At 46.6% G+C, this 72,089-nt stretch overlaps 1 protein-coding gene across 1 annotated transcript; it reads left to right on the top strand.

The window, feature by feature from the left end:
• Window positions 1-35,622: 35,622 nt before the first annotated feature.
• On the top strand, window positions 35,623-70,929 carry LOC109896472 (arylsulfatase J-like). The gene is made up of 2 exons (XM_020490735.2): window positions 35,623-36,652; window positions 68,875-70,929. The coding sequence occupies exons 1-2, from the start codon at window positions 36,348-36,350 to the stop codon at window positions 70,241-70,243; spliced, it is 1,674 nt and encodes a 557-aa protein (XP_020346324.1). The 5' UTR covers window positions 35,623-36,347; the 3' UTR covers window positions 70,244-70,929.
• Window positions 70,930-72,089: the final 1,160 nt, after the last annotated feature.

Raw genomic sequence — 72,089 nt, 5'->3', positions numbered from 1 at the left:
GAACACCATCCCAACCGTGAGCACGGGGGTGTCAGCATTATGTTGTGGGGGTGCTTTGCTGCAGGAAGGACTGGTGCACTTCACAAAATAGATAGCATCATTAGGATTGACAATTATGTAGATATATTGAAACAACATCTCAAGACATCAGTCAGGAAGTTAAAGCTTGGTCGCAAATGGGTCTTCCAAATGGACAATGACCCCAAGCATACTTCCAAAGTTGTGGCAAAATGGCTTAAGGTCAACAAAGTCAAGGTATTGGAGTGGCCATCACAAAGCCCTGACCTCAATCCTATAGAAAATGTGTGGGCAGAACTGAAAAAGCATGTGCGAGCAAGGAGGCCTACAAACCTGACTCAGTTACACCAGCTCTGTCAGGAGGAATGGCCCAAAATTCACCCAATTTATTGTGGGAAGCTTGTGGAAGGCTCCCCGAAACGTTCGACCCAAGTTAAACAATTTAAAGGCAATGCTACCAAATACTAATTGAGTGTATGTAAACGTCTGACCCACTGGGAATGTGATGAAAGAAATAAAAGCTTAAATAAATCATTCTCTCTACTATTATTCTGACATTTCACATTCTTAAAATAAAGTGGTGATCTAACTGACCTAAGACAGGGAATATTTTCTAGGATTAAATGTCAGGAATTGTGAAAAACTGAGATTAAATGTATTTGGCTAAGGTGTATGTAAACTTCCGACTTCAACTGTAATCCATCCACCTGACAGGTATGGCATATCAAGAAGCTGGGGACAATAAAAAGACACTCTAAAATTTGCTACAGATGTCTCAAGTTTGAGGGAGCGTGCAATTGGCATGCTGACTACAGGTATGTCTACTAGAGCGGTTGCCAGATAATTTAACTTTCATTTCTCTACCATAAGCTGCCTCAAACGTTGTTTTAGAGAATTTGACAGTATGTCCAATAGGCCTCCCAACTGCAAACCACGTATAATCACGCAAGCCCAGGACCTCCACATCCGGCTTCTTCACCTGCGGGATCGTCTGAGACCAGCCACCCGGACAGCTGATGAAAGTGTGGGTTTGCACAACCAAATAATTTCTGCACAAACTGTCAGAAACCGTCTCAGGGAAGCACATCTCGTCATCCTGAGAGAAAAAAAATCCTCACCAGGGTCTTGGCCTGACTGCAGTTTGACGTCGTAACCGACTTCAGTGTGCAAATGCTCACCTTCGATGGCCAACTGTTAAATAGTTAAATAAAGGTTAAATAAAATGTTATTTAAAAAAATGCATTTTATTGATTTGAATGCATAGAAACACTGCGGAGATCCTGAGGTCCATTGTCGTGCCATTCATCCACCTCCATCACCTCATGTTTCAACATGATAATGCACAGCCCCATGTCGCAAGGATCTGTACACAATTCCTATAAGCTGAAAATGTCCCAGTTCTTCCATGACCTGCATACTCACCAGACATGTCCCCCATTGAGCATGTTGGGGATGCTCTGGATCGATGTCTACAACAGTGTGTTCCAATATCCGGCAACTTCGCACAGCCATTGTAGAGGACTGGGACAACATTCCACAGGCCACAATCAACAGTCTGATCTACTCTATGCAAAGGAGTGACCAACAGTCATGTGAAATCCATAGATGAAGGCTTTTATTTTTCTAATTCATTTCAATTGATAGATATCCTTATATGAACTGGGAGTCAGTCAAATCTTTGAAATAGTTGCATGTTGTGTTTATATTTTTGTTTACTGTATATCAAGTTTCGCTGCTGAATATGTGTGTTAATGTGTGGTTACACCAAAAATCTGTCAATCAAAAAAACATAAAAATCCCAGCTACAAATGCTGTGTGAGGTGTTAGGTTTATGTGATGATTATATGACGTCAAGTGTTTGTAGCAAATTCCAGAGATGGAGGGAGTGAGAGACAGAGAGAGAGAGAGATGGAGGGGGTGAGAGACAGATGGAGGGAGAGAGAGAGAGAGAGAGAGAGAGAGAGAGAGATGGAGGGAGAGAGAGACAGAGAGAGAGGGAGAGAGATGGAGGGAGAGAGACAGAGATGGAGAGAGTGAGAGAGAGAGAGAGATGGGAGTGAGAGAGATGGAGGGAGTGAGAGAGATGGAGGGAGAGAGAGAGAGATGGAGGGAGAGAGAGAGATGGAGGGAGAGAGAGACAGAGATGGAGGGAGAGAGAGAGACAAAGAGATGGAGGGAGGGAGAGAGAGATGGAGGGAGAGAGAGAGATGGAGGGAGTGAGAGACAGAGAGAGACCCACTGGGGAGAGAGTGAGAGAGAGAGAGAGAGAGAGAGAGAGAGATGGAGGGAGTGAGAGACAGAGAGATGGAGGGAGTGAGAGACATAGAGAGGCCCACTGGGGAGAGAGAGAGAGAGAGAGAGATTGAAGGAGTGAGAGAGAGATGGAGGGAGTGAGAGACAGAGATGGAGGGAGAGAGAGATGGAGGAAGTTAGAGAGAGATAGAGAAGGAGATGGAGGGTGAGAGAGACAGAGGGAGAGAGAGATGGAGGGAGAGAGAGATGGAGGAAGTTAGAGAGAGATGGAGATGGAGGGTGAGAGAGACAGAGAGAGAGATGGAGGGAGAGAGAGATGGAGGAAGTTAGAGAGAGATAGAGAAGGAGATGGAGGGTGAGAGAGAGAGAGAGATGGAGGGAGAGAGAGATGGAGGAAGTTAGAGAGAGATAGAGAAGGAGATGGAGGGTGAGAGAGAGAGAGAGATGGAGGGAGAGAGAGATGGAGGAAGTTAGAGAGAGATGGAGAAGGAGATGGAGGGTGAGAGACACAGAGAGAGAGAGAGAGATAGAGAAGGAGATGGAGGGTGAGAGAGACAGAGAGAGAGAGATGGAGGGAGAGAGAGATGGAGGAAGTTAGAGAGAGATAGAGAAGGAGATGGAGGGTGAGAGAGAGATGGAGGGAGAGAGAGATGGAGGAAGTTAGAGAGAGATAGAGAAGGAGATGGAGGGTGAGAGAGACAGAGAGAGAGATGGAGGGAGAGAGAGATGGAGGAAGTTAGAGAGAGATAGAGAAGGAGATGGAGGGTGAGAGAGACGGAGAGAGAGAGATGGAGGGAGAGAGAGATGGAGGAAGTTAGAGAGAGATAGAGAAGGAGATGGAGGGTGAGAGAGACAGAGAGAGAGATGGAGGGAGAGAGAGATGGAGGAAGTTAGAGAGAGATAGAGAAGGAGATGGAGGGTGAGAGAGACAGAGAGAGAGATGGAGGGAGAGAGAGATGGAGGAAGTTAGAGAGAGATGGAGAAGGAGATGGAGGGTGAGAGACACAGAGAGAGAGAGAGAGATGGAGATGGAGGGTGAGAGAGACAGAGAGAGAGATGGAGGGAGAGAGAGATGGAGGAAGTTAGAGAGAGATAGAGAAGGAGATGGAGGGTGAGAGAGAGATGGAGGGAGAGAGAGATGGAGGAAGTTAGAGAGAGATAGAGAAGGAGATGGAGGGTGAGAGAGACAGAGAGAGAGATGGAGGGAGAGAGAGATGGAGGAAGTTAGAGAGAGATAGAGAAGGAGATGGAGGGTGAGAGAGAGATGGAGGAAGTTAGAGAGAGATAGAGAAGGAGATGGAGGGTGAGAGAGACAGAGAGAGAGATGGAGGGAGAGAGAGATGGAGGAAGTTAGAGAGAGATGGAGAAGGAGATGGAGGGTGAGAGAGACAGAGAGAGATGGAGGAAGTTAGAGAGAGATAGAGAAGGAGATGGAGGGTGAGAGAGACAGAGAGAGAGATGGAGGGAGAGAGAGATGGAGGAAGTTAGAGAGAGATAGAGAAGGAGATGGAGAGAGAGATGGAGGGAGAGAGAGATGGAGGAAGTTAGAGAGAGATGGAGATGGAGGGTGAGAGAGACAGAGAGAGAGATGGAGGGAGAGAGAGATGGAGGAAGTTAGAGAGAGATGGAGAAGGAGATGGAGGGTGAGAGACACAGAGAGAGAGAGAGAGAGAGATAGAGAAGGAGATGGAGGGTGAGAGAGACAGAGAGAGAGATGGAGGGAGAGAGAGATGGAGGAAGTTAGAGAGAGATAGAGAAGGTGATGGAGGGTGAGAGAGAGAGAGAGAGAGAGATGGAGGGAGAGAGAGATGGAGGAAGTTAGAGAGAGATAGAGAAGGAGATGGAGGGTGAGAGAGACAGAGAGAGAGATGGAGGGAGAGAGAGATGGAGGAAGTTAGAGAGAGATAGAGAAGGAGATGGAGGGTGAGAGAGAGAGAGAGATGGAGGGAGAGAGAGATGGAGGAAGTTAGAGAGAGATAGAGAAGGAGATGGAGGGTGAGAGAGACGGAGAGAGAGAGATGGAGGGAGAGAGAGATGGAGGAAGTTAGAGAGAGATAGAGATGGAGGGTGAGAGAGACAGAGAGAGAGATGGAGGGAGAGAGAGATGGAGGAAGTTAGAGAGAGATAGAGAAGGAGATGGAGGGTGAGAGAGACAGAGAGAGAGATGGAGGGAGAGAGAGATGGAGGAAGTTAGAGAGAGATGGAGAAGGAGATGGAGGGTGAGAGAGACAGAGAGAGATGGAGGAAGTTAGAGAGAGATAGAGAAGGAGATGGAGGGTGAGAGAGACAGAGAGAGATGGAGGAAGTTAGAGAGAGATAGAGAAGGAGATGGAGGGTGAGAGAGACAGAGAGAGATGGAGGAAGTTAGAGAGAGATAGAGAAGGAGATGGAGGGTGAGAGAGACAGAGAGAGATGGAGGAAGTTAGAGAGAGATAGAGAAGGAGATGGAGGGTGAGAGAGACAGAGAGATGGAGGGAGTGAGAGATAGAGAAGGAGATGGAGGGTGAGAGAGACAGAGAGATGGAGGGAGTGAGAGACAGAGATAGAGAAGGAGATGGAGGGTGAGAGAGACAGAGAGAGGTAACTCACTTTAGTGATGGACTTGTACACTTTACCCTCTTGGCACTTTGCCTGTGTTCCCTAGCAACAACTGGAGTTTAACACACACACACACACAGGATGTTTGCCAGGCCAATAGCCCTGTTTGTGTGTCCTCTGATTAATGGTCACTACATACGATCCAGTGGCAGACTGTTCATGTCATATAAGGTCTCTCCTTTTCAAACAAAGCCTTTCTGTCCACTGTCTGCTCAGGCTCCGTCCCACACTGATACTCCATCCCTCCACTTGCAGCCGATGGTTCCAGACCGTCTCCTGGGCCAGGCCATGTTATGTCTCGACCTCGCCTTTCTGTCACTGTGCACCGCGGCACAGCTGTGTGTTGTCATACAGGACCAGTCAGAGGGCAGCTGGCCATGGCTCACTGTCTATCTGAAGCTCTGCTGTGGAGAGGCCTGCCGGGTTTATAGAGACACTCTAGCACATTTTTTCCCATAGTTCACAGCCGCTGAAACCCACTGTCTCTGTTGTGGAAGGAGATGGCGGCTGTTGGTAACCATGAAGCAATGGGTTTTTAGAACTGCCAAGGGGTTATAGTGGTGTTTAAGATCCAGCATCTCTCTCTCTCTCTCTCTCTCTCTCTCTCTCTCTCTCTCTCTCTCTCTCACTCTCTCACTCTCTCTCTCACTCACACTCACACTCACACTAACACACACTCATACTAACACTCACACACTCACACACTCATATTAACACACTCATACTAACACACACTCATACTAACTCACACACACTCACACTCATACTAAACACACACACACACACACACTCATACTAACACTCACACACTCATACTAACACTCACACACTCATACTAACACTCACACACACACTCACACACACTCACACTCATACTAACACACACACACACACACTCATACTAACACACACTCATACTAACACACACACTCATACTAACACACACAGTGTGTGTGTGTTAGTATGAGTGTGTGTGTTAGTATGAGTGTGTGTTAGTATGAGTGTGTGTGTGTGTTAGTATGAGTGTGAGTGTGTGTGAGTGTGTGTGTGAGTGTTAGTATGAGTGTGTGAGTGTTAGTATGAGTGTGTGTGAGTACTAACTCACACACACTCACACTCATACTAACACACACACACTCATACTAACACACACACACACTCATACCAACACACACACTCACACACTCACAGACCTGTGTTGTCTTTACGGTAGTAGTGTACCTTTGCCGTGTATACTATCCAATGAGAGAGGCCTCCAGTTGAGGTAAAAAAGGCTCTTTTCAACAGGGTTTATGTATGGTGAAAGAGAGTCAGTGTGCTTGGCTAAAAACAGTGCTCATTCATCTAGTGTCAGAGCTTGTGTGTGTGTGTGTGTGTGTGTGTGTGTGTGTGTGTGTGTGTGTGTGTGTGTGTGTGTGGTGTGTGTGTGTGTGGTGTGTGTGTGAAAGCTGAGGCCCACTGATTACAGCCTGAGCTCAGCCAGCTTACTTAATACACCTCCACCTGGACCAGAATGCACTGGTGCAGCTAAAAATAGACCAAGTGGGCCACAGTGGGCTTCCTTTGTGTGAGGTTGGAATCTTGTGATGACCCTCCGCCACGCGCCACTCCAGAGAAGGAGGGAGGGACTGTTTTTCTCTCTCTCTCTCTCTCTCTCTCTCTCTCTCTCTCTCTCTCTCTCTCTCTCTCTCTCTCTCTCTCTCTCTCTCTCTCTCTCTCTCTCTCTCTCTCTCTCTCTGTCTCTGTCTCTGTCTCTCTCTCCGTCTCTCTCTGTCTCTGTCTCTCTCTCTCTGTCTCTCTCTCCGTCTCTCTCTGTCTCTGTCTCTCTCTCTCTCTCCGTCTCTCTCTCTCTCTCTGCATTTCAGCTGTTTTCCTCTCCTTAGGTATTCTTTCTTTCTCTCTTCTATGTAATATATTTCTCTCTCTTTCACTCTCTTTCTCAGTCTCTCATTTTCCCTACCTCTTCAGTTCTCCCCTCAGTCGGCACTGTTTGAGCTAGCACAGCAGCCCCTGTATTTGAGTGACACAACAGGTCCTATGTGTGGCTCTGAGGCTCCCAGGGAGAACGGGGAATGAGAGGAGAAAGGAGGGGAGTTGAAAATGGATTCCTCCCCAGTGGGCAGGTACCTCCATGGGCACCATGCCCAGGCTGCATCCATCACCCAGGAAACCTGGGAGAGCGGCGGTTTTCCATTTTACTGGTAGGAACTGTATATGGAGAGAGAGAGAGGGGGGGGGGGTAGAGAGGGGGGGGGGGGGGAGACAGAGAGAGAGAGAGAGAGAGAGAGAGAGAGGGAGGGAGGGGGGGGGAGGGGGAGAGAGAGAGAGAGAGAGGGGAGAGAGAGAGACAGAGGGAGGGGGGGAGGGGGAGAGCGAGAGGGAGAGAGAGAGATGGGGAGAGAGAGGGAGGGGGAGAGAGGGAGAGAGAAAGAGAGAGAGAGAGGGAGAGAGAGAAAGAGGGAGAGGGAGAGAGAGAGAAAGAGGGAGAGAGAGAGAGGTAGAGTCTGGTTTACAGGTTAGGTTTACTGTGACATCTGTCCAGTGGTATGAACATTGACCTCTGTGAGTTGATATGAGTCACAGACAGGAAGTGCTACCGGGGTCAGTGGTGTTGAATAAGGGGTGGAAACCGTTCCACCACAATGGACTTGAACCCACCATTGAAAGAAAGAAGGAGAGAAATGAGTGGGAATAAGATCGAGATAAAGGAGAAGGATGTGGGACAAGCAGATGGGAAAAAGAGATCGGGGAGGAGAGAAAGACGACAACTGTGGGAGGAGACAGCAAACTGAGTGAACAAAGCCACATCTTCACACCATTCCAGTCAAGTAAGACAACCGATGTCAACCTCAGCAGTGTGTGTCACTGTCGAGCTGCACGGCGTGGCGACGTCACACAGGCCAGCACACAGCAGGAAAGGTTCAAATTTACGACGTGGTAACACCATGTACACACAACACTATTACGGCTCCTTTATTTTGGCGAGGTCAAGGCCAGGGGCTCCCACAGTTTTCTGCAGGATACATCATTGTAAAGAGCAGCGTCTGTGTGTATGCTGCCTGCCCTGGTGGTCATTATGCAGGCAGCAACTCACATAGTTTTCTCATGCAGTAATCCAGTCCTTGGCTGGTTGGATGTGCCAAGCACTCACTTTACACACTGAGTGGCTCGGTACTTGGCAGAGTTCTGTCCTAGAGTGGTTCTTTGGATTGAGGAGAGAATGTGTGGGTGTTGGGGGGGGGGGGGGGGGGTAGAGAGAGGGTGGAGGATAGTTGACAGATAGCTCCCATGTGGGTGAGGTTTGTTACTAACTCTTTCTGTTTACTCCTACTGACTCCTAACTCTGCCGCTCTCTTGTCGCCTCATCTTTTCTCCTCACTCTTTTCTCCTCACTCTTTTCTCCTCACTCTTTTCTCCTCACTCTTTTCTCTCTCATCTCCTCTCCTTCACTGCTCTAACCGTTTCTTCCTTTCAATTATCTCCTCTGACCTCTCACCTCTAGTCTCTCTCCTCTAACCACTCTCCTCTAGTCTCTCTCCTCTAACCTCTCTCCTATCTCCTCTAACCTCTCTCCTATCTCCTCTAATCTCCATCCTCTAACCTCTCTCCTATCTCCTCTAACCTCTCTCCTCTAAGCTCTCTCCTCTAACCTCTCTCCTATCTCCTCTAAGCTCTCTCCTCTAACCTCTCTCCTATCTCCTCTAACATCTCTCCTATCTCCTCAAATTTTTCTCCTCTAACCTCTCTCCCATCTCCTCTAACCTCTCTCCTCTAACCTCTCTCCTATCTCCTCTAACATCTCTCCTCTAACCCCTCTCCCATCTCCTCTAACCTCTCTCCTCTAACCTCTCTCCTCTAGTCTCTCTCCTTTACCTCTCTCCCATCTCCTCTAACTCTCTCCTGCTAACCTCTCTCTCTAGTCTCTCTCCTTTACCTCTCTCCCATCTCCTCTAACCTCTCTCCTCTAACCTCTCTCCTCTAACCTCTCTCCTATCTCCTCTAACCTCTCTCCTCTAACCTCTCTCCCATCTCCTCTAACCTCTCTCCCTAACCTCTCTCCTATCTCCTCTAACCTCTCTCATATCTCCTCTAACCTCCCCCCAACTCCTCTAACCTCTCTGCCATCTCCTCTAACCTCTCTCCTATCTCCTCTAACCTCTCTCCTATCTCCCCTAACCTCTCTCCTATCTCCTCTAACCTCTATCATATCTCCTCTAAGCTCTAAACTCTCTCCTCTCTTCTCTAACCCTCTCTCCTCTAACCCCCCCCAACTCCTCTAACCTCTCTCCTATCTCCTCTAACCTCTCTCCTATCTCCTCTAACCTCTCTCCTATCTCCTCTAACCTCTCTCCTATCTCCTCTAATCTCTCTCCTAGCTCCTCTAAACCTCTCTCCTAGCTCGTCTAACCTCTCTCCTAGCTCCTCTAAACCTCTCTCCTATCTCCTCTAACCTCTCTCCTATCTCCTCTAACCTCTCCTTTCTCCTCCAACCTCTCTCCTATCTCCTCTAACCTCTCTCCTTTCTCCTCCACCTCTCTCCTATCTCCTCCAACCTCTCTCCTCTAACTTCTAAACTCTCTCTATCTCCTCTAACCTCTCTCCTATCTCCTCTAATCTATCTCCTATCTCCTCTAATCTCTAAACTCTCTCCTCCACCTCTCTCCTCTAACCTCTCTCCTCTAACCTCTCTCCTCTAACCTCTCTCCTCCACCTCTCTCCTCTAACCTCTCTCCTCTAACCTCTCTACTCTAACCTCTCTCCTATCTCCTCTAACCTCTCTCCTATCTCCTCTAACCTCTCTCCTATCTCCTCTAACCTCTCTCCTTTCTCCTCCAACCTCTCTCCTCTAACTTCTAAACCCTCTCCTATCTCCTCTAATCTCTCTCCTATCTCCTCTAATCTCTAAACTCTCTCATCTCTCCTCTAACCTCTCTCCTATCTCCTCTAATCTCTAAACTCTCTACTCTAACCTCTCTCCTCTAGTCTCTCTCCTTTACCTCTCTCCCATCTCCTCTAACCTCTCTCCTCTAACCTCTCTCCTCTAGTCTCTCTCCTTTACCTCTCTCCCATCTCCTCTAACCTCTCTCCTCTAACCTCTCTCCTATCTCCTCTAACCTCTCTCCTCTAACCTCTCTCCCATCTCCTCTAACCTCTCTCCTCTAACCTCTCTCCTATCTCCTCTAACCTCTCTCATATCTCCTCTAACCTCCCCCCAACTCCTCTAACCTCTCTGCCATCTCCTCTAACCTCTCTCCTATCTCCTCTAACCTCTCTCCTATCTCCCCTAACCTCTCTCCTATCTCCTCTACCTCTATCATATCTCCTCTAAGCTCTAAACTCTCTCCTCTCTTCTCTAACCTCTCTCCTCTAACCTCTCTCCCATCTCCTCTAACCTCTCTCCTCTAACCTCTCTCCTATCTCCTCTAACCTCTCTCATATCTCCTCTAACCCCCCCCAACTCCTCTAACCTCTCTCCTATCTCCTCTAACCTCTCTCCTATCTCCTCTAACCTCTCTCCTATCTCTCTAACCTCTCTCCTATCTCCTCTAATCTCTCTCCTGGCTCCTCTAACCTCTCTCCTAGCTCGTCTAACCTCTCTCCTAGCTCCTCTAACCTCTCTCCTCTAACCTCTCTCCTATCTCCTCTAACCTCTCTCCTATCTCCTCTAAACTCTCTCCTTTCTCCTCTAACCTCTCTCCTTTCTCCTCCAACCTCTCTCCTTCTCCTCCAACCTCTCTCCTCTAACTTCTAAACTCTCTCCTATCTCCTCTAACCTCTCTCCTATCTCCTCTAATCTCCCTCCTATCTCCTCTAATCTCTAAACTCTCTCCTCTAACCTCTCTCCTCCACCTCTCTCCTCTAACCTCTCTCCTCTAACCTCTCTCCTCTAACCTCTCTCCTCTAACCTCTCTCCTATCTCATCTAACCTCTCTCCTATCTCCTCTAACCTCTCTCCTTTCTCCTCCAACCTCTCTCCTCTAACTTCTAAACTCTCTCCTATCTCCTCTAATCTCTCTCCTATCTCCTCTAATCTCTAAAACTCTCTCATCTCTCCTCTAACCTCTCTCCTATCTCCTCTAATCTCTAAACTCTCTCATCTCTCCTCTAACCTATCTCCTCTAATCTCGAAACTCTCCTATCTCATCCAACCTCTTTCCTATCTCCTCTAATCTCTAAACACTCTCCTTTCTCATCTAACCTCCTCCTCTAATACATTTTCTCTCCTCTAATCTCTCTCCTCTAATCTCTCTCCTCTAACCTCTCTCCTCTAACCTATCTCCTCCATCTCTGTCCTCTCTCCTCTAACCTATCTCCTCTCTCCTCTAACCTCTCTCCTCTCTCTAACATCTCTCCTCCAACCTGTCTCCTCTCTCTAACCACTCTCCTCTAACCTCTCTCCTCTAACCTCTCTCCTCCACCTCTTTCCTCTAACCTCTCTCCTCCACCTCTCTCCTCTAATCTATCTCCTCCAACTCTCTCCTCTAACCTCTCTCCTCCACCTCTCTCCTCTAACCTCTCTCCTCTAACCTCTCTCCTCTAACCTCTCTCCTCTAATCTATCTCCTCCAACTCTCTAACCTCTCTCCTCTAACCTCTCTCCTCTAACCTCTCTCCTATCTCCTCTAACCTCTCTCCTATCTCCTCTAACCTCTCTCCTTTCTCCTCCAACCTCTCTCCTATCTCCTCTAATCTCTCTCCTATCTCCTCTAATCTCTAAACTCTCTCATCTCTCCTCTAACCTCTCTCCTATCTCCTCTAGCCTCTCTCCTATCTCCTCTAAACTCGAAACTCTCCTATCTCATCCAACCTCTTTCCTATCTCCTCTAATCTCTAAACACTCTCCTTTCTCATCTAACCTCCTCCTCTAATACATTTTCTCTCCTCTAACCTCTCTCCTCTAACCTCTCTCCTCTAACCTCTCTCCTCCACCTCTTTCTCTAACCTCTCTCCTCCACCTCTCTCCTCTAATCTATCTCCTCCAACTCTCTCCTCTAACCTCTCTCCTCCACCTCTTTCCTCTAACCACTCTCCTCTAACCTCTCTCCTCTAATCTATCTCCTCCAACTCTCTCCTCTAACCTCTCTCCTCCACCTCCTTCCTCTAACCTCTCTCCTCTAACCTCTCTCCTCTAACCTCTCTCCTCTAACCTCTCTCCTCTAACCTCTCCCCTCTAACCTCTCTCCTCTAACCTCTCTCCTCTAACCTCTTTCCTCTAACCTCTCTCCTCTAATCTATCTCCTCCAACTCTCTAACCTCTCTCCTCTAACCTCTCTCCTCTAATCTATCTCCTCCAACTCTCTAACCGCTCTCCTCTAACCTCTCTCCTCTAATCTCTCTCCTCTAACCTCTCTCCTCCACCTCTCTCCTCTAATCTATCTCCTCTAATCTATCTCCTCCAACTCTCTCCTCTAACCTCTCTCCTCCACCTCTCTCCTCTTACCTCTCTCCTCTAACCTCTCTCCTCTAACCTCTCTCCTCTAATCTATCTCCTCCAACTCTCTCCTCTAACCTCTCTCCTCTAACCTCTCTCCTCTAACCTCTCTCCTCTAACCTCTCTCCTCTAACCTCTCTCCTCCACCTCTTTCCTCTAACCTCTCTCCTCTAACCTCTCTCCTCCACCTCTCTCCTCTAACCTCTCTCTTCCACCTCTCTCCTCTAACCTCTCTCCTCTAATCTATCTCCTCCAACTCTCTCCTCTAACCTCTCTCCTCTAACCTCTCTCCTCCACCTCTCTCCTCTAACCTCTCTCCTCTACCTCTCTCCTCCACCTCTTTCCTCTAACCTCTCTCCTCCACCTCTCTCCTCTAACCTCTCTCCTCTAACCTCTCTCCTCTAACCTCTCTCCTCTAAACTCTCTCCTCTAATCTATCTCCTCTAATCTATCTCCTCCAACTCTCTCCTCTAACCTCTCTCCTCCACCTCTCTCCTCTAACCTCTCTCCTCTAACCTCTCTCCTCTAACCTCTCTCCTCTAATCTATCTCCTCTAATCTATCTCCTCCAACTCTCTCCTCTAACCTCTCTCCTCCACCTCTCTCCTCTAACCTCTCTCCTCTAACCTCTCTCCTCTAACCTCTCTCCTCTAACCTCTCTCCTCTAACCTCTCTCCTCTGACCTCTCTCCTCTGACCTCTCTCCTCTAACCACTTTCCTCCATCTCTCTCCTCCATCTCTCTCCTCTAATCTCTCTCCTCCATCTCTCTCCTCCATCTCTCTCCTCTAACCTCTGTTCTCCAACCTCTCTTTTCCCTCCTTTCCTGTGCCTTCTCTCTTCTCCATTCTCTGTTCTCCAGACTCTTTTCCCTCCTTTCCTGTGCCTCCTCTCTTCTCCATTCTCTGTTCTCCAGACTCTCTTTTCGCTCCTTTCCTGTGCCTCCTCTCTTCTCCATTCTCTGTTCTCCATCTCTCTTTTCCCTCCTTTCCTGTGCCTCCTCTCTTCTCCATTCTCTGTTCTCCCGCCTGCTGCTGGAGTGGAATCAGGACCTCAGGACCCACCTGGAGCTCCAGACATCGCTTCTCAGCGAGGAACAGCTCTCTCTCTCCCCTTCTCTCTCTTTCTCTAGCTCTCTCACGGGGCCTACTGTATGTTTGTTTATTTGTTATACTTTGCCTCCAGAGAGAGAGAGAGAGAGAGAGAGAGAGAGAGAGAGAGAGAGAGAGAAAGCAAGAGAGAGCTCCTGAGATCCCAGAGCTTTTTGAGGAGGAGAGCAGAAGCTCCTCCGGACCAAAGGCAAACACTGGGCCAAAAGCCAGCAGTACGTCGCTCCAGCCTTCAAGAGTGACCCTAAATGTTTTCCCTATCAATCCATCTCTCTCTTCTCTGCTTTCTCTTGCTAGGTAGACATTAACATTACAGGAAGGTTGTATCATCCATTGAAGCTGGACATATTTTAGAACCTTGTTTTGGGAACCGTGACGACTCTCCGGTGGGGACTACTGGCGAAGGGGGTTGCTGGCGAAGGGGGGTCACCCTAATTCATCGTACGGGCAGAGGAAACAGGTCTTGTTGATACAGTCATCCGAGTCAACTGGATAACACATTAGACCATACTAACTGGAGCTGTGCTCCGCACCAGCTGTGCACATGACCAAAAGAAACCATGCTGAGTTAACATGAGCCCCCTAATAGATATCGCATAGCCGTATTGGGATGTGATTTACTTGAGCGGTGGGTAAACTTCATTATTAACCAGTCAACTTTGTTTAGGATATTGGTCGTTGATTTTAGTTGGGTTTTGAGTTCCAACAACAGCCGATGACATACTGAACCAGTGGAGACTATGTGTGCTTAGAAGCCCACCTGTGTTTTTCTTCAACACAAGAGCCCTATTCTGGCCGGACATGTTGAGAGGCCAAAGGTCAAATTGGGGTTCATATGGTCCTGGAATCAGAACACAGGGAACTGTCCTCTCTCTTCTTCTGCCCTTGCTCTCCTCCTCATCCTTCACTCTCTTTTCCTTCAATATCATCCTCACTGACTTTGTCAGGTTGGATTTATCCATTATTCTTACCTCCACTCCTCACACCTTATCTTGAAGTGAAATTACAAACCAGAACCCACATGATCTAATCAAATGAATGAGAAAACGGGAGATGGTAGAGACTGATTGAGATGGTATCATGGCGCCGGCGAGGATGGCTGCTGTTTTGTCTCTTAACCAACCGTGCTATTTTGTTTGTTATTTCACATCGTTTGTAACTTATTTTGTACATAATGTTGCTGCTACAGTCTCTTATGACCGAAAAGAGCTTCTGGACTTCAGAACAGCGATTACTCACCTTGAATTGGACAAAATCATTTTCTTTAATGAGTCGGACGAAAGGGATTTACTCCAGTCATCCGAATGGACCCTCATCCCAGTCATTCGCAGGAGAAAGAAATTGAGATTTCGCGGAAAGAGATCGGGGTGTCTTGTGAGGATCAGGCGACGAGTGTCTTACCTGCCTTTGCCATCTGTCCTGCTAGCTAATGTTTAATCGTTGGAAAATAAATGGGATGAACTGAAAGCACGTATATCCTACCAACGGGACATTAAAAACTGTAATATCTTATGTTTCACAGAAACGTAGCTGAACGACGACATGAATAACAGCTGGCGGGTTATACATTATTGGCAGGATAGAGCAGCAGCCTCTGGTAAGACACATGTGGCAAATCTGAACATAATTCTATCCTCGTGATTCCTGCTTACAAGCAAAAACTAAAGCAGGAAGCACCAATGACTCGGTCTATAAAAAAGTGGTCAAGTGAAGAAAACAGGTCAACATTCACAAGGCCGCAGGGCCAGACGGATTACCAGGACGTGTACTCCGAGCATGCGCTGACCACCTGGCAAGTGTCTTCACTGACATTTTCAACCTCTCCCTGTCTGAGTCTGTAATACCTATATGTTTCAAGCAGACAACCATAGTCCCTGTGCCCATGAACACCAAGGTAACCTGTCTGAATGACAATCGACCTGTAGCACTCACGTCTGTAGCCATGAAGTGCTTTGAAAGGCTGGTCATGGCTCACATCAACACCATTATCCCAGAAACCCTAGACCCACTCTAATTTGCATACCGCGTCAACAGATCCACAGATGATGCAATCTCTATCGCACTCCACACTGCCCATACCCACCTGGACAAAAGGAACATCTATGTGAGAATGCAATTCATTGACTACAGCTCAGCGTTCAACACCATAGTGCCCTCAAAGCTCATCACTAAGCTAAAGACCCTGGGACTAAACACCTCCCTCTGCAACTGGATCCTAGACTTCCCGACGGGCCGCCACCAGGTGGTGAGGGTAGGTAACAACACATCCGCCGCGCTGATCCTCAACAAGGGGGCCCATCAGGGGTGCGTGCTCAGTCCCCTCCTGTACTCCCTGTTCACTCATGACTGCACGGCCAGGCACGACTCCAACACCATCATTAAGTTTATCGATGGCGCAACACTGACAACGATGAAACAGTCTATAGAGAGGAGGTTAGAGACCTGACCGTGTGGTGCAAGGACAACAACCTCTCCCTCAACGTAATCAAGCCAAAGGAGATGATTGGAGATGATTGTGGACTACAGGAAAAGGAGAGCACGCCCCCGTTCTCATCGACGTGGCTGCAGTGGAGCAGGTTGAGAGCTTCAAGTTCCTCGGCGTCCACATCACAAACAAACTAACATGAACAAACACACATAGACAGTCGTGAAGAGAGCACAACAAAACCTATTCTCCTTCTCTCCTCAGATCCTCAAAAGGTTTTACAGCTGCACCATCGAGAGCATCCTGGCGGGTTGCATCACTGCCTGATATGGCAACTGCTTGGCCTCTGACCACAAGGCACTACAGAGGGTAGTGCGTACGGCCCAGTATATCACTGGGGCCAAGCTTCCTGCCATCCAGGACCCCTATACCAGATGGTGTCAGAGGAAGGCCCTAAAAATTGTCAAAGACTCCAGCCACCCTAGTCATAGACTGTTCTCTCTACTACTGCATGGCAAGCGGTACCCGAGCGCCAAGTCTAGGTCCAAGAAGCTTCTAAACAGGTTCTACCCCCAAGCCATAAGACTGCTGAACCTCTAATCAAATGGCTACCCAGACTATTTGCATTGCCCCCCTCTTTTACGCTGCTGCTACTCTCTGTTATTATCTATGAATAGTCACTTTAATAACTCTACCTACATGTACATATTACCTCAATTATCTCGACACCGGTGCCCCAGCACATTGACTCTGTACCGGTACCTCGTGTATATCGTCTCGCTATTGTTATTTACTGCTGCTCTTTAATTATTTGTTATTCTTATCTCTTACTTTTTAGGGGTATTTTGTTAAAACTACATTGTTGGTTAAGGGCTTGTAAGTAAGAATTTCACTGTAAGGTCTACACCTGTTGTATTCAGCACGTGACAAATACAATTTGATTTGATTTAATTAGGTATTTTGGTTGTTGGCTGAAAGCTAGCTATGCTTCTACAGACTCTTGTTTTGTTTTCGTCTCGTATTCCCAACGTCTCATATTCCCAATGCACAACACAGCTAAGGAGATTGTGCAATAAGCACAATCAGACAAAATGAGGGAGATGAAACGACTGAACCTGCTTATCTCAGATCAGATAACACCAGCATGTGTGTCCACTTAGCAAGGATGACTTTCATTCAACACCCAATACCTGAGTGGGCAACCAGACATTGCTGTCATGAACAAATTGACATTGCTCAATTTTGGTTGACGAGACAAAGGCTCTGTTGCAAGTTACACCTCCAACTCAACCAGGTGGGACTTCGTGCTTGTTCTCGTCCACCACCATAGTAACAATCACATCCAGACAGTGATTCTATTAGGAAAATAACATACCTGAATTCACCAGAGCACGACCAAACAAGGCTTTTCTCTCAGCCCAGGCGGTGAGTCGTCATGTCTATGCTGGGGCATGTTTGACACGCCAACAAAGCAGTAGGGAGCTGGCTTGGACAGCCGCCCATCGATGGAAAGGAGAAAACAAGCATTGTTTCACCATCATGTCTCATCTATACAGTTGGGTGACACCCTCAATCTCATCAACAAGTCTGAATATCAACAAGTCTGAATATCAACAAGTCTGAATATCAACAAGTCTGAATATCAACAAGTCTGAATATCAACAAGTCTGAATATCAACAATCTGAATATCAACAAGTCTGAATATCATATCTACAGTATATTGACAACGTCATAGAGAACTTAATTTCCATTTCTCTGCTCCTGACTAGAACAAGAAACTTCTTAAGTTTTCTCCCCATTTTCAGATGGGGATGATTGGCGTGTTTGGCCGACAGGAAGCGCTCCACAAAACAGCTTGTTTTGGCCCATTAAACCCAGGAGCTGGCCTGTGATTTGTTCTGAGAGGAAATAAACTCTGTGTTCCTACTGCTGTTTTTAAATCAGCCCTGTAGTGTGCCTGTAGCCCATTATAACCATAATTATCTGTGATTGGATTAACCAGGCATTTTGAATGGATAGCCACAGGGGTCACAGGGGTCATGCAGCACCTCAGTCAGGAGATCAGCTGACTGACTCATTACATTTGTCGGAGGGATGGATAAGTTATTTCCAGATGATCGGGTCAGCCGCTTGACCGCACACTGTCTCTTTTGATGAAGGTGGTTCACATTCCCTCCATATCGGCAGATCAGGGATAGTTATATACAGTACTGCAGTACATATCGCCGTAGGGACCTTCACCTCCCACATTGGTATTTCCCATAACACACTCTGGAATGTCTGACAATGACAGTACTGCTGGCTGAGTGCCTCAGGTCATGTGGGTCACACTCAGTCACTGACTGACCCAACTGTAATCTCAATGTCAACACCTGAGCATGGAAATAACATGGAGATGTGTCTCCTCTTTACTGTTAACAAAAAGGGTCATTTCAGTGTTAGCCCTGTTCGACTAAACATGTTGAGTGTAAGGAAACATTAACTATGCAACTTGGTAAAAAGTCTCACAGCTATTCAAAGGCAGGAAATCATGAATGTCTTGTGTAAATGTCTATAATTGTTGGTGCAGAGAGCTATCAGAAGGTGGGCCGGTTTATCACAGAACCTGTCGTTCCGCGAATCAAATACGCTTTCTGCAAAGCCTCAGCATGAAGCTTCATTATTCTGCAGTTTGGTGTTTTTCATCTCCCCTCCATATGTAAAATGAGTCACCTCAACAGGAAGACAGCTCAGTGGGAATGTGCTGAGAGGTTGGTTCCTGGAACAGAGATTGTGGGCTGGCAGGCCCCAGCATCTGCCAGTGTCTGTGTGGGGTGGCCTACATGCATGGGCATTTTGCACTTTATGTCTAAAATTCGCTATAAAACAAATTCCTTGGAAATAGGACTTGCAAAGTCTTCCAATCTTCCAAAGCAAGGGGATTTTTTCACACACACACACACACACACACACACACACACACACACACACACACACACACACACAACCACACACGTCTGGATCCTTGCATCCTGAATGCCATTGCATCATCATCGTGGGCCGGTCCGTCCGGTGCATCATCATCGTAGGCCGGTCCGGCCGATGCATCATCATCGTGGGCCGGTCCATCCGGTGCATCATCATCGTGGGCCGGTCCGGCCGATGCATCATCATCGTGGGTCGGTCCATCCGGTGCATCATCATCGTGGGCCGGTCCGGCCGATGCATCATCATCGTGGGCCGGTCCATCCGGTGCATCATCATCGTGGGCCGGTCCGGCCGGTGCATCATCATCGTGGGCCGGTCCATCCGGTGCATCATCATCGTGGGCCGGTCCGGCCGATGCATCATCATCGTGGGCCGGTCCATCCGGTGCATCATCATCGTTGGCCGGTCCGGCCGATGCATCATCATCGTGGGCAGGTCCGGCCGATGCATCATCATCGTGGGCCGGTCCATCCGGTGCATCATCATCGTGGGCCGGTCCGGCCGATGCATCATCATCGTGGGCCGGTCCATCCGGTGCATCATCATCGTGGGCCGGTCCGGCCGATGCATCATCATCGTGGGCCGGTCCGGCCGATGCATCATCATCGTGGGCCGGTCCGGCCGATGCATCATCATCGTGGGCCGGTCCGGCCAGTGCATCATCATCGTGGGCCGGTCCGGCCGGTGCATCATCATCGTGGGCCGGTCCGTCCGGTGCATCATCATCGTGGGCCGGTCCGTCCGGTGCATCATCATCGTGGGCCGGTCCGTCCGGTGCATCATCATCGTGGGCCGGTCCGGCCGATGCATCATCATCGTGGGCCGGTCCATCCGGTGCATCATCATCGTGGGCCGGTCCGGCCGATGCATCATCATCGTGGGTCGGTCCATCCGGTGCATCATCATCGTGGGCCGGTCCGGCCGATGCATCATCATCGTGGGCCGGTCCATCCGGTGCATCATCATCGTGGGCCGGTCCGGCCGGTGCATCATCATCGTGGGCCGGTCCATCCGGTGCATCATCATCGTGGGCCGGTCCGGCCGATGCATCATCATCGTGGGCCGGTCCATCCGGTGCATCATCATCGTTGGCCGGTCCGGCCGATGCATCATCATCGTGGGCAGGTCCGGCCGATGCATCATCATCGTGGGCCGGTCCATCCGGTGCATCATCATCGTGGGCCGGTCCGGCCGATGCATCATCATCGTGGGCCGGTCCATCCGGTGCATCATCATCGTGGGCCGGTCCGGCCGATGCATCATCATCGTGGGCCGGTCCGGCCGATGCATCATCATCGTGGGCCGGTCCGGCCGATGCATCATCATCGTGGGCCGGTCCGGCCAGTGCATCATCATCGTGGGCCGGTCCGGCCGGTGCATCATCATCGTGGGCCGGTCCGTCCGGTGCATCATCATCGTGGGCCGGTCCGTCCGGTGCATCATCATCGTGGGCCGGTCCGTCCGGTGCATCATCATCGTGGGCCGGTCCGTCCGGTGCATCATCATCGTGGGCCGGTCCGGCCGATGCATAGAGTGGAAGCAGGTACAGTCACCGTTTGTCCCTTGTTACATTCACATTTGGATCGCTAGACATTCTGGAGCCATTCTCCTATTTACACTAAGTCATTGGTGTCTGTCAACCTTGTTTGCCAAGCAGCAAATGAATTCACGTCTCAGACACCTTCTCTCTGAGTCGTTATGTGGGTCCATGCATTAACTCTCCCTGGATCTTAGAAAGTCAAGAGTCTGTTTCAGAGGCTTTCATGGACACACACACACACACACACACACACACCCATGGACACACACTGTACAATCCCACCACCGCCTCCTCCCCAGACACCTCTGGCCCAATTCACAAACTCACCACTCTTTATATGAAACTCAGTCAGTATCATAATACTAAGACTAGTTTCGTAGTACTACTTGATTTAACCTGCGGCTGAATCCCTCTAAGAAAATAAACACTTTTTCTCTGACAACAAGTCTACTCCAGCCAAGTGGGCTGCACATTTAGGTTTATGCCCCAGCACTACACAGCTGATTCAAATAAACAAAGCTTGATGATAAGTTGGTTATTTATAATGGCGCCGGAGGAGATGCCGTTTTACGGGCTCCTAACCAATTGTGCTATTTTGTGTGTTTTTTCGCGTTGTTTGTAAATGATTTTGTACATAATGTTTCTGCCACTATCTTGTATGACCAAAAATAACTTCTGGATATCAGAACAACAATTACTCACCTCAAACTGGACAAAGATTTTTTCTTTGACGAGTCGGACGCGAAGGATTTACTGCTGATACCGGACCAGGCCCAAATCCCTGATATTCACATGAAGAAGAGACGCCTATACAAGAGACGCAGGTCCGGTTGCCTTGTGAGAATTCTTTGGCGAGTGGGTAACCTGCCTCGACCATCTGTACTATTGACCAAAGTGCAGTCACTGGAGAATAAACTGGAATAAACTCTCCGTTCAAGACTCTCCTAACAACAGGACATTAAAAACTGTAATATCTTATGTTTCACTGAGTCGTGGCTGAACGACGATATGGATAATATACAGTTGGCTGGGTTGTCCGTTCATCGAGGGGTGGAGGGTTGTGTCTACTTGTCATTATCAGCTGGTGCACCAAATCTAATAATAAGGAGGTCTCAAGGTTTTGCTCGCCTGAGGTAGAGTATCTCATGATAAACTGTAGACCACACTATTTACCAAGAGAGTTTTCATCTATGTTTTTCGCAGCTGTCTATTTACCACCACAAACCGATGCTGGCACTAAGACCCCACTCAATGAGCTGTATACGGCCATAAGCAAACAAGAAATGCTCATCTAGAGGTGGCGCTCCTAGTTGCTGGGGACTTTAATGCAGGGAAACTTAAATCCGTTTTACCTCATTTCTACCAGCATGTCACATGTGTAAAAGCCTTGAGACAATTGAGACATGGATTGTGTATGTGTGCCATTCAGAGGGTGAATGGGCAAGACAAAAGCTGTAAGTACCTTTTGAACAGGAGTAGTAGTAGGTGGTAGTAGTAGTAGTAGTAGTAGTAGGTGCCAGGTGCACCGGTTTGTGTCGAGAACTGCAACGCTGCTGAGTTTTTCATGTGTATCAATAATGGTCCACTACCCAAAGAATGTCAAGCCATCTTGACACAACTATAGGAAGCGTTGGAATCAACATGGGCCAGCATCCCTGTGGAATTCTTTTGACACCTTGTAGAGTCTATGTTCCCGATGAATTGAGGCTGTTCTGAGGGCAGAAGGGGATGTGTCCTTAATGTTTTGTATACACTCAGTATACACTGGTCTCTGCCCTTTGTAGGCGAGAAAGTGACAGAGATGCTGGTTAACGTGCTCAACATCTGCTCTGACGACGAGCTCATGTCTGAAGGAGACGACACCTGCGAGGGTAAAAAACACACACCCTGTTAAGAACTCTTATTATTATTATTATTTTATATATATATTGACTTTCAAGGGAACAAGAGCATGCTGTCATTGCCAAGTCAAATCACTTTCAGGACACAAACTAAAAACTAATTCTATAGTTGTTGTTGAGGCAACCACAAATGAGGACATTGTGCAATATTTAGATTCTAACTAATGTCTGAGTCTTTAAAGGAAATGAAGTGAATGTATATATAACTTGATATACAGAAGAATATACATAACTGTCTTATGATTTACATTATCTGGTTTGATATCGTAAATGTATATATAGTTGAAGTCGGAAGTTTACATACACCTTAGCCAAATACATTTAAACTCAGTTTTTCACAATTCCTGACAATTAATCATTTTAATCCTAGTAAGAATTCCCTGTCTTAGGTCAGTTAGGATTACCACTTTATTTTAAGAATGTGAAATGTCAGAATAATAGTAGAGAGAATTATTTATTTCAGCTTTAATTTCTTTCATCACATTCCTAGTGGGTCAGAAGTTTGCATACACTCAATTAGTATTTGGTAGCATTGCCTTTAAATTGTTTAACTTGGGTCAATCGTTTCGGGTAGCCTTCCACAAGCTTCCCACAATAATTTGGGTGAATTTTGGCCCATTCCTCCTGACAGATGGTGTAACTGAGTCAGATTTGTAGGCCTCCCTTCTCGCACATGCTTTTTCAGTTCTGCCCATATATTTTCTTTAGGATTGAGGTCAGGGCTTTGTGATGGCTACTCCAATATCTTGATTTTGTTGTCCTTAAGCCATTTTGCCACAACTTTGGCAGTATGCTTGGGGTCATTGTCCATTTGGAAGACCCATTTCCAACCAAGCTTTAACTTCCTGACTGATGTCTTGAGATGTTGCTTCAATATATTCACGTAATTTTCCTTCTTCATGATGATCTATTTTGTGAAGTGCACCAGTCCCTCCTGCAGCAAAGCAACCCCACAACATGATGCTGCCACCCCCGTGCTTCACGGTTGGGATGATGTTCTTCGGCTTGCAAGCCTCCCCCTTTTTCCTCCAAACATAACAATGGTCATTATGGCCAAACTGTTCTATCTTTGTTTCATCAGACCAGAGGACATTTCTAAAAAAATTTATGATCTTTGTCCCCATGTGCAGTTGCAAACCGTAGTCTGCCTTTTTTATGGCGGTTTTGGAGCAGTGGCTTCTTCCTTCCTGAGTGGCTTTGATTTGTACTTTTCGCACCAAAGTACGCTCATCTCTAGGAGACAGAACGCGTCTCCTTCCTGAGTGGTATGACGGCTGCCTGGTCCCATGGTGTTTATACTTGCGTACTATTGTTTGTACAGATGAATGTGGTACCTTCAGGCGTTTGGAAATTGCTCCCAAGGATGAACCAGACTTGTGGAGGTCTACAATTTTTTGGGGCTGATTTCTTTTGATTTTCCCATGATGTCAAGCAAAGAGGCACTGGGTTTGAAGGTAGGCCTTGAAATACATCCACAGGTACGCCTCCAATTGGCTCAAATGATGTCAATTAGCCTATCAGAAGCTTCTAAAGCCATGACATCATTTTCTGGAATTTTCCAAACTGTTTAAAGGCACAGTCAACTTAGTATATGTAAATTTATAACCCACTGGAATTGTGATACAGTGAATTATAAGTGAAATAATCTGTCTGTAAACAATTGTTGGAAAAATTACTTGTGTCGTGCACAAAGTAGATGTCCTATCTGACATGCCAAAACTATAGTTTGTGAACAAGAAATATGTGGAGGGGTTGAAAAACGAGTTTTAATGACACCAACCTAAGTGTATGTAAACCTCCGACTTCAACTGTAAATACAGAGCATTCGGAAAGTATTCAGAACCCTCTACTTTTTCCACATTTTATTACGTCACAGCCTTATTCTAAAATGGATTAAATAAAACATTGTCCTCATCAATCTACACACAATACCCCATAATGACAAAGCGAAAACAGGTTTTTAGAAATGTTGGCAATTGTAATAAAAATAAAAAACAGAAACACCTTGTTTACATAAGTATCCTTTGCTATAAGACTCAAAATTGAGCTGAGTGTAATAGTCCTGTGTGTGTAGCTGGTGTAGAGAGTCAGGCGAAGGACAGCAGAATTCAGTAATCAACATATTTGACTCAAAATACAAAAATACACAGTAACATAACGAGCCCACAAAACAGACCGATGTACAAAGAACAATCACTCATAAACAAAACATGTCGAACGAGTTAAATAATAAACAAGTAAAAAACAAGTAATTGGTTGCCAGGTGTGAAAGACAAAGACAGAACAAATGGAAAATGAAAAATGGATCGACGGTAGCTAGAAAGCCGGCGACGTCGACCGCCCAACACCGCCCGAACAAGGAGATGGACCGACTTCGGCGGAAGTCGTGACACTCAGGTACATCCTGTTTCCATTGATCATCCTTGGGATGGTTCCAGTGGCGATTTTAGAATGTAAATCTTGGTGGGGCAAATAAAAAGGTGGGATGCATGCCAGCAAAGCTGAAACAGTTCATTCAGCCTCATTTTGTCACGGTTCATGAATCCACTGCCTCCCTCTCTCTTTCTCTTTCTCTTTCTCTCTCTCTCTCTCTCTCTCGCTCTCTCTCTCTCTCTCTCTCTCTCTCTCTCTCTCTCCCGTGTTTGTGTGGCCGTGGTTCCCAATCTCGGCCTGATTGTCTGTGCCATCTGGAATCACTTATCCTCCCTTTATATGTTCTGTAACCAGTGTTTCTTGTTGTCAGATCGTTGTTACTTCTCTGAGGTTGTGTCGTGTGTCCGTGCTCATCTCTCACCGCCCTTGTGTGGATTATCTGCTGTGCTCCCTCCTACCCATCCGGACACACTCCCCTGGATTTCTCAGCACGCTATCATCGGAAGATGCGCCCTAGTCCCTGGGTCGGATTCCGTCTGAGTACAGTCTGTCTGTCCTGTTGCTGCTGTAAACTGTATTCATTAAACCATCGTTGCTTGCATCTTGCATCCGCCTCTGTATTGTCACAGAACGATCTGACCAGACCATGGATGCAGCGAGTTCAACGAGTCTGACCGAATTCATTTCCCGCAGTATCACGAGAATGGATCAACAAGAGGAGAACATCTCCAGCACAGGTCGGGCAGTACAAGCCCTTGCGACGCAGGTATCCCAGCTGACCCAACAATTACAACATCTGAGGGGTCTCGCTGCGCCACCTACACCGGCAGTTCAACCCGCCCCGCCAGAGCCGGATTCCCAGCTAGAGCCACGGCTACCGACACCAGAGGGTTATTCAGGTGATCCTGACTATTGCAGAGCTTTTCTTACGAGATGTTCCATGCAATTCTCGTTGCAGCCACGGACCTTCAACCGTGAACAGTCTAAGGTAGCATTCGTACTCACACTGCTATCAGGCAAAGCGGCTCTTTGGGGAACGGCGGTGTGCGCGAACCAGGACCCATGCTGCACCTCTTTCCAGACACTCTCCGAGGAGATGAGAAGGGTCTTCGATCGGGCCGTGGCGGGTAGGGAGGCGGCCAGACTACTCGCTGACCTTCGCCAAGGAGACCGTTCAGTATCGGAATACTCCATCCAATTCCGCACTCTGGCCGCAGAGTGTCAGTGGAACGAGGAGGCGCAGTGGGACATGTTCCTGCATGGGCTGGAGGACCGGATCCAGAAGGATATTTATGTTCTGGACCTTCCCAGGAATTTAAATGGACTAGTGGAACTAGCCTTGAGGGTCGACGCTCGTCTGAGTCGTATTGGCCGCCGAGCATGCCCTAACAGACCGTATAACGACACGGAGGGCTGGCATGCCAGCGGCAGGAACACGGCCAGTTCAGCCTCCGCTCACGAACCCATGCAGCTGGGGAGAGCTCACCTCTCCCGGGAAGAGAGGGAGAGGCGGAGATCCCAAGGACTCTGTCTCTACTGTGGTAGAGCGGGCCACTTTATCCACTCCTGCCCGGTAAAAGATCAGGCCCGGTAGTAAGCATGAGGCTACTATCGGGTGGTGTCACCACAGAGAAGACCTCATCATCTACTCTCCTCCCGGTAAGACTAAGATGGGCCACCCACACGCACGACACCCAAGCCTTACTGGACTCAGGAGCAGAGGTTAATTTCATGGACTTCAAGCTCGCTCACAAACTCCAGATTCCTATCACCTCACTCTCGCACAAGATATCCGTCAACGCTCTCAATGGTCAAGAACTCCCCAACATTTCTCACACCACTGAACCTATCACACTCATCACTTCTGGCAATCACACTGAGACACTATCATTTCTACTCATGGACTCACCCCTTGCACCATTAGTTCTCGGCCACCCTTGGCTCACCCAACACAACCCCAGAGTTGACTGGGGTCATAACTCTATATCCATGTGGAGTAACAAGTGCCTTGAGTCCTGTTTGGTGTCTGCTTGTTCGTCTGTGTCTGATTCTGTGTTTCTAGAGGAGGCAGTGGATTTGTCTAACGTGCCCGTTGAATACCTCGACCTGAAGGAGGTGTTCAGTAAGTCCCGTGCTGCTTCTCTTCCTCCTCATCGTCCCTATGACTGTGCAATAGAATTATTGCCAGGTGAGTCTCCGCCTAAAGGCAAGTTATATTCACTCTCTGTTCCTGAGAGGGAGGCTATGGAGAGATAAATCTCTGATTCTCTGGCATCTGGATTCATTCGTCCTTCCTCTTCTCCAGCGGGGGCGGGGTTCTTCTTTGTGGGGAAGAAGGACGGTTCTCTGCGTCCTTGCATTGATTACCGTGGGTTGAATAACATCACAGTGAAGAATACCTATCCCTTACCGTTGATGTCCTCAGCCTTTGAAAGGTTACAGGGAGCATCCGTGTTCACTAAGTTGGATTTACGGAATGCATATCATTTGGTTCGCATAAGGGTCGGGGGACGAATGGAAGACCGCGTTTAACACCCCCAGAGGGCACTTCGAATATTTGGTCATGCCTTTTGGGCTATCCAACTCCCCAGCGGTTTTCCAGGCACTCGTCAATGACGTGCTGAGAGATATGATTGATCAGTTCATATATGTTTACCTGGATGACATACTGATTTTTTCTTCTTCTCTCCAGGAACACGTTCAGCACATCAGACGAGTGCTTCAGAGGTTGTTGGAGAATGGACTTTTTGTCAAGGCGGAGAAATGCATTTTTCATGCACAATCCGTTCCATTCCTAGGTTACATCGTCTCGACTGAAGGTATTCGCATGGATCCTGACAAGGTTAAGGCTGTGGTGGATTGGCCAAGCCCAGATTCCCGTAAGGCCCTACAGAGGTTTTTGGGATTCGCCAATTTCTACCGGCGTTTCGTTCGCAACTTTAGCCAGATAGTCGCTCCTCTTACCGCCTTAACCTCCCCCAGAGTGACATTCAGGTGGTCCGATACAGCCGAGGCTGCATTCGCCAAACTCAAGAGCCGCTTTGTTTCGGCTCCCATCCTCATAGCTCCCGATCCCTCGCGTCAGTTCGTGATGGAGGTGGACGCTTCAGAGGTGGGGGTAGGTGCGGTACTTTCCCAACGTTCCTCTTCTGACGACAAGATGCACCCTTGCGCGTTCCTTTCCCATCGGTTATCACCTGCGGAACGCAACTACGACATTGGCAACAGAGAGTTGTTGGCAGTGAAGTTAGCACTGGAGGAGTGGCGCCATTGGTTAGAGGGTTCGGGGGTACCTTTTATAGTTTGGACCGATCACAAAAATTTAGAATATATCAGAACCGCCAAGCGACTCAACTCCAGGCAGGCGCGGTGGGCACTCTTTTTCGGACGTTTTGACTTCTCTCTCTCGTATCGCCCGGGTTCCAAGAATGTCAAACCCGATTCCCTTTCTCGCATTTTTGACCATTCCGAACGCCCATCCACTCCCGAGTGCATCCTACCCGGGACCCTAGTGGTCTCCACACTCACATGGGAGGTTGAATCGAGGGTCAAAACGGCCTTAGAAGGGGTAACGCCTCCGCCCGGTTGCCCGCCTAATCGGTTGTTTGTGCCGGAGGGGTGTCGGTCCGATGTTATTCGGTGGGGGCATTGCTCCAACGTAGCGTGTCATCCAGGAGTCAGCCGCACTAGCTTTTTGGTTAAGCAACGCTTTTGGTGGCCACTGATGGCTCGTGACATTCACAGTTTTGTCTTGGCTTGCTCGGTTTGTGCCACTGGGAAGACTTCTAATCGACCCCCAGATGGGTTACTCCAACCGCTGTCGGTCCCTTCGAGACCCTGGTCCCACATCGCGCTAGATTTTGTTACCGCCCTCCCGCCCTCCCAGGGCAAGACGGTTGTTTTGACCGTGGTGGACCGGTTCTCGAAGGCGGCTCACGGGTCTCTCTCCGTTTGAGTGTAGTTTAGGTTACCAGCCACCTATCTTTCCCAGTACGGAGTCCGAGGTCACTGTTCCCTCCACTCACGCTTTCATCCAGAGGTGCCGTCACGCATGGAGCAGAGCCCGTGAGACTCTTCTCCGGGTGGGGGCGCGCACCAAGGCTAAGGCCGATCGCCACCGGTCGAAGCCTCCGGTATACGTCGTTGGCCAAAGAGTGTGGCTTTCTACTAAGAACATTCCACTCCGATCCGTTTCGAACAAGCTTGCCCCCAAATTTATCGGCCCGTTCAAAGTCACCAGGATCATTAGTCCGGTGGTGGTCCGGCTCAAGCTTCCTCCGGCGTTTAGGAGAATTCATCCTACCTTTCATGTGTCTAAAATAAAACCTGCGGATTCCAGTACCTGGTGGACTGGGAGGGTTACGGCCCGGAGGAGAGAAGTTGGGTACCTGCTAGGGACGATCTGGATCTGGATCTCTCTCTCTCTCTCTCTCTCTCTCTCTCTCTCTCTCTCTCTCTCTCTCTCTCTCTCTCTCTCTCTCTCTCTCTCTCTCTCTCTCTCTCTCTCTCTCTCTCTCTCTCTCTCTCTCTCTCTCTCTCTCTCTCTCTCTCTCTCTCTCTCTCTCTCTCTCTCTCCTCTCTCTCTCTCTCTCTCTCTCTCTCTCTCTCTCTCTCTCTCTCTCTCTCTCTCTCTCTCTCTCTCTCTCTCTCTCTCTCTCTCTCTCTCTCTCTCTCTCCTCTCTCCTCTCTCTCTCTCTCTCTCTCTCTCTCTCTCTTCTCTCTCTCTCTCTCTCTCTCTCTCTCTCTCTCTCTCTCTCTCTCTCTCTCTCTCTCTCTCTCTCTCTCTCTCTCTCTCTCTCTCTCTCTCTCTCTCTCTCTCTCTCTCTCTCTCTCTCTCTCTCTTCTCTCTCTCTCTCTCTCTCTCTCTCTCTCTCTCTCTCTCTCTCTCTCTCTCTCTCTCTCTCTCTCTCTCTCTTCTCTCTCTCTCTCGTTTTGTGTGGGCGTGGTTCCCAATCTCGGCCTGATTGTCTGTGCCAGCTGGAATCACTTATCTTCCCTTTATATGTTCTGTAACCAGTGTTTCTTGTTGTCAGATCGTTGTTACTTCTCTGAGGTTGTGTCGTGTGTCCGTGCTCATCTCTCACCGCCCTTGTGTGGATTATCTGCTGTGCTCCCTCCTACCCATCCGGACACACTCCCCTGGATTTCTCAGCACGCTATCATCGGAAGTTGCGCCCTAGTCCCTGGGTCGGATTACAGTCTGTCTGTCCTGTTGCTGCTGTAAACTGTATTCATTAAACCATCGTTGCTTGCATCTTGCATCCGCCTCTGTATTGTCACACATTTACTGCCTTTAAAAAAACATAGGCAGTTAACCTACTGTTCCTAGGCCGTCATTGAAAATAAGAATTTGTTCTTAACTGACTTGCTTAGTTAAATATAGGTTTAAAAAAACGTTTTTTAAATGGCTGACTTGCTTAAACAAAATGTGGTTTCTACCCACAGTTGAGATGTACAAGAGGCAATCTGTAATTTCGATTAAGACATTTAATGAGCGAGCGAGCAAAGATGATATAACTATTTGTTCAGCACTTTTGAAATGTACAGCGACAGCATTCAGAACATGGGCCGTTCGTGCAGTGTACTCCTTGTACACCAAATCAGAACCTTAGGATAAATTAAGGGGGAATATAAACAGACAATGAAAGCTCTTACAATATTCAATGATTACATTTCTCTAAAACAGGTTATAGGCTACATGTGCACAACCAAGTTAGAACACTAGGCGAAATTAAGAGGTGAAAATAGACCAAATTATTAGGGTGAGGCACATTGAACGGCGTTTTGGTCTTTGTGTATCAAAAAAGATACACGTCATATAACAATATTTGACGCATTAAATAAGCTTTTAATTTGACACGTCAAATAACACAGTTCTATTATAGAATGTTGTGTGTGCTGAATTTGCAAGTGCAATTCAAGTGCCACCACTACTATCAGTAGCACTGTCAAAGCTGTACAAAAGAAGTTGGCAAATAAGCGCACACCGGGCCACGAACGATGTGTTTACAATACCACGTTGGTGAAAATAGACCAAATTGTTAGGGTGAGGCACATGGGCTACTAACAGCTTACTATACAACATACACTTAGTATTACTTTCTTATCTAGAGTATACACATCTCCCTGGCATATTACATCATTTATGCAGCAGCATACAATACCTTTTTGGACTCACCTTGTGAAGGTGGCGCAGCGGTCCCTTGTGAGCAAATTTTGTCACCAAAATCTGGCGTTCTCTGGATTTATGGTGGGAACTCTGAGATAAAAAACACAGCTACTCCATTGAATACCAGGCTAACGTTAGTGGTTGCTTTGCAATGCTTGCAGTTAGCGACTGATTCCTTCCAAACTAATTTCCGATTTCCAACTTGTTGTGTAATATTTATATCCAATGGCCGATGAGCACCGATGCATTTTATATGTAAATTCTCTTTATTATTTATCTTCATATGACAAGGATTGAAAATGATTTGCCAGTAGATTGTCGACTTGATTCATGATGATGACTGCTAGCTAAGACTTTGAAAGTAAGATGTTAACATCAGTCCAAACAAAGCTACTGTACATATAACGTGATTTGACGTCATCTTATCTGTGGTCAATGACCTTGAGCCTTCTTGGATGGTCACTTCTAATATAACTCTATGGCAGCACCCAAAGGGCTGAAATGTGGATGTCTACCCTTACTAAGCACTTAAACTTGGCAATTACGTACAGTCCCCTTGAGTGACAGAGCACTGAGCAAATCACGGCGCAATGCTCCTATTTTCCGCTGGCTGCCCCACCACCACAGAAAGCACTGAGCTAGGCTGAAACACCTGCATTTGGGAGCTGCCTTACTCAAGAAAACAAAATAGAGACCATGTTTGTATACGGCTTTATTAACTAAATTATTTATTTTATTTTAATTATACTGATAAAAACTGATATGTGACACGTATTAATGCCAAAATAACATGTTTTTTTTGCCTGTTTGTTTTTGTTATAGCTCAACAGGTGGTGCTCTAAACAGATGGTGCTCTGCCCTACCTAACAAAATAGAGACCATGTGTGTATGCAGCTTTATTAACGGAATTATATATATATTTTTGACATTGTTTCCAAACTGATATATGACACATATTAATGCCCCACCTGCCTCACCTGCCCCGCCTGCCCCACCTGCCCTGAATGACGGATCGCCACTGGATGTTTCTATAACTTGACTGGAGGCCACCTAAGGGTAAATTAAATTGATTGGATATGATTTGGAAAGGCACACACCTGTTTATATAAGGTCCTACAGTTGACAGTGCATGTCAGAGCAAAAACGAATCCATAAGGTCGAAGGAATTGTACGTAGAGCTCCAAGATAGGATTGTGTCAAGGAACGGATCTGGGGCAGTGTACCAAACATTTTTTTGCAGCATTGATGGTCCCCAAGAACACAGTGGCCTCCTCCGAGTTTGGAACCACCAAGATTCTTCCTAGAGCTGGGCGCCCGGCCAAACTGAGCAATTACGGGAGAAGGGCCTTGGTCAGGGAGGTGACCAAGAACCCGATGGTCACTCTGACAGAGCTCCAGACTTCCTCTGTGGAGATGGGAGAACCTTCCAGAAGGACAACCATCTCTGCAGCACTCCACCAATCAGGCCTTTATGGTAAGCGTCACATCTGGAAGAAACCTGGCACCGTCCCTACGGTGAAGCATGGTGGTGACAGCATCATGGTGAGGGGATGTTTTTCAGTGGCAGGGACTGGGAGACCTGTCAGGATCAAGGGAAATATGAACGGAGCAAAGTACAGAGAGATCCTTGATGAAAACCTGCTCCAGAATGCTCAGAACCTCAGACTGGGGAAAAGGTTCAACTTCCAACAGGACAATCACCCTAAGCACACATCCAAGACAACGCTTTAGTGGCTTCGGGAGAAGCCTCTGAACGTCCTTGAGTGGCTCAGCCACAAACCGGACTTGAACCCGATTTAACATCTCTGGAGAGACCTGAAAATATCTGTGCAGCAACGCTTCCCATCCAACTTGACAGAGCTTGAGAGGATCTGCAGAGAAGAATGGGAAATACTCCCAGCTGTGCCAAATACAGGTGTGCCAAACTTGTAGTGTCATACCCAATAAGACTCAAGGCTGTAATCATTGCCAAAAGTGCTTCAAAAAAGTACTGAGTAAAGGGTTTGAATACTAAATGTAATATTTCCATATTTTTTTATACATTTGCAAACATTTGGAAAAACCTGTTTTTGCTTTGTCATTATGGAATATTGTGTGTATATATATTTTTTCCCCTCATCAATGTAATACATTTTAGAATAAGGCTGTAACGTAACAAAATGTGGAAAGAGTCAAGGGGTCTGAATACTTTCCGAATTACCTGTATCTCCCCAAAAATGATATTACAAACTTTGTGACTGACTCCAAGGGCAAACCATCAGGTAGGGCAGAGCACTAATCTGTTTAGAGCACCACCTGTTTAGCTACAACAACAAAAATCATGTTTTTTTGCCTGTTTTGCATGTTATTTTGACATTAATACGTGTCATATATCAGTTTTTATCATTTCTTTATTGTAATCATTTAGTTAATAAAGCCGCAAACAAACATGGTCTCTTTTTTGCTTTCTTGAGTAAGGCAGGTCAAAATACAGGTGTTTCAGCCTAGCTCAGTGCTTTCTGTGGTGGTGGGGCAGTCAGCCAAAAATACGGAGCGTAGGGGTTGGTAATGTTCTATAGTTGCGCAGTGATTGGCTCAGTGTTCTGTCACTCATGCGGACATTACGTCACAGCAAAAGCTATGGGGAGAGCACGAAGCCCTTTGAGTGCTGCCATAGTGCTGCCATAGATTTATATTAGAAGTGCCCATCCAAGAAGGCTCAAGGTCATTGGCCACAGATAAAATGACGTAGTATTATTCATCATTATGAATCAAGTTGACAATCTACTGGCAAATCCTTTCAATCCTTGTCATATGAAGAGAAACAATGAAGAGAAATTATAGATAAAACATAGCAGTGCTCATCGGCCATCGGACATAAACATTACACAACAAGTTGGAAATCGCAAATTCAACAATTAGTGGTTTGGAAGGAATCAGTGGCTAACTGCAAGCATTGCAAAGCAATCACTAGTCTGCTATTCAGTGGAGTGGGAGTGTGGTCCAAATCTGAGTTTAAGGGTCTCTTTTCCAAGCTTAAGAGGATCAACATTAAACATTGGCCATGCTGTCAATCCAGCATGACTTCTGCCATGTTCAAAACAACTGGAAACTGAAAAAAATGACCCCTGATTGGGAAAATATGTTTTTGAATGGTCATCCAACTCTGAATTTCAAGTCGGGAACTAAGGCCTCTTTCTAGAGCTCCGACCTGAAGATCAGTGATGTCATGATTTGACCTTGTTTTTTCCTGAGTTCCCAGTTGTCTTGAAAGCACCATAAATCCAGAGAATGTCAGACTTCGATGACAAAGTTTGATGCGAAAATTTGCCCACAAAGAACAGCCGCGCCACCTTCCTGTTCAAGTGAGCACAGCACAACAAGTTGAGTCCAAAAATGTGTTGAATACTGCCGCATAAATTATGTAATATGCCAGGGAGATATGTATACTGTAGCTAAGAAAGTAATACTAAGTGTATGTTGTGTAGTAAGCTGTTAGTAGCCCATGTGCCTCACCCTAATCATTTGGTAATTTTTCCCTTCCTAATTTAGCCAACTGTTCTGACTTGTTGGTTCACATGTGGCCTATAGCCTGTTTTAGAGAAACGTCATCATCAAATATTATAAGAGCTTTCATTGTCTGCTTATATGCCCCCTTTATTTATCATACGATTCTGACTTGGTGTACAGGGAGAATACTGTAAGTACGGCCCATGTTCTGAATTCTGTTGATGTACATTTCAAAGTGCTGAACAAATAGTTATATTGACTATGTCTGCCCTAGCTCGCTCATTAACGTCTTAATCAAAATTACGGCTTGCCTCTTATCCGCTCGTCGTCCCCTTATGCCATAGCTTTTATATCTCAATTATCAGTAGAAACCACATTTCTTCGGGATCGGTGTCCATTCATCGGGACAGTTGAGCTAACATAGGCTAATGCGATTAGCATGAGGTTGTAAGAGAACACAAGAACACTTCCCAGGACATTGACATTTCTGATATTGGCAGAAAGCTTAAATTCTTGTTAAATGCAATGGTTCATTGTATCAGTCTAGAACTTTGCAAATACACTGATGCCATCTAGTGGCCAAAATCTAAATAGCATCCGGGCTGGAATAATACATTACGGCCTTTCTCTTGCATTTCAAAGATGAAGGTACAAAACAAATACAAAAGAACGGTAGTTTTTTTCTTTGTATTATCTTTTACCAGATCTATTGTGTTATATTCTACTACATTCCTTTCACATTTCCATAAACTTCAAAGTGTTTCCTTTCAAATGGTACCAAGAATATGCATATGCTTGCTTCAGGGCCTGAGCTATAGGCAGTTAGATTATGTAATTTTCTGCAAAAATGTAATAAAAGGTGCTAATCCTTAATAGGTCAAGTCAGCCATATCAGCTATGTTTTTAAGGCAGTAAATAAGGCTGAATGAACTGTTTCGCTGCTAGACAAGGCTCCACTGATAACCAGGTGTAGCAGTAATAAGGTGTTGGGACTGCTGTAGGCCCTAACAGTTTGTGGGTACCATTTGTCACCGTTATAATGCAATTAATGTATTGTTAGTGATGTGTTGTCTAGTCGCATTTTTTTCGTTTGCGCCTCCAAGATGTACATGCTAAAATCGCCACTGCAAATGTCACTCCTTGCAGGTCTGCAAATCCAGAGAAGTAAAACAGCTTTCCTCTAGGAGTTATGCGGAAACAAATCAATTATATTCGAGAAGACGGTTGAAATGGATCCCATTATTTGCATTGACACTGTCACTCATAAACCAAAAGGTTGACGCAGATGTTTTATCGTAGCCCACTACCCTACTCTCATTTACATATGTGGACTTTGGGAGAGAGATTCAGACAGGGATGTTGAAATGCCAGAACGCAGAGGCAGTGACAAAATGCTGCATGAATTGAGCTTTCAGTTCTGCGGTGTTGAGCAGTTGACCGTGAGCGCCGGGAGAACCCACACACGGAACAGCCCACCGAGCTGACAGCGCGTGCTGGCATGTCAGGGAGGTTCTTGAAAAGCAGATTCGCCGTTGCTGAGAGAGGAGGACCATTCGGATGGAAAGAAACTGAGCTCCAAAAACCAACCTGTCGAGCGATGTCCCACGTCCCAGACGAAAGAATGAGGTTCGGGATTGATTTGTGGACTGTTTGCAGAGCAAGACAGTGACGTAAATCCAATGATTTCGGTAAGAACCACGTTTCAAACGAGGAATAAAACATTCCGACGGAAAGATGTGTTTTTACATTCCACAAGTTTAGATGAACGTTTAGGTGATCACAAAGACACTTGTTGCAGAATTTACAAGGACTGGACTGGTATATCGTCGGCTTCCGAACATAAACGCTATCTAGAGTAGGAGAATAGTCTATTGAGAACAATGCGAACCCACTTCTGTTATCCCGGAACATGTGCAGCGCGCCACTGCACTCACGCTGTGTCCATTATGACAACCAGCAACTTTGTTGCAATGTGCAATGTAGCAAACAATTATGCTTTTATTTTTAATTTTTTCGAGAGTGATGCAGTGATTGGAATGTTTTGGTTTTGATGCAGCGTAAACGGAGGGGTTGAAAATGTTTCTCTTCAGTGTCCTGGCAAGTTTATTCGCGTTTACTTCACCAACATGTGGCTATCAGATGTCATGGGAAAATTGGAATAGCAATTTGCAAAACCGAGTGAATGAACTTGACAGTCCAACTACTCAACCTCACATCATTTTCATCCTGGTTGATGACCAAGGCTTCCGGGACGTGGGCTACCATGGGTCCGAGATCAAAACCCCAACTCTGGACAGGCTGGCAGCGCAGGGAGTGAAACTGGAGAATTACTACGTGCAGCCTCTCTGTAGCCCCTCCAGGAGTCAATTGATGACTGGCAGGTACGTTTATCCTACTGTTTAGTGGCCATTCAGTTGTGGTCAATGGACAATGCAAGTGTTTTAAATGTGTTATAAAGTGATATAAATGTGTTATAAAGTGATATAAATGTGTTATAAAGTGATATAAATGTGTTATAAATGTGTTAAAGTTAAGAGGTGAGTAACTTGCTGACTACCCCTCACCAGAATGGCCACACTGGAATGGCCACACTGGAGGCCTTGGGTGCATCATTCTCGATACTCTAAAGTGACTTTTACTCCGGCGCGTGAGTCGGGGTACGCCATCACGTGCATGTTGATTTTGTCCATCCTCACCAACACCATCATGACAGGTTCAAATATCAAAACCAACCGTGAACCAACTATGTTCATTTGATGGCAGGTCGAAACACACTTGAAACATTCATGGACATTTAGCTAGTTAGCTGTTGCTAACTTGTTTGTCCTAGGAGATGAAGTTTGGGTTGTAATTTTACTTGACATGCATATGGGCCTCTTTTTAGCTGGTTCTTTGTCAAATTTTTACCAGGAGTCATAAAGAATAGTGTGTTTCTCTACTCCGATGATTAATCAACATATAAAAATGGAAGCCTAGTTCGTTCTTTGATGGTCTATAATCTTTCCCTGGTGGCACAGAGGTCTAAGGCTAGAGTGCTAGATGCGTCACTACAGTCCCTGGTTCGATTCCAGGCTGTATCACAACCGGCTGTGCAGACCGACTGTAGAGTCACTGTATGTTTTCAAGACACTGAAATGCAAAAGCACCGTATAAAAATGCTGGAAGCGCAACAAGGTTGCTGCAAATTAAATTACAAAACACATAATTGGATGCCGGAGAACAAAGGTGCACGTCAGCACAGTAACAAGTTAACTGTTTGCAAGTGGAGCCACTCTTGGCTTTCCCCATAGCAACCACCTTGTGTTTTGGGTCCACGGAAGGCAACGCTACAGATATATTAGAGAGCAGGGGTGAACACATAACGGTAGCCTGATTGCAGTTTCACTTTGTAGTGTAGTTTATACTGTATGTTTATTAATCCTACGATGTTTCACATCAGCATTTTTCTCACACACACACACACAGACACACACACACAGGACTGTCCCTATAGAGATGCCTGCCTACACCAGCATCTGTTTCGCTCCTTAGGAAACGGGAAGGTTGCTAGGCACCTCTTCTGGCTAGCGTCCGGGAAAATAAGGAGAAAAGTGTCTCCCCTTTTGCCGACTCCACTCACCCCTCTTGTACAGTAAAAAGGGCAGATACTGTGGTAGTAGCATCCATATGGAAATGTAGGTGTATATTCTATTACGTTACCAGGTTACTTCTGGGAGGATGATTGCAAGAAATAAAGTGGTGGTGGTGGGGGGGGTGTATCTATGATTCAAAAGAGAAGGGGTTCCTCCAAAGAGGAGATTAGGGGCCCTTTAGAAGTGATGTGTGTGTGTGTGTGTGTGTGTGTGTGTGTGTGTGTGTGTGTGTGTGTGTGTGTGTGTGTGTCACTAATGTGGTCAGAAATGTGTGGACAGCTATGGTACTGTAGTGTGCTATGTGCTGTATGTTGTAGGGACCAGACTGTGTTGATTTACCCTCCGTGCCTTGCGGTGGGACTGCAGCAGATTGTCTGGCCAATGATTCGTTCTGTAGAGGGGGTCAAATGTCAAGATGTTCATGCTTTTACCCGTTTGCAGGCTACAATATTAGTAACTTGAAAATATAGTGCTGAACGTATGATTGTTGTGATCTTTTAACTTTTGCTTGACATTTAACCTCTGTATTGTACTGTATTGTACTGTATTGGACTGTACTCTACTGTTCTGTATTGGACTGTACTCTACTGTATTGTACTGTATTCTACTGTTCTGTATTGGACTGTATTCTACTGTATTGTACTGTACTCTACTGTTCTGTATTGGACTGTACTCTACTGTTCTGTATTGGACTGTATTGGACTGTACTCTACTGTTCTGTATTGGACTGTACTCTACTGTTCTGTATTGGACTGTACTCTACTGTTCTGTATTGGACTGTACTCTACTGTTCTGTATTGGACTGTATTCTACTGTACTGTATTGTACTGTATTGTACTGTATTCTACTGTACTGTATTGGACTGTATTCTACTGTATTCTACTGTATTCTACTGTACTGTATTGTACTGTATTGTACTGTATTCTACTGTACTGTACTGTATTCTACTGTTCTGTATTGGACTGTACTCTACTGTATTGGACTGTATTCTACTGTACTCTACTGTACTGTATTGTACTGTACTCTATTGTACTCTATTGGACTGTACTCTACTGTTCTGTATTGGACTGTACTCTACTGTATTGGACTGTATTCTACTGTTCTGTATTGGACTGTATTGTACTGTACTCTACTGTTCTGTATTGGACTGTATTCTACTGTTCTGTATTGGACTGTACTCTACTGTTCTGTATTGGACTGTATTGGACTGTACTCTACTGTACTGTACTGTATTCTACTGTTCTGTATTGGACTGTACTCTACTGTATTGGACTGTATTCTACTGTTCTGTATTGTACTGTACTCTACTGTTCTGTATTGGACTGTACTCTACTGTATTGGACTGTATTCTACTGTTCTGTATTGGACTGTACTCTACTGTTCTGTATTGGACTGTACTCTACTGTACTGTACTGTATTCTACTGTTCTGTATTGGACTGTATTCTACTGTACTCTACTGTACTGTATTGTATTGTACTCTACTGTACTGTATTGTACTGTACTCTACTGTACTCTACTGTGTTCTACTGTTCTGTATTGGACTGTACTCTACTGTACTCTACTGTACTGTACTCTACTGTACTCTACTGTTCTGTATTGGACTGTATTCTACTGTATTGGACTGTACTCTACAGTACTGTACTCTACTGTATTCTACTGTTCTGTATTGGACTGTACTCTACTGTACTCTACTGTACTGTACTCTACTGTACTCTACTGTTCTGTATTGGACTGTACTCTACTGTACTCTACTGTGTTCTACTGTTCTGTATTGGACTGTACAGTTTTGTATTGGACTGTACTCTACTGTACTCTACACTACTGTACTATACTGTACTGTATTGTGCTATACTCTACAGTTCTGTATTGTACTGTATTGGACTGTACTCTACTGTACTGTATTGGACTGTACTCTACGGTACTCTACAGTACTGTACTATACTGTACTGTATTGTGCTATACTCTACAGTTCTGTATTGTACTGTATTGGACTGTACTCTACTGTTATGTATTGGACTGTACTCTACTGTTCTGTACTGTACTGTTCTGTACTATACTCTACTGTACTGTACTCTACTGTACTGTATTGGACTGTACTCTACTGTACTCTACAGTACTGTACTCTACTGCACTGTATTGGACAGTACTCTACTGTACTCTACTGTTCTGTATTGGACTGTACAGTTTTGTATTGGACTGTACTCTACTGTTCTGTATTGGACTGTACTCTACTGTACTCTACTGTACTGTACTCTACTGAACTGTATTGGACTGTACTCTACTGTACTCTACTGTACTGTATTGGACTGTACTCTACTGTACTCTACAGTACTGTACTCTACTGTATTCTACTGTTCTGTATTGGACTGTACTCTACTGTACTCTACTGTACTGTACTCTACTGTACTCTACTGTTCTGTATTGGACTGTACTCTACTGTGTTCTACTGTTCTGTATTGACTGTACAGTTTTGTATTGGACTGTACTCTACTGTTCTGTATTGTACTATATTGGACTGTACTCTACTGTACTGTATTGGACTGTACTCTACTGTTTTGTATTGGACTGTACTCTACTGTATTGGACTGTACTCTACTGTTATGTATTGGACTGTACTCTACTGTATTGGACTGTACTCTACTGTACTCTGTGTTCTACTGTTCTGTATTGGACTGTACAGTTTGTATTGGACTGTACTCTACTGTACTCTGTGTTCTACTGTTCTGTATTGGACTGTACAGTTTGTATTGGACTGTACTCTACTGTTCTGTATTGTACTGTAATGGACTGTACTCTACTGTACTGTATTGGAAAGTACTCTACTGTTATGTATTGGACTGTACTCTACTGTACTGTACTCTACTGTGCTCTACTCTACCGTATTGGAGTGTAGTCTACTGTACTCTATTGGACTGTGCTCTACTGTACTCTACTGTACTGTATTGTACTGTACTCTTGTACTCTATTGGACTGTACTCTATTGGACTGTACTCTACTGTTCTGTATTGTACTGTATTGGACTATACTCTACTGTACTGTATTGGACTGTATTGGACTGTACTCTACTGTACTGTTCTGTATTGTACTGTATTGGACTGTACTGTACTGTACTGTACTGTACTGTACTGTATTGTATTGGACTGTACTGTACTGTACTGTATTGTACTGTATTGGACTGTACTCTACTGTTCTGTATTGGACTGTACTCTACTGTACTGTACTGCATTGTACTGTATTGGACTGTACTGTATTGGACTGTACTCTACTGTATTGGACTGTACTCTACTCTACTGTACTGTATTGTACTGTATTGGACTGTACTGTATTGGACTGTACTCTACTGTATTGGACTGTACTCTACTGTACTGTATTGGACTGTACTCTACTGTACTCTATTGGACTGTACTCTACTGTATTGGACTGTATTCTACTGTTCTGTATTGGACTGTACTCTACTGTATTGGACTGTATTCTACTGTTCTGTATTGGACTGTACTCTACTGTATTGGACTGTATTCTACTGTTCTGTACTATACTGTACTGTACTCTACTGAACTGTATTGGACTGTACTCTACTGTACTCTACTGTACTGTACTCTACTGTACTCTACTGTACTGTATTGACTGTACTCTACTGTACTCTACTGTACTCTACAGTACTGTACTCTACTGTACTGTATTGGACAGTACTCTACTGTACTCTACTGTTCTGTATTGGACTGTACAGTTTTGTATAGGACTGTACTCTACTGTTCTGTATTGGACTGTACTCTACTGTACTGTATTGGACTGTATTCTACTGTATTGTACTGTACTCTACTGTTCTGTATTGGACTGTACTCTACTGTTCTGTATTGGACTGTACTCTACTGTTCTGTATTGGACTGTAGTCTACTGTATTGTACTGTATTCTACTGTTCTGTATTGGACTGTATTCTACTGTACTGGACTGTACTCTACTGTTCTGTATTGGACTGTACTCTACTGTTCTGTATTGGACTGTATTGGACTGTACTCTACTGTATTGGACTGTATTCTACTGTTCTGTATTGGACTGTACTCTACTGTTCTGTATTGGACTGTATTGGACTGTACTCTACTGTATTGGACTGTATTCTACTGTTCTGTATTGTACTGTACTCTACTGTTCTGTATTGTACTGTATTGGACTGTACTCTACTGTATTGGACTGTATTCTACTGTTCTGTATTGTACTGTACTCTACTGTTCTGTATTGGACTGTACTCTACTGTTCTGTATTGTACTGTTCTGTACTATACTGTATTGTACTCTACTGAACTGTATTGGACTGTACTCTACTGTACTCTACTGTACTGTACTCTACTGTTCTGTATTGGACTGTACTCTACAGTACTGTACTGTACTGTATTGGACAGTACTCTACTGTACTCTACTGTTCTGTATTGGACTGTACAGTTTTGTATTGGACTGTACTCTACTGTTCTGTATTGGACTGTACTCTACTGTACTCTACTGTATTGGACTGTACTCTACTCTACTGTACTGTATTGTACTGTATTGGACTGTACTCTACTGTATTGGACTGTACTCTACTGTACTGTATTGGACTGTACTCTACTGTACTCTATTGGACTGTACTCTACTGTATTGGACTGTATTCTACTGTTCTGTATTGGACTGTACTCTACTGTATTGGACTGTACTCTACTGTTCTGTATTGTACTGTACTGTACTCTACTGAACTGTATTGGACTGTACTCTACTGTACTCTACTGTACTGTACTCTACTGTACTGTATTGCCTGTACTCTACTGTACTCTACAGTACTGTACTCTACTGTACTGTATTGGACAGTACTCTACTGTACTCTACTGTTCTGTATTGGACTGTACAGTTTTGTATTGGACTGTACTCTACTGTTCTGTATTGGACTGTACTCTACTGTACTCTACTGTACTGTATTGGACTGTATTCTACTGTATTCTACTGTACTCTACTGTTCTGTATTGGACTGTACTCTACTGTTCTGTATTGGACTGTACTCTACTGTTCTGTATTGTACTGTACTCTACTGTTCTGTATTGGACTGTACTCTACTGTTCTGTATTGGACTGTACTCTACTGTTCTGTATTGGACTGTATTGGACTGTACTCTACTGTTCTGTATTGGACTGTAGTCTACTGTATTGTACTGTATTCTACTGTTCTGTATTGGACTGTATTCTACTGTACTGGACTGTACTCTACTGTTCTGTATTGGACTGTACTCTACTGTTCTGTATTGGACTGTATTGGACTGTACTCTACTGTATTGGACTGTATTCTACTGTTCTGTATTGGACTGTACTCTACTGTTCTGTATTGGACTGTATTGGACTGTACTCTACTGTATTGGACTGTATTCTACTGTTCTGTATTGTACTGTACTCTACTGTTCTGTATTGGACTGTACTGTTCTGTACTATACTGTATTGTACTCTACTGAACTGTATTGGACTGTACTCTACTGTACTCTACTGTACTGTACTCTACTGTACTGTATTGGACTGTACTCTACAGTACTGTACTCTACTGTACTGTATTGGACAGTACTCTACTGTACTCTACTGTTCTGTATTGGACTGTACAGTTTTGTATTGGACTGTACTCTACTGTTCTGTATTGGACTGTACTCTACTGTACTCTACTGTACTGTATTGGACTGTATTCTACTGTATTGTACTGTTCTGTATTGGACTGTACTCTACTGTACTCTACTGTGTTCTACTGTTCTGTATTGGACTGTACAGTTTTGTATTGGACTGTACTCTACTGTACTCTACACTACTGTACTATACTGTACTGTATTGTGCTATACTCTACAGGTCTGTATTGTACTGTATTGGACTGTACTCTACTGTACTGTATTGGACTGTACTCTACGGTACTCTACAGTACTGTACGATACTGTACTGTATTGTGCTATACTCTACAGTTCTGTATTGTACTGTATTGGACTGTACTCTACTGTTATGTATTGGACTGTACTCTACTGTTCTGTACTGTACTGTTCTGTACTATACTCTACTGTACTGTACTCTACTGTACTGTATTGGACTGTACTCTACTGTACTCTACAGTACTGTACTCTACTGCACTGTATTGGACAGTACTCTACTGTACTCTACTGTTCTGTATTGGACTGTACAGTTTTGTATTGGACTGTACTCTACTGTTCTGTATTGGACTGTACTCTACTGTACTCTACTGTACTGTACTCTACTGAACTGTATTGGACTGTACTCTACTGTACTGTATTGGACTGTACTCTACTGTACTCTACAGTACTGTACTCTACTGTATTCTACTGTTCTGTATTGGACTGTACTCTACTGTACTCTACTGTACTGTACTCTACTGTACTCTACTGTTCTGTATTGGACTGTACTCTACTGTACTCTACTGTGTTCTACTGTTCTGTATTGGACTGTACTCTACTGTTCTGTATTGTACTATATTGGACTGTACTCTACTGTACTGTATTGGACTGTACTCTACTGTTTTGTATTGGACTGTACTCTACTGTATTGGACTGTACTCTACTGTTATGTATTGACTGTACTCTACTGTATTGGACTGTACTCTACTGTACTCTGTGTTCTACTGTTCTGTATTGGACTGTACAGTTTGTATTGGACTGTACTCTACTGTTCTGTATTGTACTGTAATGGACTGTACTCTACTGTACTGTATTGGAAAGTACTCTACTGTTATGTATTGGACTGTACTCTACTGTACTGTACTCTACTGTGCTCTACTCTACCGTATTGGAGTGTAGTCTACTGTACTCTACAGTACTGTACTCTACTGTACTGTATTGGACAGTACTCTACTGTACTCTACTGTTCTGTATTGGACTGTACAGTTTTGTATTGGACTGTACTCTACTGTTCTGTATTGGACTGTACTCTACTGTACTGTACTGTACTCTACTGTATTGGACTGTACTCTACTGTTCTGTACTGTACTGTTCTGTACTATACTGTACTGTACTCTACTGAACTGTATTGGACTGTACTCTACTGTACTGTATTGGACTGTACTCTACTGTACTCTACAGTACAGTACTCTACTGTTCTGTATTGGACTGTACAGTTTTGTATTGACTGTACTCTACTGTTCTGTATTGGACTGTACTCTACTGTACTGTACTGTACTCTACTGTATTCTACTGTTCTGTATTGGACTGTACTCTACTGTACTCTACTGTACTGTACTCTACTGTACTCTACTGTTCTGTATTGGACTGTACTCTACTGTTCTGTATTGGACTGTACAGTTTTGTATTGGACTGTACTCTACTGTTCTGTATTGTACTGTATTGGACTGTACTCTACTGTTATGTATTGGACTGTACTGTACTGTACTCTACTGTGCTCTACTGTACCGTATTGGAGTGTAGTCTACTGTACTCTATTGGACTGTGCTCTACTGTACTCTACTGTACTGTATTGTACTGTACTCTATTGTACTCTATTGGACTGTACTCTACAGTTCTGTATTGGACTGTTCTCTACTGTTTTGTATTGGACTGTACTCTACTGTACTCTATTGGACTGTATTCTACTGTTCTGTATTGACTGTATTGGACTATACTCTACTGTACTGTATTGTACTGTATTGGACTGTACTGTATTGGACTGTACTCTATTGGACTGTACTATACTCTACTCCACTGTATCGTACTGTACTCGACTGTACTGTATTGGACTGTACTCTACTGTACTCTACTGCTATGTATTGGACTGTACAGTTCTGTATTGGACTGTATTGGACTGTACTCTACTGTACTGTACTGTATTGTACTGTACTCTATTGGACTGTACTCTAATGTACTCTACTGTTCTGTATTGTACTGTACTCTACTGTACTGTATTGGACTGTACTCTACTGTACTCTACTGTGCTCTACTGTTCTGTATTGTACTGTACTCTACTGTACTCTACTGTACTGTATTGGACTGTACTCTACTTTACTCTACAGTACTGTACTCTACTGTACTGTATTGTACTGTACTCTACTGTACTCTATTGGACTGTACTCTACTGTACTCTACTGCTATGTTTTGGACTGTTCTTTATTGTACTGTACTGTACTCTAAGAATGTGTTCTTAACTGACTTGCCTGGTTAAATAAAGGAAAAAAAAAAACAAAAAAACTCTACTGTATTCTACTGTTCTGTATTGGACTGTACTCTACTGTACTCTACTGTATTCTACTGTTCTGTATTGGACTGTACAGTTTTGTATTGGACTGTATTCTACTGTTCTGTATTGGACTGTACTCTACTGTACTCTACTGTATTCTACTGTTCTGTATTGGACTGTACAGTTTTGTATTGGACTGTATTCTACTGTTCTGTATTGGACTGTACTCTACTGTACTGTACTCTACAGTTCTGTATTGGACTGTACTCTACTGTACTGTACTCTACTTTATTGTATTGGACTGTACTCTACTGTATTGTATTGGACTGTATTCCGATAGTTGCAGTGATTCTGTTACAGATTGTTTTGCTCCCCCATTGTAAACCACCCTTATACACAATAGAGCCATAGATTTTAGATGTGTTTTTCTCAACTGTCACTATATGTACAGGTTGTCTTGCCTCATAAATATTCAACTCTCGCTAGGGGACTGAACATGACTGACAGGTCCAAGTAAACATCCAGATATCCTGGCGCACGTTGACATGTATGGTAATGAGGTTCACGTAGAGCGAATATCAGCCATTTCTTCAGTCTTATTCCCCATGTCACTGCCACTGACCGGCCATTACAGGGAAGAGGTTAGCACTTTATCCTGGTGAGAAAGAAATGGATTACCGTGTGTTTCATCTCCTGTTTTTGCATAGTAGGAGCTGGTGTTGAGGCCTTTCAGTGGAAAGACCAGCTGAAGAAACATCCTTGCATGAAGCCCGATAAAGCATAGTTCTGGACTGTGAAGGGACTCTCTATTGAATATGCTTTTAGTTCAGGAGTCGGTCTGCACAATCATCCCAAAATCTCTCTCAACCCTCTTGCTCAACCCCGATGCGCCCCCTCTCCCTACGACCATGCCCACACACTGTCATTGCGGTCACTGATCCTAAAAAGAGAAGCTATCATTGTGACGGTGTTCTATGGGTAGCAAGGGTTGTTCCAGAATCAACTGGTGCAGAAGAGTTAGAGATGGTCAGGATGGGATGTTTTCTGTCCCACTCAACCTGGACACCAGAAAGAAGCCCAGCTTGATCCTTCACACACACAGGTGCCCACTGTCTCCTGCCCTCTGGGCCTTCTTTATCAGACACCAGTGACCTGCTAGCAGAATGCAAGACTGACCCTGCTCCTTCTAAGAAACATATTTCAGTCTTCACCTCCGTCAACCTCATCAGGTTATCTAGACTGAGATAACGTTATGGAGTCAGTAATGGAGAAGAGTAGGAGACAGACAAGTGAAACCCCATTGTGCTGCTGAGGTAAAGCACTTAAAATGTCCCCCATGACAGGAGCTGCAGAACAGATTGCTACGGTACCTGACCTCTCGGCAGCAGCTCTGAACGCGAGCGCCACAACCTATTAGACGATTGGAGGCTGTAGTGGAGCGTTTTCCTCCCAAGTTCAACGGCTAATTTGACTCTTCAAACCCTGTGAACTCTCACTGTTCTCAGTTATTCACTGGTTTCCCGGAGAGTCCACCGAGTTATGCCAAGGAAAAGGCAGAGGTTGCATTGGTCTGGCAGTGGGTCTGCTGTTCTTTTAAAGTTGAAGAATGTGGACTATGTCTGCAGAATGCGTGAGACATGGCAAGACAATGGGTGGTGCTGAAGATCAGTTTCTCTGAAATACCTTCTCAGCGAAACAAGGTCGGCTGGGACAAAGGAACTTTGTCAACACTGAGTGTTTAACACTGAGTGTTTAACAGCTTGGGAGACGACAACAGACGTGTCCAGACAGAGCAGACGTGTGTCCTCTGTCGCAGGTTTTTAGAGCACGGGTGTGGAATAAGGCATTCAGAAAACACACCTAATTCTCTTTGTCAAAACTTTGGAAACTTCGCACAGATGTAGAATTGTAACTTTATCACCCTGTTGCTGTTGAACGTCCTGAGTGTCGCAGCGGTGTACGGCAAGAGGCATCACTGCAGTCTCTGGTTCGAATCCAGGCTGTATCATATCCGGCCGTGATAGGGAGTCCCATAAGGTGGTGCACGATTGGCCCAGCATCGTCTGGGGTAGGCCGTCATTGTAAATAAGAAATGTTAAACTTGTAGTGTGAGGTTTAAAAAGGCTTCTGAAGTTTGTAATTTCCATTTTGAAATTTCAGACTTTATTTTTACCTTATGAAAAAAGTTCAATCCCAACAAAAAATGTCATTAATTATAATCCGCATAATAATTCACATTTCCTGTTGCTACAGGATTATGTTCCTGCTGTAGCAAAGTGGTTCAAATTAAGATCCTCCGTCTGTATAACTCCACATGGACATCCTCAGACACACTCCTTTAATATCGATTTGTACGTGGCCAGCCTAATAAAAACGATTGTAAAGGAAGCCAGAAGACCTTTCCTCCTCCATCTACTGAAACATACACTCCCTCCACTCTCTCTCTTTCACTCCCTCCCCCCCCTCTCTCTCACTCCCTCCCCCCTCTCGCTCTAAACTCCCCCCCTCTCTCTCTCACTCCCTCCCCCCTCTCTCTCTCTCACTCCCCTCCCCCCCTCTACCTCTCACTCCCTCCCCCTCTCTCTCTCACTCCCTCCCCCTCTCTCTCTCACTCCCTCCCACTCTCTCTCTTTTACTCCCTCCCCCTCTCTACCCCTCCCTCCCCCCATCTCTCTCTACCTCTCACTCCCCCCTCTCTCTCACTCCCTCCCCTCTGTCTCTCTCACTTCCCCCCCCCTCTCCCCCTCTCTCTGTCTCTCTCACTCCCTCCCCCTCTGTCTCTCTCTCTCTCTCTCTCCTCTCTCGTCTCTCTCTCTCTCTCTCTCTCGTCTCTCTCTCCTCTCTATCTCTCTCTCTCTCTCTCTTCTCCCGTCAGTCTCTCTCTCTCTCTCTCTCTCTCTCCCTCTCTCTCTCTCTCTCTCCTCTCTCTCTCTCTCTCTCTCTCTCTCTCTCTCTCTCCTCTCTCTGCTCTCTACTCTCTCTCTCCTCTCTCTCTCTCTCGCTCTATCTCCTATCTCTCTCTCTCTCTCTCTCTCTCTCTCTCTCTCTCTCTCTTCCTCTCTCTCTCCTCTCTATCACTCCCCCCCTCTCTCTCTCACCCATCCCTCTGTCCACAGCCTCCCTGCTTCACCACCACCTCCCTGTACCCTGACTCTGTCCACAGCCCTCCCTGCTATCTCTCACTCACCCACCTCCTGTCCCTGACTCTGTCCACAGCCTCCCTGCTTCTCTCACTCACCACCTCCTGTCCCTGACTCTGTCCACAGCCTCCCTGCTTCTCTCACTCACCACCTCCTGTCCCTGACTCTGTCCACAGCCTCCCTGCTTCTCTCACTCACCACCTCCTGTCCCTGACTCTGTCCACAGCCTCCCTGCTTCTCTCACTCACCACCTCCTGTCCCTGACTTCTGTCCACAGCCTCCCTGCTTCTCTCACTCACCACCTCCTGTCCCTGACTCTGTCCACAGTCTCCCTGCTTCTCTCACTCACCCACCTCCTGTCCCTGACTCTGTCCACAGCCTCCCTGCTTCTCTCACCCACCTCCTGTCCCTGACTCTGTCCACAGCCTCCCTGCTTCTCTCACTCACCCACCTCCTGTCCCTGACTCTGTCCACAGCCTTCCCTGCTTCTCTCACTCACCCACCTCCTGTCCCTGACTCTGTCCACAGTCTCCCTGCTTCTCTCACTCACCCACCTCCTGTCCCTGACTCTGTCCACACCCTCCCTGCTTCTCTCACTCACCACCTCCTGTCCCTGACTCTGTCCACAGTCTCCCTGCTTCTCTCACTCACCCACCTCCTGTCCCTGACTCTGTCCACAGCCTCCCTGCTTCTCTCACCACCTCCTGTCCCTGACTCTGTCCACAGCCTCCCTGCTTCTCTCACTCACCACCTCCTGTCCTGACTCTGTCCACAGCCTCCCTGCTTCTCTCACTCACCCACCTCCTGTCCCTGACTCTGTCCACAGTCTCCCTGCTTCTCTCACTCACCCACCTCCTGTCCCCTGACTCTGTCCACAGCCTCCCTGCTTCTCTCACCACCTCCTGTCCCTGACTCTGTCCACAGCCTCCCTGCTTCTCTCACTCACCACCTCCTGTCCCTGACTCTGTCCACAGCCTCCCTGCTTCTCTCACCACCTCCTGTCCCTGACTCTGTCCACAGCCTCCCTGCTTCTCTCACTCACCACCTCCTGTCCCTGACTCTGTCCACAGCCTCCCTGCTTCTCTCACTCACCCACCTCCTGTCCCTGACTCTGTCCACATCCTCCCTGCTTCTCTCACTCACCACCTCCTGTCCCTGACTCTGTCCACAGCCTCCCTGCTTCTCTCACTCACCTCCTGTCCCTGACTCTGTCCACAGCCTCCCTGCTTCTCTCACCACCTCCTGTCCCTGACTCTGTCCACAGCCTCCCTGCTTCACTCACCACCTCCTGTCCCTGACTCTGTCCACAGTCTCCCTGCTTCTCTCACTCACCCACCTCCTGTCCCTGACTCTGTCCACAGCCTCCCTGCTTCTCTCACCCACCTCCTTTCCCTGACTCTGTCCACAGTCTACCTGCTTCTCTCACTCACCCACCTCCTGTCTCTGACTCTGTCCACAGTCTCCCCTGCTTCTCTCACCACCTCCTGTCCCTGACTCTGTCCACAGCCTCCCTGCTTCTCTCACTCACCACCTCCAGTCCCTGACTCTGTCCACAGCCTCCCTGCTTCTCTCACTCACCACCTCCTGTCCCTGACTCTGTCCACAGCCTCCCTGCTTCTCTCACTCACCACCTCCCGTCCCTGACTCTGTCCACAGCCTCCCTGCTTCTCTCACTCACCACCTCCTGTCCCTGACTCTGTCCACAGTCTCCCTGCTTCTCTCACCCACCACCTCCTGTCCCTGACTCTGTCCACAGCCTCCCTGCTTCTCTCACCACCTCCTGTCCCTGACTCTGTCCACAGCCTCCCTGCTTCTCTCACTCACCACCTCCTGTCCCTGACTCTGTCCACAGTCTCCCTGCTTCTCTCACTCACCCACCTCCTGTCCCTGACTCTGTCCACAGCCTCCCTGCTTCTCTCACCACCTCCTGTCCCTGACTCTGTCCACAGCCTCCCTGCTTCTCTCACTCACCACCTCCTGTCCCTGACTCTGTCCACAGCCTCCCTGCTTCTCTCACCACCTCCTGTCCCTGACTCTGTCCACAGCCTCCCTGCTTCTCTCACTCACCACCTCCTGTCCCTGACTCTGTCCACAGCCTCCCTGCTTCTCTCACCCACCTCCTGTCCCTGACTCTGTCCACAGCCTCCCTGCTTCTCTCACCACCTCCTGTCCCTGACTCTGTCCACAGCCTCCCTGCTTCTCTCACCACCTCCTGTCCCTGACTCTGTCCACAGCCTCCCTGCTTCACTCACCACCTCCTGTCCCTGACTCTGTCCACAGCCTCCCTGCTTCTCTCACTCACCACCTCCTGTCCCTGACTCTGTCCACAGCCTCCCTGCTTCTCTCACCACCTCCTGTCCCTGACTCTGTCCACAGCCTCCCTGCTTCTCTCACTCACCACCTCCTGTCCCTGACTCTGTCCACAGCCTCCCTGCTTCTCTCACTCACCCACCTCCTGTCCCTGACTCTGTCCACATCCTCCCTGCTTCTCTCACTCACCACCTCCTGTCCCTGACTCTGTCCACAGCCTCCCTGCTTCTCTCACTCACCTCCTGTCCCTGACTCTGTCCACAGCCTCCCTGCTTCTCTCACCACCTCCTGTCCCTGACTCTGTCCACAGCCTCCCTGCTTCACTCACCACCTCCTGTCCCTGACTCTGTCCACAGTCTCCCTGCTTCTCTCACTCACCCACCTCCTGTCCCTGACTCTGTCCACAGCCTCCCTGCTTCTCTCACCCACCTCCTTTCCCTGACTCTGTCCACAGTCTACCTGCTTCTCTCACTCACCCACCTCCTGTCTCTGACTCTGTCCACAGTCTCCCTGCTTCTCTCACCACCTCCTGTCCCTGACTCTGTCCACAGCCTCCCTGCTTCTCTCACTCACCACCTCCAGTCCCTGACTCTGTCCACAGCCTCCCTGCTTCTCTCACTCACCACCTCCTGTCCCTGACTCTGTCCACAGCCTCCCTGCTTCTCTCACTCACCACCTCCCGTCCCTGACTCTGTCCACAGCCTCCCTGCTTCTCTCACTCACCACCTCCTGTCCCTGACTCTGTCCACAGTCTCCCTGCTTCTCTCACCCACCACCTCCTGTCCCTGACTCTGTCCACAGCCTCCCTGCTTCTCTCACCACCTCCTGTCCCTGACTCTGTCCACAGCCTCCCTGCTTCTCTCACTCACCACCTCCTGTCCCTGACTCTGTCCACAGTCTCCCTGCTTCTCTCACTCACCCACCTCCTGTCCCTGACTCTGTCCACAGCCTCCCTGCTTCTCTCACCACCTCCTGTCCCTGACTCTGTCCACAGCCTCCCTGCTTCTCTCACTCACCACCTCCTGTCCCTGACTCTGTCCACAGCCTCCCTGCTTCTCTCACCACCTCCTGTCCCTGACTCTGTCCACAGCCTCCCTGCTTCTCTCACTCACCACCTCCTGTCCCTGACTCTGTCCACAGCCTCCCTGCTTCTCTCACCCACCTCCTGTCCCTGACTCTGTCCACAGCCTCCCTGCTTCTCTCACCACCTCCTGTCCCTGACTCTGTCCACAGCCTCCCTGCTTCACTCACCACCTCCTGTCCCTGACTTTTCCACAGTCTCCCTGCTTCTCTCACTCACCCACCTCCTGTCCCTGACTCTGTCCACAGCCTCCCTGCTTCTCTCACCCACCTCCTGTCCCTGACTCTGTCCACAGTCTACCTGCTTCTCTCACTCACCCACCTCCTGTCTCTGACTCTGTCCACAGTCTCCCTGCTTCTCTCACCACCTCCTGTCCCTGACTCTGTCCACAGCCTCCCTGCTTCTCTCACTCACCACCTCCTGTCCCTGACTCTGTCCACAGCCTCCCTGCTTCTCTCACTCACCACCTCCTGTCCCTGACTCTGTCCACAGCCTCCCTGCTTCTCTCACTCACCACCTCCCGTCCCTGACTCTGTCCACAGCCTCCCTGCTTCTCTCACTCACCACCTCCTGTCCCTGACTCTGTCCACAGTCTCCCTGCTTCTCTCACCCACCACCTCCTGTCCCTGACTCTGTCCACAGTCTCCCTGCTTCTCTCACCCACCACCTCCTGTCCCTGACTCTGTCCACAGCCTCCCTGCTTCTCTCACCACCTCCTGTCCCTGACTCTGTCCACAGCCTCCCTGCTTCTCTCACTCACCACCTCCTGTCACTTCATTGAGCGTTCACTTTTTTCCCTCTCTCCTTCACCCCATATACTCACTCCATCCCTGCATACTGGGTTGCAGATCTAATACACACTGGGTTGCAGATCTAATACACACTGGGTTGCAGATCTAATACACACTGGGTTGCAGATCTAATACACACTGGGTTGCAGAGCTAATACACACTGGGTTGCAGAGCTAATACACGCTGGGCTGCAGATCTAATACACACTGAGCTGCAGAGCTAATACACACTGGGTTGCAGATCTAATACACATTGGGCTGCAGATCTAATACACACTGGGCTGCAGAGCTAATACACACTGGGCTGCAGCGCTAATACACACTGGGTTGCAGATCTAATACACATTGGGCTGCAGATCTAATACACACTGGGCTGCAGAGCTAATACACACTGGGCTGTAGAGCTAATACACACTGGGTTGCAGAGCTAATACACACTGGGCTGCAGAGCTAATACACACTGGGTTGCAGAGCTAATACACACTGGGCTGCAATTCTAATACACACTGGGTTGCAGATCTAATACACACTGGGTTGCAGATCTAATACACACTGGGCTGCAGAGCTAATACACACTGGGTTGCAGAGCTAATACACACTGGGCTGCAGATCTAATACACACTGGGTTGCAGATCTAATACACACTGGGTTGCAGATCTAATACACACTGGGTTGCAGAGCTAATACACACTGGGTTGCAGAGCTAATACACACTGGGTTGCAGATCTAATACACACTCGGCTGCAGATCTAATACACACTGAGCTGGTTGATGAAGTGAACCTGTGGATAAGTGAAGCAAGGCCAACGTGTGAGTAAGGGAATGAAGAATGTGTTAGGTAGGGTCTGAACGTTTGACTTTGAGTCCTGGAAGAGAACGTATGATAGAGTTTAAAGAGGAGTGCCAAGGCGGTAGCGGTAGAGATAGATTGAAGTGACGGTGTCAGTCAGAGAGATAGTGGAAGGCTGAGTGAATAGATGTGAGGAGGGGGAGGGAGGGAATAAGCCAGAGAGCCACACTGCTCCAAGGCTGAATTTTCTAAGCTTTAGAAAGCCGAGGAGAGGCTGCTTATTTGAACCATATGTAGGGAAGACGTGGAACAGTTACATGTTTGGCCCATGCAGCCGGGGCCCGGGCCCGGGGATAGTGATGGTTTGGAAGCTGGTACAGGCCTAGAACTCGGAGGCTGGGTGGCCTAGTAGTTGTTTCCCCTCGTGCTTTGTGGGACTCTGTGTTTGGTGATTTGTGTTTAATGGCGTGTGTGTTTTGTTGGCCTAGCGCTCCAGTGGTTGTGTAAAGACACCAAAGAGACAGCTAGTGTGATTACAGGGAAGGGAAGCAAAAGTAGGAAACAACTGCTAAAGGTTTTTACTGCCTGGTATGACTCCTTGTTGAGCATCGAAAGTGGAGCTGGCTGGCATTCAGCCCTCAACCTTTGACACCTAGAGGCCTGTTCATGCCATGAAATATGTTAAAAGGTGTTTGTAAATGGGCTGTATTCAACATGGGGTGCGGCTGGGGGACGTGGGGCACATCTTGAATATGCTCATGACTCCAGTCATATTTTTTAAGGGCCTAAAAGACTAGAAAGTAGAACTGTTCTTCAACCACTAAAGACCCGTACAATATACCATTCCCTTGAAATCCCCAAATCCTATAGGTATAGATAGATATAGACCAGAATACTTTGGAATTACTGGAGTTCCACCGTGTACCAGTCCACATCAAGATATTCTGTTCAGATGACTGATCTATGTAGGAAACAGAGATTCCATGCATGGCATGACATTCTCATTACAAGTCAGTAACCTTTTGGTATGTGAGCACCAGCAACGCCCAAGACTCCGGAGGGTTAGGAGTATATGATGAACTCACAAGCTTTCTTGCTCACACAAGCACCCTCTCCCTCCCTTTCACATGAACACAGACACACACAGCTCTAGGATGCATCTGCACTTGTAGTTGTGTCCCATTGTGATTTTGTGGGGCTTGATCATCTGGAAGTTAAGATACCCTCAGGGAGATATTGTTCTTTCCTCTCAATCCTAGATTTCAATCCTTGGCTTTAACACGAAGCTGGACAAAAAAAATTAAAAATGAAGTGATGGAATGGAATATTGATTATATGCGCCGATAGAATCTAAACAAAGTGGTCCATGTCTGGCAGAGAGGGAATATAATGGAGCAGAGTGGTCCATGTCTGGCAGAGAGGGAATATAATGGAGCAGAGTGGTCCATGTCTGGCAGAGAGGGAATATAATGGAGCAGAGTGGTCCATGTCTGGCAGAGAGGGAATATAATGGAGCAGAAAAGTGGTCCATGTCTGGCAGAGAGGGAATATAATGGAGCAGAAAAGTGGTCCATGTCTGGCAGAGAGGGAATATAATGGAGCAGAAAAGTGGTCCATGTCTGGCAGAGAGGGAATATAATGGAGCAGAAAAGTGGTCCATGTCTGGCAGAGAGGGAATATAATGGAGCAGAAAAGTGGTCCATGTCTGGCAGAGAGGGAATATAATGGAGCAGAAAAGTGGTCCATGTCTGGCAGAGAGGGAATATAATGGAGCAGAAAAGTGGTCCATGTCTGGCAGAGAGGGAATATAATGGAGCAGAAAAGTGGTCCATGTCTGGCAGAGAGGGAATATAATGGAGCAGAAAAGTGGTCCATGTCTGGCAGAGAGGGAATATAATGGAGCAGAAAAGTGGTCCATGTCTGGCAGAGAGGGAATATAATGGAGCAGAAAAAGTGGTCCATGTCTGGCAGAGAGGGAATATAATGGAGCAGAAAAGTGGTCCATGTCTGGCAGAGAGGGAATATAATGGAGCAGAAAAGTGGTCCATGTCTGGCAGAGAGGGAATATAATGGAGCAGAAAAGTGGTCCATGTCTGGCAGAGAGGGAATATAATGGAGCAGAAAAGTGGTCCATGTCTGGCAGAGAGGGAATATAATGGAGCAGAAAAGTGGTCCATGTCTGGCAGAGAGGGAATATAATGGAGCAGAAAAGTGGTCCATGTCTGGCAGAGAGGGAATATAATGGAGCAGAAAAGTGGTCCATGTCTGGCAGAGAGGGAATATAATGGAGCAGAAAAGTGGTCCATGTCTGGCAGAGAGGGAATATAATGGAGCAGAAAAGTGGTCCATGTCTGGCAGAGAGGGAATATAATGGAGCAGAAAAGTGGTCCATGTCTGGCAGAGAGGGAATATAATGGAGCAGCAAAGTGGTCCATGTCTGGCAGAGAGGGAATATAATGGAGCAGAAAAGTGGTCCATGTCTGGCAGAGAGGGAATATAATGGAGCAGAAAAGTGGTCCATGTCTGGCAGAGAGGGAATATAATGGAGCAGAAAAGTGGTCCATGTCTGGCAGAGAGGGAATATAATGGAGCAGAAAAGTGGTCCCATGTCTGGCAGAGAGGGAATATAACGGAGCAGAAAAGTGGTCCATGTCTGGCAGAGAGGGAATATAACGGAGCAGAAAAGTGGTCCATGTCTGGCAGAGAGGGAATATAATGGAGCAGAAAAGTGGTCCATGTCTGGCAGAGAGGTAATATAATGGAGCAGAAAAGTGGTCCATGTCTGGCAGAGAGGGAATATAATGGAGCAGAAAAGTGGTCCATGTCTGGCAGAGAGGGAATATAACGGAGCAGAAAAGTGGTCCATGTCTGGCAGAGAGGGAATATAATGGAGCAGAAAAGTGGTCCATGTCTGGCAGAGAGGGAATATAATGGAGCAGAAAAGTGGTCCATGTCTGGCAGAGAGGGAATATAATGGAGCAGAAAAGTGGTCCATGTCTGGCAGAGAGGGAATATAATGGAGCAGCAAAGTGGTCCATGTCTGGCAGAGAGGGAATATAATGGAGCAGCAAAGTGGTCCATGTCTGGCAGAGAGGGAATATAATGGAGCAGAAAAGTGGTCCATGTCTGGCAGAGAGGGAATATAATGGAGCAGAAAAGTGGTCCATGTCTGGCAGAGAGGGAATATAATGGAGCAGAAAAGTGGTCCATGTCTGGCAGAGAGGGAATATAATGGAGCAGAAAAGTGGTCCATGTCTGGCAGAGAGGGAATATAATGGAGCAGAAAAGTGGTCCATGTCTGGCAGAGAGGGAATATAATGGAGCAGAGTGGTCCATGTCTGGCAGAGAGGGAATATAATGGAGCAGAGTGGTCCATGTCTGGCAGAGAGGGAATATAATGGAGCAGAGTGGTCCATGTCTGGCAGAGAGGGAATATAATGGAGCAGAGTGGTCCATGTCTGGCAGAGAGGGAATATAATGGAGCAGAGTGGTCCATGTCTGGCAGAGAGGGAATATAATGGAGCAGAGTGGTCCATGTCTGGCAGAGAGGGAATATAATGGAGCAGAGTGGTCCATGTCTGGCAGAGAGGGAATATAATGGAGCAGAGTGGTCCATGTCTGGCAGAGAGGGAATATAATGGAGCAGAGTGGTCCATGTCTGGCAGAGAGGGAATATAATGGAGCAGAGTGGTCCATGTCTGGCAGAGAGGGAATATAATGGAGCAGAGTGGTCCATGTCTGGCAGAGAGGGAATATAATGGAGCAGAGTGGTCCATGTCTGGCAGAGAGGGAATATAATGGAGCAGAGTGGTCCATGTCTGGCAGTGAGGGAATATAATGGAGCAGAGTGGTCCATGTCTGGCAGAGAGGGAATATAATGGAGCAGAAAACCTCCAGGAACAATGTTTTATGGACATTTATCGACAAAGGACAAGAATAAATATAAACGTGTAATTGCTTGTGAAAAGAGCTGTAGAGATAACGGCTTATAGATGGAAACTAAAGCCTTTTATGAAAGCTTGCTCTGCACATTCTATATAGCATTGTAAAGTCCTTTGAGATAAAGTCCACATATGTCGATTAATGTATATAAATATACATATATATTATAGCTGTATTCGAAGCCTACAAGCTCAGCTCCAAGTTCCACTACGGACCTCCAAAGAGCTCACTTCATTGAGTCTCTCTAGTCTCTACCCTAAGACAGATGTTGGTTCCCCCTCTCTCTTTTTCCCATCCATCTAATAGTTCTTTGTAGACATATTGTATCCAGCTAATGATATCCAGTCAGCACAACAATGCTTCCTTTATTCCCCAGTGAGTGTGTTTGTTGTGGAGTGGTGGGCAACAGTCCCCTGCTCAGACTACTAACTGGTGAGAAGCCATCATCCCAGGCCCACATGAAACCAACAAACACTCTGGTTCCCAGATCATCCCAGGTCCACATGAAACCAACAAACACTCTGGTTCCCAGATCATCCCCACATGAAACCAACAAACACTCTGGTTCCCAGATCATCCCAGGCCCACATGAAATCAACAAACACTCTGGTTCCCAGATCATCCCAGGCCCACATGAAACCAACACTCCCTGGTTTGCATCCTGCTCTGGTGCCAGTATGGATTCCTCTCTGGTGCCAGTATGGATTCCTCTCTGGTGCCAGTATGGATTCCTCTCTGTGCCCTTATGGATGGTGAACATTAAATGATCGTTTCCATTTCTATCCTCACGGTCTCGACTTTAAAGATTAATTCTGATATATCAATATCTTAAATGTTATATTTAAAAATGTATATATCATTTTTAAGGTCTCCATTTGTTATTTTCCAGTGTTGAGAATCTCAGGACCCATTCAGATGTACTTAACACAGCTCCTTCCACAGTGTCTCCTTCAACATACAGCTCCTTCCACAGTGTCTCCTTCAACATACAGCTCCTTCCACAGTGTCTCCTTCAACATACAGCTCCTTCCACAGTGTCTCCTTCAACATACAGCTCCTTCCACAGTGTCTCCTTCAACATACAGCTCCTTCCACAGTGTCTCCTGCAACATACAGCTCCTTCCACAGTGTCTCCTTCAACATACAGCTCCTTCCACAGTGTCTCCTTCAACATACAGCTCCTTCCACAGTGTCTCCTTCAACATACAGCTCCTTCCACAGTGTCTCCTTCAACATACAGCTCCTTCCACAGTGTCTCCTTCAACATACAGCTCCTTCCACAGTGTCTCCTTCAACATACAGCTCATTCCTTTAAAAAGACACTAGACGCTCTGTTTGTGGCTGGCGTGAAGCCAGCGTAATTGTCAAAAGCACAGTCGTTAGTGATTTTGACCTGGTAAAGCCGTCGCTCTTCTATTTTCCAACCCTAGAGCCAGGATTGGTAATTTAACCATTTTATATGAGCTGGCTTGTGCTGAGGTGGGGAGGCAATATCTGAGGTATGTCCTTTCAAAAACGTGTGCCGAAGTGGCAATTTCAGTATGCTCTGGTGGGGATATTTAAGACCAACCGAAAGCTGGTTTTAGTGGTAACGGGTTGGCTACGACATGGATTTTGACAGAAGAAGCGTTGCCTATCCAGCCGTGACGCACAGTAACCATATGCACATGGAACAAGACATATGTGCTTTTTTGTTCCCAATTTGTTCCCAACCCCAATTTCAGCCTTTCCCCAACCACTTAAAAAATATATGCCTTCTTGTGAGAAGTTGTGGGTGAAGGAAGTTATTCATTTTGTGGGTGGGTAAACATAGTTGTACCTGATCCCAACAACACTTTCTCACTAAAGCATACTTACCAGAAGTCCAGAGGTACGCTCTGATAATAAAATGATGTGCATCACGAGCAAATATGGCTCTGTACAGTTCTCACAGTGATAAGGCTCTGTACAGTTATCTCACAGTGATAAGGCTCTGTACAGTTCTCACAGTGATAAGGCTCTGTACAGTTCTCACAGTGATAAGGCTCTGTACAGTTATCTCACAGTGATAAGGCTCTGTACAGTTCTCACAGTGATAAGGCTCTGTACAGTTCTCACAGTGATAAGGCTCTGTACAGTTATCTCACAGTGATAAGGCTCTGTACAGTTATCTCACAGTGATAAGGCTCTGTACAGTTATCTCACAGTGATAAGGCTCTGTACAGTTCTCACAGTGATAAGGCTCTGTACAGTTATCTCACAGTGATAAGGCTCTGTACAGTTCTCACAGTGATAAGGCTCTGTACAGTTCCCACAGTGATAAGGCTCTGTACAGTTATCTCACAGTGATAAGGCTCTGTACAGTTATCTCACAGTGATAAGGCTCTGTACAGTTATCTCACAGTGATAAGGCTCTGTACAGTTATCTCACAGTGGTAAGGCTCTGTACAGTTATCTCACAGTGGTAAGGCTCTGTACAGTTATCTCACAGTGATAAGGCTCTGTACAGTTATCTCACAGCGATATGGCTCTGTACAGTTCTCATAGTGATAAGGCTCTGTACAGTTATCTCACAGTGATAAGGCTCTGTACAGTTATCTCACAGCGATAAGGCTCTGTACAGTTATCTCACAGTGATAAGGCTCTGTACAGTTATCTCAGTGATAAGGCTCTGTACAGTTATCTCAGTGATAAGGCTCTGTACAGTTATCTCAGTGATAAGGCTCTGTACAGTTATCTCACAGTGATAAGGCTCTGTACAGTTATCTCACGGCGATAAGGCTCTGTACAGTTATCTCACGGCGATAAGGCTCTGTACAGTTATCTCACAGCGATAAGGCTCTGTACAGTTCTCACAGCGATAAGGCTCTGTACAGTTATCTCACAGCGATAAGGCTCTGTACAGTTATCTCACAGCGATAAGGCTCTGTACAGTTATCTCACAGCGATAAGGCTCTGTACAGTTATCTCACAGCGATAAGGCTCTGCACAGTTATCTCACAGCGATAAGGCTCTGTACAGTTATCTCACAGCGATAAGGCTCTGTACAGTTATCTAACAGCGATACGGCTCTGTACAGTTCTTACAGTGATAAGGCTCTGTACAGTTATCTCACAGCGATAAGGCTCTGTACAGTTATATCACAGTGGTAAGGCACCGAGTTCCTGACATCTATTGCCACTTGCGGTGTAAATTCCAATCCCCCATGGGGCACAAAAAATATTTGAAATGTAGACTCACATTTATTGCGGCATTGTGTTGGGAATAAAGGTACAATCATCACCTAGAAAATGAAGAGATGGGGCTCAATCCAATCTGCATTGCAGTATTTACGCAGTAGCTCTTTTTTAACTCACAGATTGGTCTTGGGTACTGTATAAAAACCTAATACCAGGGCGACCCCTCTCACAGGTATGCTTTCACGTTTCACAATTAGAAGAGTGTGGCAACGGGATGAATATTGTAAATAAAAGATTGGAGGGGAAAAAATAAATATATATATATATATATATATATATATATATATATATATATATATACAGTGGGGGAAAAAAGTATTTAGTCAGCCACCAATTGTGCAAGTTCTCCCACTTTAAAATATGAGAGAGGCCTGTAATTTTCATCATAGGTACACTTCAACTATGACAGACAAAAGGAGAGAAAAAAAATCCAGAAAATCACATTGTAGGATTTTTTATGAATTTATAAACAGTCACACTCCAAACTCCACTATGGCCAAGACCAAAGAGCTGTCAAAGGACACCAGAAACAAAATTGTAGACCTGCACCAGGCTGGGAAGACTGAATCTGCAATACGTAAGCAGCTTGGTTTGAAGAAATCAACTGTGGGGGCAATTATTAGGAAATGGAAGACATACAAGACCACTGATAATCTCCCTCGATCTGGGGCTCCACGCAAGATCTCACCCCGTGGGGTCAAAATTATCACAAGAACGGTGAGCAAAAATCCCAGAACCACACGGGGGGACCTAGTGAATAACCTGCAGAGAGCTGGGACCAAAGTAACAAAACCTACCATCAGTAGCACACTACGCCGCCAGGGAATCAAATCCTGCAGTGCCAGACGTGTCCCCCTGCTTAAGCCAGTACATGTCCAGGCCCGTCTGAAGTTTGCTAGAGAGCATTTGGATGATCCAGAAGAAGATTGGGAGAATGTCATATGGTCAGATGAAACCAAAATATAACTATTTGGTAAAATCTCAACTCGTCGTATTTGGAGGACAAAGAATGCTGAGTTGCATCCAAAGAACACCATACCTACTGTGAAGCATGGAGGTGGAAACCACATGCTTTGTGGCTGTTTTTCTGCAAAGGGACCAGGACGACTGATCCGTGTAAAGGAAAGAATGGATGGGGCCACGTATTGTGAGATTTTGAGTGAAAACCTCCTTCCATCAGCAAGGGCATTGAAGATGAAACGTGGCTGGGTCTTTCAGCATGACAATGATCCCAAACACACAGCCCGGGCAACGAAGGAGTGGCTTCGTAAGAAGCATTTCAAGGTCCTGGAGTGGCCTAGCCAGTCTCCAGATCTCAACCCCATAGAAAATCTTTGGAGGGAGTTGAAAGTCCTTGTTGCCCAGCAACAGCCCCAAAACATCACTGCTCTAGAGGAGATCTGCATGGAGGAATGGGCCAAAATACCAGCAAGAGTGTGTAAAAACCTTGTGAAGACTTACAGAAAACGTTTGACCTCTGTCATTGCCAACAAAGGGCATATAACAAAGTATTGAGATAAACTTTTGTTATTGACCAAATACTTATTTTCCACCATAATTTACAAATAAATTCAATAAAAATCCTACAATGTGATTTTCTGGATTTTTTTTTCGCATTTTGTCTGTCATAGTTGAAGTGTACCTATAATGAAAATTACAGGCCTCTCTCATCTTTTTAAGTGGGAGAACTTGCACAATTGGTGGCTGACTAAATACTTTTTTGCCCCACTGTATACTGTATATTACAACTATGAGCAGATTGCACCACCAGTAATAACATTTGGAGAAAAAAATGATGATTGGTGTGTATTTCTTGTTATGATGGATGCAGCTATGAATATAAACAAATACTTCTCATATCCTACATAAAAAGCACAGAAATGTGCATGAAACGGTAAGCAAACATGTTTCATTTGGTCATATGCGGAAATGTGCCTTTTTAATTTTTTTGTAACGTCAGTAGTCTAGTCAAGGAAGCATCATGCAAATATATTGTACCAGCCAGTACATTTAGAAAGGAATGGATTTCATACCGACCACTTCCTTAAGATGATGTGCCTCTACATCGAGAAGGGTGCAATTGCAGCCTGCAATTTGGGACGTTCCACTCTGGAAGGTGGGGGTGCTCCAGTACAGTCGCCCCCATCTGTCAGGTACTGTTTTCCCACAGTTTTGTTCACGACTGTGAGGGCAGGCGGGAGTGAAGGACGCCGTCTAGCAGTGTCACTGCCGCTAGCTAGCAAGGAGGACTCTGGGAGGTGGGCCTGGGAAAACACAGATCATACGCTTATTTTCCTTTAGACCCAAAAGTGCCACACATGATGATGTCGTGTTGGGGGGTTCATGAAGGAACCAATGGGATGCTCGAGGGGGGAATGCCCACCTGCAGGAACGCCCAGAATTGCGGGCTGCAGTGGCACACTATTGTCTACGTCACGATTTCAATGGTCAAGTTCAACCGCTAGGGTCCAAAATATCTAGATTTACTACTAAAAGACCGAAATATATCACTTTTAGAACCATCTGTCAAAATGAAGCCCAGAATTTACGCGTTTCACTATAAATAAGCCTGAAACATCTGGTTTTACATGAAGAAAAAAATATGTTCATGAAAGTTACTCTTTAAAAGCCAAGCATAGCCTCTCCTCCTCTCAGTAAAGTTTTTTTTTGTCATACCCAATGCTGTCGCCACGTCGTCCAGACTATCGATAAAGGGTTTCTCGTGAAAACCACAATCACTAAAGCTGTATTAAAAGGTCAAGTTTGACAAGACTGTGAGAGGACATCCCCCTTTTTATCTATGTGGGCTATTACATGCTTTCAGACAGCTCCTGTTGTTATTGTGGACGTACAGTACAACCCCTCCATGGAGGTTATATGCCCATCATGGAATGAGATAACCCAGGGACTTTAGAAACATTTTAAGTTATTTTCCTTTAACAATTTGTATTGTATTTCTTTTTGATTAAAAAGCCCCTTCTTTCCCTGCTATAACGGAAGCTGGTTCAACAACAACGTGCCTGGTCTCTCTGATCCTGGCCATCCGTTAGCCAAGGAGCCGATACATAAAAGGTTTATGCTTGTGAGGCTTTTGCCGACATGCTTTGGAATGAATTATTCCTAATTAATTCAATACTCCATTCCGCTTGTATATATCGATCCCCATTTCCAAACGCCGCCTCTTGTCCAGTTACCAAACACACACTCCTCCAAAACAAAAGTTCCAGTCCTATAACACCATATCAACAGCAGGCCTAGGCTATATCTGGCTGGTTGAGAACATGTCTCACATATGTCTCACACATGTCTCACACAATTTACGGGAGCTTAGTATTTTTTATTTGAGGAGAGTGCGATGCCTAAGTCCTATACTCGTTTGAAGCCAATTACAACAATGTTGACTGTCAACAATCCAAACATATTGAGCCAACACTGGATGTTTCTGTTTTATGTTGCTATCAGTCGTTAGCCTCTGCTATTTAATAAACTGTAGTATCGATCCACAATGGACTGAATTTTGGAGATGATGACATCTCAAAGACCGTCAATAACCGACAAAACTTGAGACAAACGCATGCCTAATTAAACAATGGAACGCCTTAATTGACCCGTGAGTGGCAAAGCCCTCATCACACCTACAACTTGTTTATGTATCAAAACCCAGCTCTTTTCACACTACCGGCAGCTATTGAGCTCATAATAATGGCAATGAAAATCGTGAAAATATTTCGGACAAACCCCAGGACCAAAAGAGCTACCATCAGGGTTTATATTTCTCATTGTGTTAGGATTGTTAAAATAGAGCCCCTGAGGATCTTGGGGTTTAAATGACGGGTGTTGGGTATACTATGTTGGGTATACTATGTTGGGTATAATGTCCCTATCTCTGCTTGTTGAATGTACTGTAATTACACTCCACTCTTAAAGACATGGGAACAAACAGCAACACTGCTACCAAGTGTGTTGTTAACGGTCGATATTTGCTACCATAGCGGCCGTGCAGCGTTCGTTGAGAGACACTTCTGCCACCAGCGGTTTAGGAGGAGAAGGAGAGGTGGAGGAGGAGGTAGAGGAGAGGAGGAGGAGGAGAGGTGGAGGAGGAGAAGTTGGTGGAGGAGAGGAGGAGGAGAAGGAGAGGTGGAGGAGAGGTGAGGAGGAGGAGAGGAGAGGAGGAGAGGTGGAGGAGAGGTGGGGAAGGAGGTGGAGGAGAGGTGGAGGAGGAGGTGGTGGAGGAGAGGTGGAGTAGAGGAGGAGGAGAAGGAGAGGTGGAGGAGAGGAGGAGGAGAAAGAGAGGTGGAGGGGAGATGGAGAGGTGGAGGAGATGAGGGGGAGGAGAGGTGGAGAAGGAGGTGGAGGAGAAGAGAGGTGGAGGAGAAGGAGAGGTGGAGGAGAAGGAGAGGTGGAGGAGGAGGTGGAGGAGAGGAGGAGGTGGTAGAGGAGAAGGAGAGGTGGAAGAGGGGAGGAGGAGGAGAAGGAGGAGGAAAGGTGGAGGAGAGGAGGAGGAGGAGAGGTGGAGGAGGAGGTGGTGGAGGAGAGGTGGAGTAGAGGAGGAGGAGAAGGAGAGGTGGAGGAGAGGAGGAGAAAGAGAGGTGGAGGGGAGATGGAGAGGTGGAGGAGAGGAGGGGGAGGAGAGGTGGAGGAGAAGGAGAGGTGGAGGAGGAGGTGGAGGAGAGGAGGAGGAGAGGTGGAGAAGGTGGTAGAGGAGAAGGAGAGATGGAAGAGGGGAGGAGGAGAAGAAGGAGAGGTGGAGGAGAAGAATGAGGAAAGGTGGAGGAGAGGAGGAGGAGGAGGAGTGGTGGAGGAGGAAGTGGAGGAGAGGAGGAGGAGAATGAGAGGTGGAGGAGAAAAAGAGGTGTGGGAGAGGAGGAGGAGGAGAAGGAGAGGTGGAGGAGTGGTGGAGAGGTAGAGGAGAGGTGGAGGAGAAGGAGAGGTAGAGGAGAGGAGGAGGAGGAGGAGAAGGAGGAGGAGTGGTGGAGAGGTGGAGGAGAAGGAGAGGTGGAAGAGAGGTGGAGGAGGATCAGGAGAAGGAGAGGTAGAGGAGAGGAGGAGGAGAGGTGGAGGAGAAGGAGAGCTGGAAGAGAGGTGGAGGAGGAGGAGAAGGAGAGGTGGAGGAGAGGTGGAGGAGAATGAGAAGGAGAGGTGGAAGAGAGGTGGAGGTGGAGGAGGAGGAGGAGGAGGAGGTGCTCCATGTGTTCAGTTGTTCACTGAGATAGACAGTCCTCCCACCTGACTGACTCCTGAGGCATAGTATACTGTACTGTATGGAGTTACACCTTGTGGAACAGCGGGGACTCTGAAGCAACACAAACACACATAATAACATACACACTATACACACGTACACATAGATTTTGTGTTGTAGATATGTGTTAGTGGAGTATTGGCTTGAGGGCACACACTTATGGGTTGGGAAATCTGTTATGAATGTATTGTAATGTTTTAAAAATGGTATAACTGCCTTAATTTTGCCAGATCCCTGGAAGAGTAGCTGCTGCCTTGGCAACAGCTAATGGGGATCCATAATAAACCCCAGGAAGAGTAGCTGCTGCCTTGGCAACAGCTAATGGGGATCCATAATAAACCCCAGGAAGAGTAGCTGCTGCCTCGGCAGGAACTAATGGGGATCCATAATAAACCCCAGGAAGAGTAGCTGCTGCCTTGGCAACAGCTAATGGGGATCCATAATAAACCCCAGGAAGTGTAGCTGCTGCCTTGGCCATAGTTAATGGGGATCCCTAATAAACCCCAGGAAGAGTAGCTGCTGCCTTGGCAGGAACTAATGGGGATCCATAATAAACCCCAGGAAGAGTAGCTGCTGCCTTGGCAGGAACTAATAGGGATCCATAATAAACCCCAGGAAGAGTAGCTGCTGCCTTGGTAGGAACTAATGGGGATCCTTAACAAATACAAATACAGAGACTACACCATTATCCTCACCCCCACTTTTTTCTGATGTCCATTAGCTAATCCCTGTTCTGTCATTTAGCATGCAAACACACACGCAGGCATACGCACACTAACGCAAACACACATACAGCTCGCAAACCACACACACACCTAATGTCATTTTGCAAACCCTGGTCAACATCTGTCTGACAGTTTAATGCTGTGTGAAAATGTTAAGTGAATTACCTAGGGGAACAACCAATTCAATCTAAAACCACTAAGAACACTCCAATGTTTCATCAACTAAACTAAATGTTTTCCAGGGATTTAATGGCCAGTTTCCCTTACACACATAGAGTAATGCTATCTGCTATTAAAGTTCAAGTCAAGGGCAAGATGTTACTGCAGTAAGTAGACTACAGTATTTGCACTTCCAAGATACAGTTTGCTAAAATGACATGCAAAGACTTGAATAGAACTGTGTCCAAGTGTGAATAAAGGGAGTGTTTTGGTGCTGTGGATACGTTTGAAATCATTTAAGATGCGGCTAAGAAATCCCTGGTTCGCCAGACCTCCAAACGAAGCCTCCTTTTTCAAAGTGCACACCAACCGCTTATGTCATTTCCCTGGTGAGGGATTGTGCCTTTTTGCCACTGGCCACAGCAGAGAAAGAGGGATGAGTGAGAAGGGGAGGAGGGGAAGGCAAAGAAGGAAGGGAGAGAAAAAAGGGATTGAGGAAGTCTGGTTCTCTGTCTGATAGCAGGAGAGTCAGACAATGATGAAGTCAGTCCAGGGGTAATTGTAGCTGTTAAGTCATTTCACCACTACAATGACTTCATCCTCTGGCATATTGCTCTTGGACATCTCCTGTCAAACTCGCTCAGCTGTCAGTCTATACCTGTTGGCTTTGGATTAAGTCCATTGCAATTAGAATTAGGTTGAATAATGCGTACTGTGTGTAATACAAAGCTGATTCTGTCCCGTCTCATTGCATTTAAAATGTCTGTGAAAGGATTCATTGTAGAGTGAAAGAAACGACCTAATCTGGCATTTTAGAAACTTAAACTGGATGAATTGTCAATGTATTACCAGAACCGTGGCAGACTGTTTGGTTTATTTGGAAATCATACCGTATCATATTCAAATTGTATGAAAAGTATCTTTCTAGTATAGCCTATACCTATCTGGAACTATTTCTGTGCACATCATATACCATAGAATTCTACAATTCAAGCATAGAATTCCAAGGATTCGAGGTTTAGGAAGCTAACGGGTGTATGTCAGATAGTGAGGAAGGACAAATCCAAACACCATGGTAGAATCATGGCAGACACATGTCTGGACCTGTCATACCACAATACTGCATCCAACTATATTATATTTAACTGTAAATGTTAGCAAACGCTTTATTTGATGTATGACTGGTTTTGGATACTCTGACTGGCCAGATGAGAATGGTCTCTCCCTCTGCGCTCTGGTTCTTCACAATGTTTATCCAAACTAGCTATGTTTCCTAGACACGGTCACCTTGGTCTTCTCTTTAGAGGTGTACTTTGTAGCAAAGGTCATATATAAGATTTGCTTGGTCAATTGGTTGACTGGTTGATTGACTAACAGCCTTTCTTTTCTCTGTGTCACATGCAGGTACCAGATCCACACGGGCCTCCAGCACTCGGTCATCAGGCCCACCCAGGCCAACTGCCTGCCCCTGGAGAATGTCACACTACCCCAAAAGCTCCGGCAGGCAGGCTACGCCACCCATATGGTGGGCAAGTGGCACCTGGGCTTCTACAAGCGTGGCTGCATGCCCACTCAGCGTGGCTTCGACACATTCTTTGGGTCCCTTTTGGGTAGTGGTGACTACTACAGCCACTATAAATGTGACGGTCCCGGCATGTGTGGCTATGACCTGTACGAAGGGGAGGAGGCAGCCTGGGAACAGGATCGGGGCCGATACTCAACCTTGATGTTCACCCAAAAAGCTGTGGACATCCTGGCACACCACAACCCCCAGAAACCCTTATTCCTCTACTTGGCCTTTCAGGCAGTCCATTCCCCGCTACAGGTGCCCGCTCGCTACTTGGAGCGCTACAAGTCCATCCCTAACTTACATCGTCGCAAGTATGCCGCCATGGTGTCCTGCCTGGACGAGGCCGTCCACAACCTCACGCTGGCACTGAAGCGTTACGGTTTCTACGACAATACAGTGATAGTGTACTCGTCAGACAACGGGGGTCAGCCCATGGCCGGGGGCAACAACTGGCCTCTCAGGGGGAGCAAGGCCACCTACTGGGAGGGGGGAATCCGGGCCGTAGGCTTCGTTCACAGTCCCCTGCTGCTGAACAAGGGGACCCGATGCCGGGCATTGATCCACATCACAGACTGGTTCCCCACCCTGGTGTCCCTGGGGGAGGGGACCCTGGACGAAGATCTCAACCTGGATGGCTACGACGTGTGGGAGGCCATCAGCGAGGGACGCCAGTCCCCCCGCCACGACATTCTGCACAACATCGACCCCATCTACACCAAGGCAAAAAACGGCTCATGGAAGGCTGGCTATGGCCTCTGGAATACGGCCATCCGAGCCGCCCTCCGGGTGGGCCACTGGAAGCTTCTCACGGGGGTGCCTGGCTACAGCGACTGGGTCCCTCCGCAGACCTTCTCCAATCTGCTTCTGACCAACCGCTGGCATAACGAATATGTCCGCTGGGACCAGGGGAAGTCCGTCTGGCTGTTCAACATCATAGCCGATCCCTACGAGAGAGTGGACCTGTCTCTACGCTACCCACACATAGTGAAGAAGATGCTAATGCGGCTAGCACAGTACAATAGGACGGCCATCCCGGTGCGCTACCCGGCTAAAGACTCCCGCTCCAATCCTAACTTCAACGGAGGGGTGTGGGGACCCTGGTACAAAGAGGATGAAGATGATAGAGAGACTAACCTCCTTACCAACAACCTGGCCAAGAAGAGACGAAAGAAGAAAGTGAAGAAGAGGAAGCTGAAGGACTGAAAGAAACGTGGAGAACTAGTCTTTTTATTTATTGCTGTGCCTTTTTGTTGTGAAAGACGTTTAGATGGTCAGATCTCAGGGATTGACACACGATCGCTCTTTAAAGATTGTCCTGCTCAATGATTTGAAGACTTTAATGGACTGGTGCTTTGGATATTACATGAACTCAATGGACAAATGGACCTATATTTGCCTCAGAGAGTAGGCTTTAAGGAAACAACCCACTTTAATAACTACTGTCAGACCCAGCACCTATGACCTCAAGACTATGAGTTAGGGCCTTTAAATAATGTTTATTTTTCTAGATTTTGATTGCATGCTTGAACTTCTGTGACCTTACGATTTTTATTAGATTTTTGACAAAGAGAAAATAAATATATTTAGGCAAAGAGAAAATAAATATAGAATGAATCTTTGTAGACAGCACCATATATTTGGGCTAAAGAAAAATAAAAAAGATTAATAGTTATATTATATTAGCTGTTGATTGTAGCGTTGCAAGAAAATGAAAGCAAAATGTAGGATTTATATTGGATAGTCAACTGAGATTTACCGTTTCATGAGTACAGTCCGTCTGAACTTTAGGACAATCTATGTTCTCCCCATTAGTTCTGTCTAGTCTGGCACCAGGTAAACCTGAATGTAAAACAAATTAGCTAACAAAATAAAATATGTTTTTCTCATTCTCTCATTTGTCTAATTCCACCTCTTGTCTTTCTCACCATCTTTCTCTCTCTGTACTTCCATGGCTCTCTCTCGCTCCCTGTCTCTCTCTCTCGCTCCCTGTCTCTCTCTCTCGCTCCCTGTCTCTCTCGCTCTCTCTCTCGCTCCCTGTCTCTCTCTCTCGCTCCCTGTCTCTCTCTCTCGCTCCCTGTCTCTCTCTCTCGCTCCCTGTCTCTCTCTCTCGCTTCCTGTCTCTCTCTCTCGCTCCCTGTCTCTCTCTCTCGCTCCCTGTCTCTCTCTCTCTCTCCCTGTCTCTCGCTCCCTGTCTCTCTCTCTCGCTCCCGCTCTCTCTCTCGCTCCCTGTCTCTCGCTCCCGCTCTCTCTCTCTCGCTTCCTGTCTCTCTCTCTAGCTCCCTCTCTCTCTCTCCCGCTCTCTCACTCCCGCTCTCTCTCGCTCCCTGTCTCTCGCTCCCTGTCTCTCTTACTCCCACTCTCTCTCTCGCTCCCTGTCTCTCTCTCACTCCCTGTCTCTCTCTCTCTCTCTCTCTCTCTCTCTCACTCCCGCTCTCTCTCGCTCCCTGTCTCTCGCTCCCTCTCTCTCACTCCCGCTCTCTCTCGCTCCCTGTCTCTCGCTCCCTGTCTCTCTCTCTCTTGCTCCCACTCTCTCTCTCTCGCTCCCTGTCTCTCTCTCGCTCCCTGTCTCTCTCTCTCTCACTCCCGCTCTCTCTCGCTCCCTGTCTCTCGCTCCCTGTCTCTCTCTCTCTCCCTCTCCCTCGCTCCCTGTCTCTCTCTCTCGCTCCCTGTCTCTCGCTCCCTGTCTCTCTCTCTCGCTCCCACTCTCGTTCCCGCTCTCTCGCTCCAGCTCTCTCGCTCCCTGTCTCTCTCTCTCTCTCTCGCTCCCGCTCTCTCGCTCCCTGTCTCTCTCTCTCTCGCTCCCGCTCTCTCGCTCCCTGTCTCTCGCTCCCTGTCTCTCTCTCTCGCTCCCTGTCTCTCTCTCTCTCGCTCCCACTCTCGTTCCCGCTCTCTCGCTCCCTGTCTCTCTCTCTCTCGCTCCTGCTCTCTCTCTCTCTCTCGCCCCCTGTCTGTCTCTCTCTCGCTCCCTGTCTCTCGCTCCCGCTCTCTCGCTCCTGCTCTCTCTCTCGCTCCCGCTCTCTCTCTCGCTCCCACTCTCGTTCCCGCTCTC

The sequence above is a fragment of the Oncorhynchus kisutch genome, linkage group LG9 (genome assembly GCF_002021735.2).
Source record: "Oncorhynchus kisutch isolate 150728-3 linkage group LG9, Okis_V2, whole genome shotgun sequence".
NCBI classification, from domain to species: domain Eukaryota; kingdom Metazoa; phylum Chordata; class Actinopteri; order Salmoniformes; family Salmonidae; genus Oncorhynchus; species Oncorhynchus kisutch.
This window is presented reverse-complemented; position numbering and strand designations above follow the sequence as displayed.

Bases quoted from the DNA above. Each gene is read 5' to 3' on its own strand.
- LOC109896472 (XM_020490735.2), top strand. From the start codon at position 36,348: ATGTTTCTCTTCAGTGTCCTGGCAAGTTTATTCGCGTTTACTTCACCA. The intron at 36,653-68,874 runs GTACGTTTATCC...TGTCACATGCAG, and splicing joins AGTCAATTGATGACTGGCAG to GTACCAGATCCACACGGGCC.